The 72,089-nt window shown below is 35.8% G+C and overlaps 5 protein-coding genes across 5 annotated transcripts in view; 3 read left to right on the forward strand and 2 right to left on the reverse strand.

The window, feature by feature from the left end:
* The window catches only part of LOC144451843 (NADH dehydrogenase [ubiquinone] 1 beta subcomplex subunit 5, mitochondrial-like), a 7,328-nt gene extending 4,966 nt beyond the window's left edge, over positions 1-2,362 (forward strand). The window contains exon 6 of the mRNA XM_078142749.1: positions 754-2,362. Coding sequence (XP_077998875.1) covers positions 754-874 — 121 coding nt within the window. The 3' untranslated portion in view covers positions 875-2,362. The remainder of the gene's footprint in view (positions 1-753) is intronic.
* Positions 2,363-5,286: 2,924 nt separating this feature from the next.
* On the reverse strand, positions 5,287-23,015 carry LOC144451844 (retinal rod rhodopsin-sensitive cGMP 3',5'-cyclic phosphodiesterase subunit delta-like). Its single transcript, XM_078142750.1, has 5 exons — positions 22,824-23,015; positions 18,335-18,397; positions 15,832-15,983; positions 12,204-12,309; positions 5,287-8,405 (listed from the first exon to the last, which is right to left on the reverse strand). The coding sequence occupies exons 1-5, from the start codon at positions 22,865-22,867 to the stop codon at positions 8,324-8,326; spliced, it is 447 nt and encodes a 148-aa protein (XP_077998876.1). The 5' UTR covers positions 22,868-23,015; the 3' UTR covers positions 5,287-8,323.
* A 274-nt stretch (positions 23,016-23,289) lies between these two features.
* On the forward strand, positions 23,290-39,889 carry LOC144451830 (peroxisomal targeting signal 1 receptor-like). Its single transcript, XM_078142733.1, has 15 exons — positions 23,290-23,367; positions 24,677-24,849; positions 25,367-25,490; positions 25,796-25,918; positions 26,764-26,839; positions 27,734-27,778; positions 28,679-28,781; positions 29,438-29,566; positions 31,448-31,618; positions 32,235-32,378; positions 33,030-33,100; positions 33,883-34,071; positions 37,698-37,863; positions 38,392-38,549; positions 39,570-39,889. The coding sequence occupies exons 2-15, from the start codon at positions 24,685-24,687 to the stop codon at positions 39,775-39,777; spliced, it is 1,872 nt and encodes a 623-aa protein (XP_077998859.1). The 5' UTR covers positions 23,290-23,367; positions 24,677-24,684; the 3' UTR covers positions 39,778-39,889.
* A 4,086-nt stretch (positions 39,890-43,975) lies between these two features.
* Positions 43,976-47,505, reverse strand: LOC144451846 (large ribosomal subunit protein uL29m-like). The gene is made up of 5 exons (XM_078142753.1): positions 47,345-47,505; positions 46,920-47,108; positions 46,149-46,245; positions 45,495-45,671; positions 43,976-44,862 (listed from the first exon to the last, which is right to left on the reverse strand). Exons 1-5 carry the CDS (start codon positions 47,503-47,505, stop codon positions 44,707-44,709), a joined length of 780 nt encoding a protein of 259 aa, XP_077998879.1. The 3' UTR covers positions 43,976-44,706.
* Positions 47,506-52,569: 5,064 nt separating this feature from the next.
* LOC144451838 (phospholipid scramblase 1-like) lies at positions 52,570-71,237 on the forward strand. Its single transcript, XM_078142741.1, has 10 exons — positions 52,570-52,727; positions 59,702-59,750; positions 60,796-61,021; positions 62,089-62,166; positions 62,816-62,892; positions 64,408-64,538; positions 65,558-65,678; positions 66,252-66,354; positions 66,588-66,646; positions 68,286-71,237. The coding sequence occupies exons 2-10, from the start codon at positions 59,730-59,732 to the stop codon at positions 68,316-68,318; spliced, it is 849 nt and encodes a 282-aa protein (XP_077998867.1). The 5' UTR covers positions 52,570-52,727; positions 59,702-59,729; the 3' UTR covers positions 68,319-71,237.
* The last annotated feature ends 852 nt before the right edge of the window (positions 71,238-72,089 follow it).

The raw sequence follows: 72,089 nt of genomic DNA on the forward strand, positions 1-72,089 counted from the left end.
AAAGGTTTTATCATATACCCCAAGTAGTGGCATGGAAACATCATTTGAATCACATAATCACATAAATTGGCTCTGAAGTATTATTTTATTTGCAGAAATGTCAAAATAATGATGAACTTAACAAAGCCAAATCACTGAGCGAATGGATATCAATGAGTTTGCCACATGCCATATAATATTAGCTACATTTGAAAAGTCTCACGTGATTGGCTCACCCTTTGCTATTCCCGTTTTCAAGAGACACCCCTCCAGAATCAAGGGCCACGTAGTACAGCAATGGCGCGAGATCGCCTGTTGGACAACTTTCCCACCGGGCGTGCTTTCCGAAAACTACACAATATAAGCTTTTATGGCATGAAATCATATAAAATCTACCCCGTTTCCACACTAATCATAATGTTATCGCAAATAGACAACCGGAGTTGGTCAAAATAGCAAATTAAAAATCGAATGAATTTTACCGTGAATTCATATAGCTGGTATTTTGAATTCTGAGCTCCCTAATATACCTATCGAAAAGTCACTATCCCGTCGGACTACCTGCAATGGGCATTTTAGTAACTTTTACTGGTCCTTACAGAAAGTTACTAGACTCGGGATAGCGTGCCAGCGTGTATGTCAACCCTGATTGTGTATCAATATGTTGGCATACTTAATCATTCATACTTCGATTGGAAACTGCAATGACAGTTCTATTTTCTAATTTGTGGCAAACATAAATGATTAAGACTATAAATATATTTTCCCTCACAGAAGTCAAGAAGAAGAGGTAAAGAAATTAATCAAAGAGCGTGGTGATGATGGCCATTGGTATTACTACCCTACACCGTCTTTAGCTGATTACGGTGACAGTGTGAAGAACTTGCCACCATAAATAATGATACAGACTAACTTTGTGTTTGCTGAATGATTGTTTTACCGCTTTGTACAGAGTTTTCAATAATTATAGAGCTGATCTCAGTCATTGCTACACATATTGTGTTGCTCACTGTACACACATGAAAACCATAGGAATAACGTTAGCCAGAAGTATGATATCAATGTGTCGTTATTCTGAAGATATTTGAACAGTCTTTCCATTTACAACAGTATGAAATACAGCCTTGAATGAAAATTTTGAGCAAAGTGAAACGTGTTTTTTTTTTCTCAATCTACTGACAAAACTACCCGCACGCAGACTGCATACAAAGACTTTAATTGACGGCACCCAGCGGTATTTCTATTGATTTCATGTGCATACAGTGAGATTTGCATAGGTATGGCACAAGTGGCATAACTTGTTTGACATGCATGGGCATAGCAAATTAAACTGTGTTTATTTTCTGTCTTTGCACAATTCAAAGTAGTTCTGTTGTCTTGTTCATTACTACATTTCATTGTATAAAACTTTTCTAAGGGCGTACACTATCTTATCTACTATCTTGTACGGAAGTAGAAAAGCCATATGCTACCAGACTCAATACACAAATAATACAAGAATACACAATACATAAAAAAATCTTGTACTTTCCATTGGAGTATATACTGTATTGATCTATAGCATAACATTACACCTATGTAAAGCTAGGTTGAAAAACAGTTTTCAATAGGGCACTTGCAAACCCACCATGTTGAATGTTGCATCATGGGAAATGTGATGATAAACACTTATCAATTAGTATTGTAAACAATGTTGATACATTGTTTGTAACCACAAATAATCAATTCATAATCACCCTGACCATTATGGGAGGTTAATTTTAATCGGTAGTTCCAGATTATGTATTATGATAACCACAGATAATCCCATAGTCCTTTGCATCTGAGCATGCTCAGTCTGGATTGCAAGTTCCCTATTATTGTCAGTTATGCTCAAGAATTCAGTTCTTGATATCACTTATGTAGATCACTTTATCTGTAATAGTGAATGATGCAAACGTCATAATATTATATATGGACATTGTGACCAGATTACATGAAATTCTACAAGATTTTATGCAACAGACGTAAAGCCATGTGTTAACTTACTCATTACGTTGGACCATACATGCCAGGGAACAAGTACGTTACTAGTAGATGTGTATAGTAAGCAAATAGAAAGTAGTCAAATCTAAACTTATATACAGTTTACAACGTTGTGAATTAAAACACCAAGTAGTCTTCATAGTTTTGTACCAAGTACAAATAGAGTTGATGAAGATCTTGCTGGACTGTAGATTTATTTTCACATTTTTTCAGTTGCTAGTAAACAAAAAATTTATCTGCTTTGAGATTTCAGCAACACTGACTGAAATAAGGAATAATTTGCTATATACCAAGACATGATGCTGTGTATAGGGAGTGAAAAAGACCATGGTGATATCATTTGCATTGGTAAATAAAATTTACAGAAACATTTGTTTTGTCAGCATCTTTATTTAGATGTGTTGACTTCAGCAAGTAAAGTTAGTGTCAATTAAATTTCTATTGCTAACTGGTGACTTGATCAAATCCATCACACCGACCTGTTTCTATTGCTAACTAGTGACTTAATCAAATCCATCACACCGTCACCGACCTGTTTCTATAACGACTTGTAATTGAACATTCTCCCCACCATTCCTGTTGACAGAAATATTTAACCCTTTATTGTGAGAAGACAAGAATAAAATTATTTTTGTTTTCAACACCTTGAAAATCTCCACAGACCCTCCACGAAGGGTGGGGTCTATGATTCAACCAGGCTTGACCAAATCCATACCTGTTCAAAATACATCGAATCTGCGTTGCCCAGCTTTCTTACCACGTTCATCTTCCCTTACCAAAAGAAAGTAGTAATTCTACACTCTGGCATTGATACAACTTTCAGCCACCACTTGATATAAATGTATATGGGTTCTTCCAAGTTCTCCCAAAACAGATGCATTCGGGGTATTGCCTTTCACACCAAAGTAATGTTTACGTTTAGGGGTTGTCGGTGGCTTAGTGGGCTGTAAACCACTTGCCTCGTACCACTGCAGTCGGGGTGGTTTGAACACACTCAGGGTTTAATTAAAATTGACCACGCTACAAGTATTAAAGAAGAGTGTCGTTCAGTTTGACTCTACCGAACAACGCAGGTTTTCCCCGGGTACTCCGGTTTCCTCATGCACTAACGCTGAACCCATAAGGGATGGCCCTCACTGGACTTCATAGGAGATAAGTGTTACTTTCCATAGTATAAATGAAGATTATTTTTATTTATTTACTAACTAGAGAATATTCATACTTGGGTACATTTGATACCCCCACATACAGTTGTGACCAAAATTAACTATTGAGCTGGACAACCTAGGAGGCTATGAGATGCAGCATGGACAATTACCACGGTAATAGCCTGGGTGGGAATGAAAATCCATCAAATTCGTGGTGGTGTAAAGAATGCCGTGACGGTCGCACTTGTACAAAATCCGATTTTTCTTTGCCTGGCTTCGAAACGAATTTCTCCATTTAAAACCAAATTTTCGGGAAAATAAACCATCGGAAAATACCGTTCGTCAAATGCTTTGGGGACTGAAGTAGTAGTCCTGCTTGCAGACGTGTACGCGTTTCGCTCAACACCGATGGAGAAAGAAGGGACGACTTGGGAAGTACGCGGTCTGCTGTCTTCACACGAACAAATTTCAATTATAATTTTAAAAAAAATATTATTTAGGCATTTTGACATGGTTGTTTATAGGTTCACACAAATTTGGAATAAATCTTGAAAAAATATTGACAAATACGCTAAAATCGTTGAATAACAGAGGATACTCAGTACTCACCACCAGCAGTGTAGCGGGCCGGGTCATGCTCTATAAGTCTATTGTTCTTGGGTCATACTGTCACGTGACAGGTACCCCTCCGCTGTTAAAAAAATATTGCGAACGGCGAACGGGGAGATGTGAAGACAATGTCAGAAGACGGATGTTATGGTTAAAGGCTGGTCATAAATGGACTGGGGTCTTTGCTAGAAGATTTTGATAGGCCGGGATTAAAGCTTTCAGCTCGGGCAGGATGTACGTAAATAGAAAGGGAATATTGCATATTGGAGTAGTACCGCGCGGTGTCTTCCTACGGGAACAACCTGTACACCAACAGGTGTATCGGTGTGGAACTGATATCAATAAAAATAGTTTTTATACAGTTAAAAGTACAGTTACCAAGAATTGAGTCAACAGTATCTACATTCACTTTACTTCTGAATCTAGTCAGGTGACTTGTAATATCGTTGATCGAATTTAATGACACAACAGAAAAATAAAATGCCTGGATTATGACATCTTTCATTCAATTCCACAGAAAAAAAAAGTAAGTCCTGTCAAGCTAACAATGTGTTTCAGATTAATATCTATGTGAATGAATGATACAAGTTTATATTTACACTTGGAACTTCACTTCTAGTCGAGTGGGGCATAAACAGCGCCCTCTAGTGTGCAACATTGACATTAGTATATTTTGTGGCAAAGGTTACGTACTCGTCTGTAAGATATGATATATCAGGATATACACCCTGTCAGCTACCAATTACAGAGACAGGGCTGAACGACATCTATCCATCTCACACTCTAAGATGATATTTGTCTTTCTCATACACATTTTATTACATTTCTGTACAGATCACGTCAACGAGACAATTAGTAGGGCTTCATATTTAGGTATTGTATCACTAATAATATTACTAAACAAGGGAAGTTCTACATAACATTTTGAATTACTTCAAGAATTCAATTTGCATCGTTATCTACTAGAAATGTATATATTTGTCTTTGGAAGAGATATAGTAGCTGATAGACAAGTGATTTCATACCATGAAAATACCTGAATGTAGAACTATGGGTGACTCTGTGTACTTCAATGAAATTTCTAGTTTGAAAGAGACTCATTCATGTTCATTTGTCACAAAATTTATAAGAGAAACTTAATACAAAACTTACAACAAAATATGCAAACTTAGGTTCAGTACTCCTTTAGTGCTGCAAGTATGCATGCTTGCAATTTTGACTTTCGCAAGGACCTGGAACTTTTTTCACAATGTAACAATATACAAGAGTAAGTGGTATGACTGCAGGCTGTAAGTAGAATACATAGATAGCCACTTTACTGAAAATAATTACTAAATTACTACTCTGAGCTGTAATGCCATAGAACTTGATATGAATATTCAAATGAGATACGTAGTTTAAATACATGCAATGTGGCAACACTAGAGGGCGCTGTCCATACTGGTTTACACCTCTTACGTGCCACCTCAACTGGCAAGTGGTTCCTTCGTAATGCTTTAAGCATCTTCAAAAAAAGAGCTTCCAACGAATTTTTTTGTGTTGTCCACCTATCTTTCAATTTTATTAATCAAAAGAGAAATTAGGACAAAAGTACATCAACTTTGATTGACTAGGAAAATGATACAACAACTGACAAGGGCTTACAAAAATGTTCTTTGTAACAATTCTTTCTAGTGGGAAAACTTCAGTCTTATAGAAAACATGGCATACTAAGTAGTTACTAAAAACAAAGACAGACAAAAACTATCCACTACATCATATGAAATTTACATCTTTAAAGAAAAAAAAAAAACGGTACAATAATTTCAAGAAAATCAAGGAATGGGCATATATACTGAGAATTGAAAAATGGATTAGCATAGCTTCCACTGTAATATACAGAATATATATACAAATTCTCCCTAACTGCCAGCCTCATTGACTTAGTCTGTTTGGGTACAGGGATTAAGTTAAACAGTTTATATAATTTGTGTACTGTACTTCGGAATGACTGTCTCTTTGTCCGTTGTGTACAATGCAATGTTTTTTGCTATAAAGGTGTCATAACCTGGGTTAAAGAAGTAGTAAATCTGATAAAAGATATGTGGGTTTTTGAAATGCCTAATTTTGGTGGGGAATGACAGTAAAAATATCACTCTCACTGAAAAATCACAAAAAATGAGAATTTCAAACATTTTTTGTTATCATTTTCAGCAAGTAAATTCCATTTATAGCAAACATTTTTACTAACTTACTACGTGTAACGAAACACTTGAGGTATTGGTAAGATTAATAGGCAACTTAGGTTTTACTATTCTTACCAAAAATGCTGGTAGAGAACCCTTCATAACAAGACTAGATTGAAAGATTGAATAGTTCCAAATAAAAACTTGTACTCACAGAGTCCAAAACATTTTTGAAAGTGAACCCAAAATTTCACTGATGTCTTGTCAGTATCGTCAGGGGTATACTACAATGGGCTGTTGTCATGTCAATTATCTCCATAGCAACAATCAATAGATGACTGGATTATTATGTATTTCATATAACAACTATAGTGGTGTTTCTATATCATGTATGTCTACTGTTATTGGACAAACAAACTATCTGTGATTGAATCAACAAACTACAGTAGTGTTCCTAACCCCCCCCCCCCCATGTAAAATGGATTGTGCCAGAAAAATGTACACATGGAAACCTGAACGGCACTGTAAGAAATACTTTTCTGACCCTATCTGCTCCAGACGGATTAGCTGTTATGGGGGTATGGATTATCTAGGAAAATCATCCAGACAGCTTAGCTGTTACAGGGTATGGATTACCTAGGAATATGATCCAGACAGCTTAGCTGCTAGGAGCTATGGATTACCTATGCTAGCTTACCTACGGGCTATGGATTACCTGTGATGTATACAACATACTATATCTCTTAACAGTGGTCAGGGTAGACAAGGCTGGTATGTCTGGACAGACTAAGCTCAGACATTACCTGATGAAACAGATTCTGTCAACCTGAAAAACTCTTTAATATTTATCTCATAACGTAAATAAAGGGAATCCATACAATCAACAAAACATATGCATTGTACACATCAACACATTATAAGCATGTTTATAACTTCTTTCAATAAAAAAAATTTCCTTTCGAACTACCTTGCAGATTTCTGGCACTGGCAAAAAACCTTTACATCAAAAATCAGTTTACAACTGTGCCCTCTTTTCTTCCTACCTAATAAATTCATTTCTCTCAATCATAAATTAGTGTCATTGGGTGATTTGTGTCAATCATTCTCAATATATTTCTTTGTGTTTTCATATAAAATATTACACGTAATTCTAATAATTTAAGTCAGATTTCGGCTCTAGTCTCATTACAACTAGACTGGGAACAAATTCTACTGAAATGTTAAAAATTCACCCCACCTTGTTATTTTCAACATTTTGTAATCAGAAATTCATTTATGATAAACTCAAGTTATTACAAATTAAATCTAACTTTTAGAGGCAAAAGAGGAAATGTTACTCATATTACTAACTGATTTTCTGGGTCCAAGATGCATTGCGCAAGTGAACATCAATTATACAATTCTTTTTTGGTTTGGTTTGTTTTTACTTTATTTTACTTGAAATAATATTTTACTCACTAACTGATGGAAAGACATGCTGACCTCTCTCATTGTGAGTTACTGTACAAAATAAACTCTGTCAATGACAAACCATTCTGACTAGTAAGCAGTGTTCCTGCTAAGGCCAATTTGCATGCTATTTTTGCAAGGTTTCTGTCTGCTCTTGCAGTCAAATTTCATGTTTTTCGCAACCTTATATCCAAGCATCAAGAATGAAACAGAAAATATATACAAATAAAGTATAATTAATTATTAAATGAAAAGTTGTCATAGAGTTTTATTTCTCTCTACTCTGAATCCAAGAATAGGTAAAATGTGTTAGCTTCATATTGCAAATAAACATATGATTTTGCTTCTGCCTTTGGCCAAAAGAGGAGATACCCCCCTTCCGGACCATCCCCCTGCAAGCACGGCCGCCATGACACCCTTTCCATTTTTTTCCTTCTCCTTAAGCTGCTCAGTCTCAAAAAACATAGAAGGAACACTGCTAGTAAGTCCAGGTTAGGGCAGGTGAAAAACATCCCTAAGTTAGTAGTGAGTGCATGCCCTCCGCACATTCAAAATACATTTTACTGTATAGAGGTACGCAATGCATCTAGGAACCGCGATAGATCCGTTTGAAATCACTAACAATGGAGGTGAAATGGATTAACAGTTAGAAGACACATCCATAATTGGTTTTTAAAAGTAAATACAAACTGTACACTGGGTGAATATCCCATCTTCTGATTGTTCAATCTGGTTTACCAGTGTCCTCTACGCTCTACACTGCGATATGGATGTATGTACTGTCCACAGAGTAAATAAAAGAATCCTCAGCGCAGACAATGTCAAACTGTTGCTCCTTCTTGAGTTGAGATGACAGGTTGATGGTTACTACGACAACAGGTTGATGGTTACTACGGTGACACTACTGCTCTGAGCTGTTTGTCTATTGCACTGGAATGGTTGTCATGGCTACACATAGAAGAGTCTGACCTTTGACATACTCACCAGCAAATCATCATCAAAGAATTTTGTTTCTATGACAACATTACCACTGTGAAGAAAAAAATATGAGAAAAACAGTGAGTGAGGGATATTTTCGTGTGAATTGAGCTATATCAAATTTCCTATATAGTTTATTTGTCTCAAATTAGCTTAATAAGAGAACACTGGATGAAGTCATATGAAACCATCTTTCAATATATGTACATCCACAATGCACACACACCCACACACACACACACACACACACACACACACACACACACAACATACATACATACATACATACATACATACATACACATGTACACATACATGTACACATACATACATACATACATACATACACACACACACATACATACATACATACATACATACATACATACATACATACATACATACATGCATACATACATACATACATACATGATACATACATACATACATACATACATACATACATACATACATACACACGTACATACATACATACATACATACATACACATGTACATACATACATACACACACACACACGTACTGGTACATAGATACATACACATATACACAAATTCCAACCTAAAATATATGTATTTACATATAATACATTTGTTATAACCAATATTCGTCCAAGGACATTTGACAATTTACTAGTCTCAGAATATACAATGAAGTAAAAGGCTGACAAGCTTTCAGACTTTACTGAATACATTTACGCAGACAACAATACAGACTATAACACTGCAGTACAATTAATATAAAAGATTATTAAAATTTCATCTAACATTACAATAATATATACGATAACAAAGATGTGACAACAATGAATATAACATTGGCATATCTCTTCCCTACGTTCATTTAATTCTGTGTATGGATATTTTTTGTCTGAAATAATCATAGTTAATAATAATAATAATAATAATAATAATAATAATCATATTACAAGATAGTTGGTGAGGCAATACAAGAATACAGGATTGCTAGTCTATTTTCTAAATGGTGAAAACTGTCAACCTGTCATATATTTTTTAAATGACACTATAGAAAGCTACACAATGACATGGGGTGATGTGTGTATATATTACTTCTAGAGTTGTCATGACGATATAAAGGATATGAAAAATGGATGTCATTAACACTGTGAATAGAACTATTCATTTGTATAGTGGTGTATTTCGATGTATTGTTATGTATATAAGACCATCACTAGACATGGCATGTGTAACATGTCCGATGTCCTGTCTGTATGTTATGTTATGTGTATCACACCATCACTCCACATGGCATGTATAACATGTCCGATGTCCTGTCTGTATGTTATGTGTATCACACCATCACTAGACATGGCATGTATAACATGTCCGATGTCGTCTCTATGTTATATGTTATGTGTACAGTATGTATCAATTGACATACACTAATCAATTTTACTGTTACTATTAACATGACAGAACCAAATGATGTGTGAGTGCAAATGTGGTGTACTCGGGGTATTTGCATGAGTGTTAAGAAAACAATCCAGAGGTTAAGAAATAAGAGTTGACATTGAGAAAACAATCCCAAGGTTAAGAAATAAGAGTTGACATTGAGAAAACAATAAGTGTTGACATTTTGAAAACAATCCAGAGGTTACGAAAATAAGACTTGACATTGAGAAAACAATCCATTGGTTACGAAAATAAGAGTTGACATTAAGAAAATAATCCAGAGGTTAAGAAATAAGAGTTGACATTAAGAAAACAATCCAGAGGTTAAGAAAAAAGAGAGTTGACATTAAGAAAATAATCTTTGATACACATGTATATAAAATTTCATTTTATTAAATCAATGACACATTTTTATTATTCACGAATCAAACCATGACATTATTATTATATTAAAACTCAATCATAATATAAGAACATGTTCCTTCATTAATATTTATATATACTAAACAGTTAGCAAGGTCATACAGAGTATTACCTACAGACTGTTACCTTCTTAAGTAAACATGAATAGAGATACATTGAATGGTTAAAACTGAATTATTTAGAATGACATTTGTTTCTTTTGCATCTAGTTCTGCTCTCATATTTGCACTCACTTTATCAAATAATCTAACCCAATGCTTATATTCAGACAATTATAATGTATTCCATTTCATCTACTTTTGAGCAACTCTTTTGAGAGGGAGAGACATCATATCAAAGGCTCACGTATTATACATATCAGCACACAGAAAACTGCTCATAGCAATTACTGAAGTCTGTGAAATTGAATTACTGTACAGGTAATAATCTAGTAGTATACTGTCGGCTATATGTTGTATGTAGGTCATAAGTACTGTGAATAGGAGGATAGTCAGTACCGAGAATACAACCTTGAGAGAACAATGGTGTTCATTATACATGTGTGATAGTGTTCATTACATGAACTTGAATTTCAATAGTGTTCACGCACAGTATCTCTTATCATGAATTTACACGTATCTCTTAAGGTTGGTGTATTATTCTTGTCCACTTACTACACAAGATTTCAGTCAGGCTTTGTACCTAGCACCAGTGTTCTTGCTAAGCCTTATTTGTGCGCTATTTGCGTATACTTGCCATCTGCTCTCGCAGTCTAAATTTCATGTTTTTGCACAACCTTATATCCAAGCATCAAAAATGAGACATAAAAAATATACAAATAAAGTATAATTAATGATTAAATGAAATGTTGCCATGGAGTTTTATTTCTCTCTATTCAGCATCCAAGAGCAGGTAAAAAGTGTTAGCTTCATATTACAAATAAGCATATGATTGTGCTTCTGGTCTTCGGCTGAAACGGGGGATACCCCTTCCAGACCACTCCCCTGCCATGACCATTCCCATGTCACCCTTTCCATTTTTTTAAATCCGTCTCCTTAAATTGCTCAGTCTCAAAAATCTCAGAGGGAACACTGCCTAGTACCTACTTATATCTAGCCTTTATCCTTTTAAAGAATATTGTGCAATTCGAAATGTTGGTTTATATTTATTTCTCACGACTGTTTTATTCATTACTTTCGCACTCATTTGCATCATAGTCCTAGCATTTTCTCTTTTATTACTCTACTACAAGAGTTTTCATTAGCTGCAATATCTTCATGAAGTTTAACCGATATCATCATTGGGCTCATTTTTTAAAAATCTTTTATCAAGTCTTCTTGACAGACTTCAAATTCATTTATTTTTACAATTTTTTCCTTCTATTTTAACACTAGGGCACCAGGGTGCTCCTCAGAGGTGACCATTCAAAAAATTTCCAAATTTATTTGGACGACTAGTAAAGATTATTGTTACAATCATACAGTTAGTGGTTCATATGCGAAAGAAGTCAGACACATGTTATAACAGAGATGCTGAAACCGAAATGTATTATTTTGGGGGTTTCATTAGGGACGATCGCACAATGTCGCACAAGCTCAACAAATGAACATCATTTGTTTAATTCAAACCCCCCCCCCCCCACCCCTTAAATGAATGTTCACAAGTGCGACATCAAACATTCATATATGTAAACTATGATGAAACTATAGCAGTCACACCACTACGATCGATGTAATGTAGAAACATGATTGTAAACACATTAAAATACTACCAGAAACCCAGCACCATATCTCACATTAGAAGTAAATTTTTTATCAACTTATCAACATCTCAGTAGTAAATACAAAAGCTGTTATCATTGAAGGAATGAAAGTTTTCCGTTAAAATTTGGCTCGAAGTGCGAAAATGAAATTGCATTGACGCCAGACCCCCTCTCCCCCTAAAGGAATGAAGTTCACTTACTGGGCTTGTGCGACATTGTGCGATTGTCCCTTAGAGAGATAATGAAAACTTACTTTAAAACATTGGCAGGCATCATTTGTGATTCTGGAGCAGCTTCTATAATTGACTGCCATGTATTTGTAGAATTAGGAATCACAAAGCCAAAGTCAAAATACCATTCTGAAAAACACAATTAAATCAATTATGTCAGAACATTAATATTACCATAATTCTAAATTGACGATGTTAAAATAATGCTGTGAGCGAGACGATGTACATGATAATGGTACGGCTCTGGGGCCATGCACTGTGCATCTTCCTGTGTGCATATGTTTTACGATATTTACGATCTATACAGTTTGATATAAAATTCAAAACTTTGTGGGTTTTGTGAAGCATCATGTGTAATCCCAAGGTATAAGTTGGTTTGATCTGTTCTCTTACATGTAGGCCTAACAAAAAATTTGTGTGGTTCTGATTACGCTCAGTTTTAGAATAGGTGTGGTACGTAGATTTTTTATTTTATTTTATACTGATGGGTATGTAGATTTTTTATTTTATTTTAAAATTTTTTTTCATATGTGAGTGTCTAGTTCAGGTAGTTATGTTTTCCGTTGTTTTCCATATGGTCTCTGTGTTATTGGTTTCCTCCCATCAGATATACAGCCATTACAGATTGGAAGAACAGTTTTATATTGTCTTTGAAGTTAGTGTCAGTTTCCACATCCACTACATTGTATTTCTCGCGAGACTTCACAATTTTCGCAATTTTATTATTTTTTTCTCAAGATTCAATATATAAAAATAAGTTTATGGTCGGCAGTGAAAAACAAGGTGGGGTCAGGTAACCGGAACAATACAATTTTTCTTTCAGGACAATAATTACGTTGACTCATATTTCAAGCACCACAGAACCAACAATGTAGACATGTTGGATAGAACTACAAGGGTATACATCCAGTACTTTCAGTTTGAACATGTATATAATTTTTTGCTTGCTCATGATTTCATTAATTAAACCCTATATAATCCTGCCATGGCCATTGTCTTTTGCATTGACTTGACCCAAAGTGGCATAAATGTATTATTCTCCAATGTTTTTCGTCCTTCGGATCAGCCAAGGAAAATACGAGAGGCCTTGAGAGCTTGTCACTACTCGTCAAACGACTTGTAGTGATAAATGAAGAACATGCACTATTGAGGAATGATGAAATTATACCGGTTCAAGCAAAATTCATGAAAAATCAGGAAAAGTGATGGTGATTTGGACTGTTTTCACTCATAATTTGAGCATTGTAGAATAGAATCGGTGACATAGACACAAGTTGTCGTGATGTAGAACGACCTCGGTATATGATCCATATTTTCTGTTCAAAGACAGTAACTTTGTTTGTGCATGGTATATGTGTAATAGCCGTTAGTATTGCTTCGCAAAAGATGGTTTGGGAGTGATGTCGCAGTTTTGACGATAGATCAAGCCTTTATTTTGTCAAATCTAACATCTGCAGAGTCTGATAACAGACTGCTTTGAAATAGATGCACTTCTGACATTAACCAAAGTAGTTCATGAATTTGAATGTTATTGTTAATTCACAAAAACACTCAGAAATGATGAGAGATTTTGGCAACCCAGTAACTCTTATGTTATTAAATAAAATACTCAGATTACATACATGTGTGCCTCTAATGTCAATGATAGCCAAATTTTGTTGTTGTGGGTCAAAATGAAAAAAACTGGCATTTCTTGTGTGTCATCACACAGAGATAGGCGAGCACTAAATTTTTGTGCGTCACTAGAAATTGTGTGCGTCAGTGGCATGTCAAATTGGCTTAGAGGGCACACTCACCACACAGAAAGAGATAGGGAGCACCAAATGTTGGTGCGTCAATAAAAATTATGTGCATCAGTGGCACATCAAATTGGCTTAGACGGCACACTCACCACATAGTAAGATATAGAGGAATACCAAATTTTGGTGCATCACTAGAAATTGTGTGCGTCAGAGGGAACACTGTACATGATGCAGGTATTATTACATTGTTTGTGTATATAATATGTTTCTGTCTACGACAAAGGATGAGGCATCACTCACAAATGATGAGAAACCATGTAAGTTAACCACAGAGGTTAATCACAGGGAAAATGTGTGCATCATCATATTGCCCACCTGGACGTTTTTGCTATACACTAAAGACTTATTTTCGCTAATATTGCGGGGCATTAAAAATGCAAAAATAGGTAGTGACTAAAATGCCTTCTTGTACATCAGTACAATGTAAAGCGTGCTTGCATGCATGCATACGTGCGTGCATGCGTGCGTGCGTGTGTGTGTCTGTGTGTATGTAATTTACACATATAATAGCTCTATATAATTTTTCTAGAATATAATTATCTCACTTGAGTCTAGTAGAAATTTAATTAGGACTAGTGGATTTCATTTTCCACTAGTCCTGGTCTAGTAGGTTTTGACATATAATTTCAACCTCCAGCAAAGAATGCAGAAATGCCAAGCCTTCTTGTAATTCCGGAATAAATTCTTGATAAAATGACAATTACAAATATGGTATATATGTACTGACAAAACATCAACAACAATGTTAATATCACAAGTCAGCAAGCAATAATTTTGTTTCTAAATGTCAAAATACTGTCTTCAAGGGGAACAATAACTGATGAGCCTGAAACCAGTAACCGTGGAAAAGGTCATTGGTCATGTTGTGAAAAATAAAAGATCACTCTTTGTCGTCAGAGATTTTGTCTCATGTTGAGTTAGTTTTTTTTCTTCTTTTTGATGAATCCAATATGTGATGCAGCAATATTAACTGTTTATTTAATCAGTAAAATGATACCAAGTCAAAAAACTTTGCAATTGGCAATGTTTTGACAATTCTATCAAAATGAATATTATTCCATTCTGCATGACTTGATTCAATGTAAGCATGGTTACAAAGAGAGAGACAGACAGACGTCAGTGAAGGAAGACAAACTGCTTAGAGCCCTAATTTGTATTCAGCAGATCAACTAGATGAAATCTATACAAGTAAATAGAAATGTTCATGCAATAACGATTACTTAGAAAGTCAGTCGATTCCCAATATTGCTTGTAATCATGTCCCTATGAGCTAGGTATACGTGTAATATACATGTACATATTTAAACTCTGCCATTACAGACTTCAATGTAAAACTCTCTTCAACAATACAAAATAATGTTAGTTATTTTTTTAAGCACCCAACGGGCAACACCCAGAAGGGCTATCAAATTGGGTTCTGTCCATCCGTCAAGTCTGTCTGTCCGTCCGTGCACTCTCATTTCTTGCATCAGCCTATTTCAACCAAACTTGGCACAACGATAATACACTATCTGGGGCATATGAAAGTCACCTAATTTTACGGCCTTGACCTTTATGACAAAATGGTGACTGTTATACTGGGATGGTGTTATGTTTAAAATTTGTACAACATAGACCACTTTCACAAAAGTTACGTAAAAATGGTATTCGGCTGTGTCAATTATATCACATACATGTTTGTCCAGCACTTCTTAAACTATTCATGAAATCAACAATGATATGTGTTAGGAAAAACTTTATTAAATAGTAGTAAATAAATAAATAAATAAATAAATAAATAAATAAATAGAACGGTGGCTATTTTTGCACCTCAGTGGACGTTTTCAACAAATTAACTTTGTTTACTCACCTTCTAGACATCTGCCTTTAAACATAACTTTTTGTTCTAGTCTAAATTTGTCCATCTGTTCTATGGATGAAAAATTGATTTCTCTGGAAACACTTTTACACTTGAGAATTTTTTTGGGTACCCTGGCTTCATGTTCTGAGTCTGGAAGTGACCTGAAAGGTGACAAAATAACAATGACTTAATATTACTTATTTAATATAATTTCACTTTTTAATATTACTTATTAATATTACAAGATCCTTTGCCCAATCACATTGAACACTGATAAACATTGGTATTCTTTCACAGTGCAGTAAAAACATGGACTTGATGATTTTAATGGCTGCAATTGTTTATTTTCTAACTGATAACGAACATGTCAACTTGACTACTTCTACATCCCCACTGCATAGAACTTAGTATGTAATTGTTCCTTTTGCATTAGAAGTCGTCTGAGGGTATGTATAAAATGTCATGTTGCAGGATTGAAACACCAAGCCTACATCATTTTAGTTGTAAATGTCATGCTGCAGGAATGAAACACAGAACCAACATCATTTTAGCTGTAAATGTCATGTTGCAGGAGTGAAACACCGAGCCAACATCGTTTTAGCTGTAAATGTCATGGTGCAGGAGTGAAACACCGAGCCAACATCATTTTAGCTGTAAATGTCATGGTACAGGAGTGAAACACTGAGCCAACATCATTTTAGCTGTAAATGTCATGGTACAGGAGTGAAACACCAAGCCTACATCATTTTACTTTTTTAGCTAATTTTATAAAAGTGACAACTGACTAAATGAACTGGTGGGTATTACAATTCAATGTACATACATTTAGACCTTTAGCGACTGCATGTCCATACAAGACATTATTCAATAATATTGATGACATACAAAGTTGGCTTGGCATTCATAATGCATATTACTCAATCAATAGTTAATTCATTACTCATTGAGATTAGACCGTTCCAAAGGAGGCTACATGATACATGACTGAGGAAATACTTTGTTTGATATATTACATACATGTGTGTCGCATCAGTGCAGTAAGGCTGTACCTGTTATACAATTGCTTAGCAGATACGACCTTACTGCACTGACGCGACGATATATAATTCATTTTTGTCAGTGTTACATGTAGATGTTATTTTTCTTCGTTCAACCAAGGAAAATATGAGTGACCTGAGGGGCCTTTCAAATTGACAACCCTAAGATCATGAATATATTCTGGCTGAATGAAGAAAAGTACTGGAGGATTGCATAATTATACCAGCACCAGTAATAAAAAAACAAACTAATATGAAAGAAAATATGAGAAAGTAATGGCAGTTTTGAACTTTTTTAACTCATATTTTGAAGAGAGCAGAACCAGTAACATAGACATACGTTGCCGTGACGTAGAACGACTTGGGCATAAATTCTATATTTATGGCTTGTGCATGGTATCAATATATGTATGCAGCTTGTAAAATATTCCAAAATTAAAGTTGACTTCTGTGCACAACACCTGAAAATAGCTGGTCAAATTAACTGAGTGGCTGGAAAATTTGGCTGTGTGTCAGCTTGAAAAAAAACTACTTCTAACTGTTGTGAAGTTTATTTATGAGTCTCAGATCATGTTGGATTGACTTACAACAAGCCGATAAAAATGACAAAATGACATTTCCTGAAAACTACAAAATTAATGATCTGGACAGGGTGTTTTGATCACAACATCACAAGATAGTAGTGTTGTTTTACAGACAAGTTATACATGGCAGGGCTTGAATTTAATAACACTTGGCTCAGGATGTTGGAAAAGCAGAGAGACTTGTATTACACACCATGGTTTAATATAACAGTTTTATGGCCTTTTTATGTGTACATGAAATGCCAGGGGGACTAGAAATGTGTTTGTGGATGTGAACTATTATGTACAGAGACCATACAACTGTTGTTATCAAATGATAGAATGTAATTAGAAGTCTCTGTACTTCTAACAAGTGTTATTAATCCAATTCAGTTGTTTACTTTCCCTGTTTGTAACAGGTTCCATTTGTCCACGGTCTAATGTCAACAGTTGTATTATCTCTCCTTCATCCCACAACATCTGTGGCTTTGAATATCAAGATCTCTCTTCACTCTACTAGCTCAACAAGAAATCATGAACCAATGGTTTTTATGCAAATGAGTAAACCTCCACCTATTTGAATGATGTAAACAGTGTATAAATAGTGTCCTGACCTGACAAATATACGACATTATGTAACTACCCTTAACACACACTAACAAACTTATTATTGGGCAGAATTCTGTGATTGATTAACAGAGACACGCATGTTAATGACTGTGTGGGTGGCTTCATTTGAATCAGCACCTCACTGAGCTAGATGTAGATTAGAGATTTGAAGCCACAGATAGCCTCTAGACTATTAACATCTGACTTCCTCCTTCAAATTTACTGGTATTACTGCCATTAATTTGCATTAATTAATTAATTAATTAATGAAGAAATAAAAAAAATGAAATAATTTATACTTACAAGTCTTCATTACTTTGCCATAAAATTTTGCCATTTTCTGCATCTCTGAGGTTCATCCAGTTTCTATGGTAACATCAGTTAAGGAATTACATCACAACAAAAGTGGCAAAATTTTCAATCTAATGGTGCTTCGTTTTTTTTTCAATATCCATCATATGAAATCTGAGCAGGATTTGTAACAATTCAATCAATCAGTCTACCAACCAACCAACCAACCAACCAACCAACCAACCAACCAACCAACCAACCAATCAATCAATCAATCAATCAATCAATCAATCAATCAAAAACATTTACAAAGCAGTTGAATCCAGTAATGTTCAAAGGTGCTGAACAAGTACCCAAGTATAAAGTCATGTATACAAATGGAGACGATCATTAAAAAAAACCTGTCATGGCATTCTGTAGATATCACAAACCTGCAACTAATGTCTAATCACAACATTTTAATACATGTATATATGTTATGTTTCCTGCTTAGTAGCTAATAGTAATACAGACACTTGTTGACACTTGACCTTTCAATGCCTGTGTATCCCGGCAATGCCAGAGTCAACTACTGGGTTGCTATGGAATACTTGGAAGCCAGACATGACATTATGATACACACATGAAAACTATGTACCAAGTATACACAACATGACATTGATATGGTACAAACATGAAACTATACTCTAAAGTGTACAAAGACGAGATGACATCATTCCCCTGATACAGTACACACAGTCAGCAACACAGGTGGTTAATACAAGTTGACAATATTTCTTCAAATTTCAGTTTCATTTTCTCTCTTTTTATAGCGTTTTCTGTATTTATTTTTTAAAAGTGTTTTGTTCTCATGGCTTTTACTTTTCTATTTGTACATGACTGTACTTAAATCTCATACGTCACTGGCGTATTTTGTTAATGTTAATTTACATAATGTCTATATTTGTCATGAGTAATCTGACATAACAGATTTGGCAAACCTTAGCTCAATAATACCTATTTTCATTTCTATATTAAACCCTGTTACGCCAAAAAAAAAGAAAAAAAAGAATTGTTTCTGATCAGGACAATTTGTCTAAAATGGTGCGACGGTGTTTTTTAAGTCTCAACAAACCTGTCACTCGGTCTACTATTTATGGCAGTTACTGTTCTTTTTATTTAGTACTTTAGAACAAGTGTGTATGCGGGGGTAGATGTTATTTGCTTGTTTATGATTGGCTCTGCAGTTGTCTTTTTATTTAGTACTTTAGAACAAGTGTGTATGCGGGGGTAGATGTCATTTACTTGTTCATGATTGTCTGTTGTCTTCACTGAAGTAGGGAGGATTATTTTTGTGTTTCTCCACGGATCTGCAGACTGCATGCACTGGGCAAACACACACAAAACGATCGACGTGAGGGTATTTAAGTGATGTACACGCTGACCAGAAATAATTTTTTTTCTTCTTTTTTTGGCCTTACCTTGCTCAGGGAGGATATGAGGCTCAACGTCAATTACCTGCAATGCACATGTGTATACTATATGTAGTTCAGAGATTGTGACATCTCATCACATCCTGTGAACTTCGTTAACTTTTTTCAATTTAAATTTAACTATATGATAAGAAATCACCATCCCCGATCCTACTCTAGTATAATGTTGACGTGGAATTTAACATTAGCAAGATTGAGTACTTCATTGTAGTTATCAATCAACCTTTCAATACTTGGAATCAGAGATTATACTATCAAAAGACAGAAATCAAATTGCAATGTAAAAAATTATCCCCAACGGATTGAATCTCAGTTGATTCCATGCTGTGTTAATGGTCTCATGTCTAATTTTATATAACGATACACAACTATGGAGGAAGTGCATCTTCATTGCTTACTCCCTACAGCTGTACCATGTACCTTGTATCATCAATCAATCAATCAATCAATCAGCCAACGATATTGACAATAGAATTCTTTCAATGAATTCTCTATCTTCCAATGTATTCTCTAAAGAATTTTTTTTCATGGCAATTGATTAATGTTACATTTCCGCTTTTTCAGAAAAATTATCAGTGACACACGGCTCTTTCTTTTGATTTTAAATTAAAGGAAAATATCCTAAAATATTTCAAAACCTGAATACACAATATTCAACAGAAGAGAATTATCAGGCTGAATCTTTAAGCCATGGCTAATTTATTACCTTTGTACCTATGCCAAAAAAGTGGTTAATGTTTACACTATTATTTCTTATCATAGCTCATGCAGCAGCTGTGAAGTGGCCGCGTAGCAGCTCAATGACTAGTATGCATGCGTGTCCTATATACTATGCAATGTTTTTTTGGTGGTTTTACCCAAGGATGCATTGCGATGCAACTACTACGCATACGCATTCTATATACTATGTGTATTCTACATGCAGAGGGCGCTATTATATCATCGCGAGGCAGTCGGTCACTGTGCGAGCTTATGGGCTTTGCCTGGTTATGATAACATTGATATTAGTTGTTACTAGGATATCTAAAAACTTATTTTATTTATAGATTGAGATCAAATTTTTAGAATAACTGTTTCTGAGACAAGAACCATTCATTAGATTTTGATGGAGATTTCGAATCTGGATTCATTAAAAATTTAGTGACACAATGGCCAGTGAGTTTCAACCCTTGAGAGCACTCTTGTTTGGTCTTTTGTTAGTGAAGCAATGACATTGGGTGGACTTGATTGAGTGACCTGTTCAATTCCACCAGGGTCACGACCAGTTTATACCGTCACGTACTTGGACTAGTTCAGTTGACGAATCCAATCAAGTGCCGGCTGACAAGGTTCACTTATTCAAATATGACATCTCCCGATAGATGTCATAAAACTTGCACAGCTACTCTAAAATTATATTTCAACCCTTCGCTTCATATGCAAGGACGTTATTTTGCTCATTTAAGTACATATAATAGAAATATAAACTTTCAGATTATGTTTATTGCTCCCCGCCGCCATGTTTAACCGTCTATAACTGACAAAATTGGTCGGGCTATTCTGGTATCCCCGACAGAATGCGCGTGCACTACCCCCGTACTAAACAAGCGTAAAAAAACCTGAACCGATGTACACCGTGAAAAAACGGAGGAGTCAATCAAGTCCTGCCATTAATATAACGGTATCCGCCACTGAGTTTCAACCCTTGAGGGCATCTGTCTTTGGTTTTTTGTTAGGAGAGCTCCTCAGTATTTGTACAGGTACATGTATATACACTCATGGCTGTAATCAGTATGGCAGAAATACTACTAAGAGAACAGAAATGCAGTTTTGTTGACGGTTGGATGTACGGTATATGTAGTTACAATCTACCTGAGTTGAACCACACTTAATGCCTTGAGCATGGGGATTGACTAGACTGGGATTGTAGTACACAATATGGTTCCTCTCAGGAACTAGACTACATTCATGTTTTATATTATACCAGATTACAGTAGTACTACTACTAATACTACAAGCGTCAGCTAATTTGCAATTATTCAAACTTTCAATACAGGATTTATTTTTAGATAGGTCTACGCAACAAAAATGTACTTTAATATCATTGGTTTTGATCTGATCACAATATAAGTAAAAAATCCTTAATTTCCCCAATTTAAAAAAATATGCTTCATCCAATATAATTATATGATTTTTAATTTATAAAATATGAAAATTACAATTCATGATATTCAAATGATTAAATTTTTAAGTCTAAATATTTTTCTTTTATTTGGAAAACACTTGTTGCAGGAAGATTTTGTCACTATTGATCGATCACCTCCAGACTTACAGTGACAAGGGCCCCTTATGTCACTTTATTTTCCTTGGCTCAGTGAACGAAGCAAGATACTGCTAGGAATAATGAATAATTATATTTCAGTTTGATTCTATACACACAGTTACTGCACAAGAGGGAACAAAATAAGCAGTCATTATCAATATTTCGCAACTAGCCATTACACTGTAAGTTGAAATTTCATAGCTAGAACACATCTTCTATTTGTACATATAGTTATATTCTGCAAATTAATATCTATAATATTATCATCTATAATATCCTTTATATAGTATATGTGCAAGATTAGCATCCAAAACAGTTGTGTATATATATATATAAATGTTTTCCATCTAAGCACAGATTATCTTTTAACTGTATACAACAAAAGGGACAGAAAAACTCCATCTCATTGTTGTCATACGTACAAGACGTTTTTCAATGTCTAGTACTTCCTACAACTAGTACTAGTACTGTACTGTACAGTCGTGTGTATACACCAAAGCAATGAATAAACATGTACCTAATACTTCAGGCCCATTTGACATAAATTCGTGTACTTATTTCGTTGCAAACAAATGTGCAACAGTGAGAACCCATAAAACCAGACACAATTGTTATAAGTACGAATGAAATAAACCGTTTAGAGTAAATATGAAACCATTTACCAGTGTACACAGTTACCGGTTGCGGTTGTGCACTGCTATGTGATTACACCGTCTGACAAGGATACAACTTGAAGCCCTTCAAGATATCTTCGGCTTTGACATTTGGCATTTTTCTTGAAATCCAACCGACGACCTCACACAATAACAAAAATAAACTTGGAATCCAAAATGTGGGGATCCTTCGATGACACACACACTGTCACTAAACTAATAATTCCGTAGTGAAGATATACACGCAAGATTGCCTTCAACCTGAAATTCAAGATGGCGTTTGAATATCATCCGTCACTAGTTACCTAGAATATCCTTCCGCAGGGAGATATATAGGGCAAAAATATGAAAAAGAATCTTTTATTTTTCATTAACTCACTAAAAATATATGCAGTGTATTCTTCAGATTTTACATCACTAAGTTTACCTGTATTCACGGAGGAAATATTTTATTGCAAGACTATACTATTGAAGGCTCACGGATACATTGTTTAGAAACTGTGCAAGACTGTCTGCATCGTTGGTGCATTGTGGGAAACCTATTGGTAGCGGAAGTCACCTATGATCTGGTCGAGAAAAATACACTATGATCTTTGAGCTGGAATTGTAGTGTTTGCGGTAAGTGCACAAGCAACAGACCTATGTTGTTGAAAATTTCAGCATCTGTATATGTCGATAAATCTATCATATGCTCTTCCTGACCCTCGGTTTAGAATTTCAGCCGTGGATTGTGCGATTTGGCACAGGGGCAAAGGTTGTGTGAACACTGCACTGGGTGAGAGTTGTTGGGGTCGAAAGGTCAACTTCCAAATTGTGCGAATTCTTGATCTGCAGGGTAAAGGGAAACGTGCAGTCATGTTTATAACAAAACAGTGTAGTAATTCACAATGTGAAGTTTAACTGTTTTAGGTGTGTCCATCGCCAACCCAACAACCGATATTGTTAGCATAAAAACTAATATTATGATACTGGCCTTAGACTATCACCCCTTCAAGTTCACAAAATTTACACTTCGAATCACTTTCTTTGCATTCACAAAGATACATATTCTCTGTCCCCATATAATATGATTGTGATGATCATAGACACAACTTCTAGTTCCACAATTCAATTGTCTCACTCTTGAAAGGGGAGGGGGGGGGGGAGGTTGAAGGCTGGGAAGCATCCTATTAGATACATGTTGTAGAATACCCAGGGGTGGTACCAGTGGTCAGCTCTGGTAGGGGTGTGTTTCCAGTGCTGGAACTTGAAGGAGTGAAAGTCAAACTTGGAGACTAACTTTGAAACCTATCCTACTAATCTATCAACATCTATGTAAACATTATCATTCTTTAATTTGTTGAATTGTCTTTGAATATAGTGAAGACAAACAATAAATAAAACTAACAGGAAAAATTAGGATTACATTTATTTTATTACTTGAAAACTAACTAATTATTAGTTGGTTGTGGTATAGATGTTACATGAATAATTTATGAACAATTATACATGGACATGTATCAGTGTGCTGTAAATCTAGATATTTTCACTACTACAAAATTTTGCGATTTTACAGTCTTCAGCAAAGTTCTCAAAGACTAATTTTCTCTAATTACCAGACTGGTATATTGTGTTCATGTACAAGAAGGCATTTTAGTCACTACATATTTTTTGCATTTTTGTTTTCAAGCGAAATTAGCGATTTTTACAGTCTTCAGCAAGTTCTCAAAGACTAATTTTCTCTAATTACCAGACTGGTATATTGTGTTCATGTACAAGAAGGCATTCGAGTCACTACATATTTTTTGCCTTTTTGTTTTCCAATGAAATTAGCGAAAATAAGTCTTTTATAGCGAAAATTTCCAAGTTTGCAGTACTTCATTGTCCACACTGTCTAGTATTGAATCTAATCAACATCAACTTTGCTTCTCTGTTTGTCAAACTATAGGTGCAAAGATGGCAATGAGAGATTTGGTTGATGGTGAGTGTGGTGGTGCCAATGCGTTGATGAAACTAACCACCCACTTCACACAGGATAAATCACTACAACAGGAAGGACTTAGACGTGGTGTGTTTCATCCTAAGAACCTTGATGGCAGTTTCTCAGCATCTTCAGACCAGGTGAGACTTGACTGGGTAACTTAGAAATAGTCAATAAGACCAGGTAACCTTCCAGAAACAGAATGATTAAGGCCAGGGAACTTACTAGAAATAATCTGGTAAGGCCAGGCAACTTTAATACTAGAAATAATCTGATAAGGCCAGGCAACTTACTAGAAATAATCTGGTAAGGCCAGGCAACTTACAAGAAATAATCTTATAAGTCCAGGCAACTTACTAGAAATAATGTGATAAGGCCAGGCAGCTTGCTAGAAATAATTTGATAAGGCCAGGCAGCTTACTAGAAATAATCTGATAAGGCCAGGCAGCTTACTAGAAATAATCTGATAAGGCCAGGCAACTTACTAGAAATAATCTGATAAGGCCAGGCAACTTACAAGAAATAATCTGATAAGGCCAGGCAACTTACAAGAAATAATCTTAACAACTTAATTTGCTACAAGCAAGAGGATGCATGTTACATGTCATGAACTTTCATGATATTAATACAAGTATATTGTTTCTATCAATTTTTCAGCTAGTGAATGAATTTTTAGCTGAACAACACCGCCATGCACCTCCACAGACATTTCGTATGGATGCCTTGCTGCATGAAATGCAGGCAATCGAGGAGAATCAACTACGACATGCGTCAGTCAAAGGTTTGTACCAGCTTATAAAAAAATATAGACAAAATGAACCATCTACATCATGCATTTGCCAACACTTTATCATTGAAATCATTCGACCATCATGATGCCAGTAGTTTGAAACTGATATGATAGTATTCAAATTAGGTCAGGAATATGTATACAGTATCATCGTGAACTGGCCTGTAACATGCATATGGATTCCACTGTAACAGCCTCGCGGAATGACAGTGAAAGTTACATGAAATTTGGAAATGGTAATTTCTTGAATATCGTGTATTTTTGTCATAAAACTTGATAATTACATTTTCATACAGCTGGTCCAAGGGTAGCTGAGATAGCATCAGCCAATTGGGCAGCAGACTTCTTGGCTCAAGAACCACAGAGTGCTACATCTGCCGAGTGGACACAGGAATTCATGACAGAACAACATAGACCAGGTAAACTATACAATGATCCTAGTTATTGCAGTGTTTTTACAATGAGTAACACTGAAGTAAAGCACTTTCTCTATGTGCTACACTCTTTTATAGTATTCATATCATGTATTATATATATATATTTTCATGTGTGGTTTTTATTTTTCGACTGTTGCACAAAAATTGCCCACATTGAGATAATAAAGTTATATTGTATTGTATTGTAAATTGTATCAAGTGTAAAAGTATACTGTTTCAATTGGTTTATTTACAAGCCTAGCATGTGGCCTTTCTAATGTGGTCAATTAGCAAATGAAACAGTATACTTTTACACATGATATGGATGATATAAATGATTGTGGTGTATATAGAAAATGCTTTACTTTGGTGTTATGGGTTGTATTAGCAAATGAAACAGTATACTTTTACACTTGATATGGATGCTATAAACGATTGTGGTACATACAGAAAATGCTTTACTTTGGTGTTATGGGTTGTACTTGATATGGATGCTATAAACAATTGTGGTACATACAGAAAATGCTTTACTTTGGTGTTATGGGTTGTACTTGATATGGATGCTATAAACAATTGTGGTACATACAGAAAATGCTTTACTTTGGTGTTATGGGTTGTACTTGATATGGATGCTATAAACGATTGTGGTACATACAGAAAATGCTTTGCTTTGGTGTTATGGGTTGTACTTGATATGGATGCTATAAACAATTGTGGTACATACAGAAAACACTTTACTTGTCCCTATATTTCATACATTTGTTAACTTTACACTTTATATGCAGATTCTTGTGTTTACTTTTAGTAGTCCTGGTCTAAATCTGTACTATTTATTTCCTTAACTGTAGGAGTTGCTGCCATAATGCCTGATACAGATACGAAATGGGCTGAAGAGTACCTAGATCAAACTGAAGACCAAATATGGTATGTCTTGTGTGGTATTGTGATATTATGGAGTCATTTATGGACGAATGGTTAGCATGGTCGGCTTGGAATCTGCAGGTTGTAGGTTCGAGTCCCGTTGCTGCCATTTGTTTCTGAATGGCTCAAGTCTTTGGGCAAGATTTGAACCACAATTGAGCCTCTGTCAACCCAGTTGTATAAATGGGGACCTGGTAGGATACAGGTTGCAATGTGAATGCTTTAATCCTATGTGCTTAGAGAGGCTGTAATGGATTGTATGCTCCCTAGGGAGTTGAGGAAGTATAAAGGGTCGTTGTGCTGCCATTGAGCCATGCCAGGGGTAATAACTTTGATTGTGAGCGCCTTGAGCTCTCAGGAGGAAAGGCATGTTATAAATTCACATTATTATTATTAATATTATATTAGACTATAGAAGAAAATTTGCTGCAGAATGGGTTTATAGCAATAGTAATAAAGTTATGTAATATACCAAGTGGCAGCAGCCTCTGTTGAGAAACACCAAATCATATCATATATTCATATTGACAGCCTTGTACATGGATTTAAACTCCAATAATGCCTGTAGCTGTTATTGTACACATAATTATATTAGGCAATGTCAGATTTGGAGTAAAAGTTTAGGTGTGGTTTGTCTGACAGCTATTACAAAAATTGTTTAATGTTTTGCCGGAACAAAAAATGATCCTATGTAACTCTTTCTGGCTCCACTGGCTCCACTGATAAAGATACATGTAGCAGTAATTCCCAACTGTGGGATTCAACATTGAAGTTTACCTGTTGATTCTTATGTACATGTATCGGAATACTTTCATTTCTTACATAATTATGATAAAGACACAAACCCTCAAATTCTGCATTGATGTATATTGATGTATTTGTCCTGTCTCTGTTTAGGTCTAAAGAGTTTGAAAATACATATAAACCAGAAGATGAAAAATGGTAAGTTACACTGTTTTGTTTCTCAGTAAATTATAGGAAAGAATTCTGTGATGTAGTTTGCAAAAGCCCTGCTATCCACATAACACAGTATACAGCAGTAATATTGAAGGGTCACCAAAAGACTATGCATATCATACACATTTTATGTTCCCCAAGAACAATTTAGATAGATAAGAAACAGGCTTCCCACAGACCACTCTATACAAACACAAACAATACCACACTCCTGCCAACAAGCAGGCACTGTATGTGTACACACGTCACCAGTGGGAACCATGCAAGCAGACTCTGATTCTTAGTTTCAATTTGTATATGTCAAAATCTGAGCATGCAATGTGATGACATTAAATAGCTTCTTTGTTCCAAGGAAGTTGTGTCTGTGTCTGTGTATCAGTTGGGGTTGGGTGGTATTGTTTATATTTGTAATGACTGGTCTGTGGGAAGCCTGTTTCTTATCTATCTAAATTGTTCTTGGGGGAACAAATGCGTATGATATCACAGTCTTTAGGCAACCCTTTGATTTTCTGTTGTATATTGCTGTCAATACTGTACCTACTCAGAACCTTTAAGGCAAGACTTACTTTCCCAAATACCTTCAGAAGGAATATACAAACCTGTTCATTCCCCCAAAGTCTTGCAACTGTAGAGCACCCCTTCACATGTCTTACTGGAAACTAGTGCTATATGAATTGAAAGATTGATTTCCAACAATCGAGACGCTTTTTGAAGAGAAAACAGTGACTAAATTTGACAAGTTATGGATGTATGTGCAAGGCTATGTAGACAATTACCGTACAGCTTCCAACCATGTATGTATGTGATGTTTTCCATATGAAGCACTACAATAGTCCTACAATATTTTGAACTTTTGGGTTTTAATTAATAATTGTGTGTTGACAGGGTGGATGAATTTCACACAGCAAACACACAAGATGATGAACTTGCTAAAACAGCCAATCAACTTCTTTCATCTCTGGATGACCCCAAATTTTCTAATTCAGAGGTAAGTATAGACTGTCTGTTTCACCTTTAGGTTTTTTAAGTCAAAGGTAAGTATAGCTTATAATTTTCATCTTTTGGTTTTTTAGTCTCCCGAAGGGGAGACTATTACAATGGGCTCCGTCCGTCCATGCATCCGTCTGTCCTTCAGTAATAGGTCCTTTCTCAAGTTTGATGTGAATTACAACTAGTGAGGGTAGGTCTTAATAGCCAATCAAATGACAGGAACTATGCAATGTTTATCTTTGTCAGCCAATCAGGTGACAGATTAGCATAGCAGTGACTCATGAAATGCAAGATTTGCTGTGACTCATCAAATTGTCAGCCAATCAAATGCGAGATTTGCTCGGCTTCACCTCAGGTTTTTAGTAAATCGAATGTCAAATGACAGATTTACTGTGACTCATATGATTGTCAGCCAATCAAATGACAGATTTACTGTGACTCTTATCAGATTGTCAATCAAATGATAGGTTTACTTTGACTCATTATGAGTGTCAGCCAATCAAATGATAGGATTGCTATGACTCATGCCAGGTTGTCAGCCAATCAAATGACAGATTTACTGTGACTCATATGAGTGTCAGCCAATCAAATGATAGGATTATTATGACTCATACCAGGTTGTCCCTGATACTAGGTTCTCTGTGTCTTTGCTAGTTTATGAAATTTATCAAGAAAATAGGTGAAGGCGAGGTGACAGTAGAAAATAATCAAGTTATTTCAAAAGGTGAAAAAGAAGCACAAGGTGCGGCTGCTGTTTGGTCAGATGAATTTACACAAATGCAGGTGAGTTGGTCAGACTGCATGTTGTGAAATTTCTAACAAATCATTCTGTTGGTTAGACTGCATGTTGTGAAACTTCTAACAAATCATTCTATTGGTTAGACTGCATGTTGTGAAATTTCTAACAAATCATTCTATTGGTTAGACTGCATGTTGCGAAATTTCTAACAAATCATTCTATTGGTCAGACTACATGTTGTGATATTACTAACAGATCATTCTATTGGTCAGACTGCATGTTGTGAAATAACAAACAAACCATTCTATTGGTCAGACTGTGTTTTGTGAATTTCCTAACACTTGATTCTATTGGTCAGATTGTGTTCTGTGAATTTCCTAACAGTTAATTCTATTGGTCAGACTCTGTGTGTTCTGTGAATTTCCTAACAAATGATTTTAATGGTCAGACTGTGTGTGTTCTGTGAATTTCCTAACAGTTAATTCTATTGGTCAGACTCTGTGTGTTCTGTGAATTTCCTAACAAATGATTTTAATGGTCAGACTGTGTGTGTTCTGCGAATTTCCTAACAGTTAATTCTATTGGTCAGACTGTGTTCTGTGAATTTCCTAACACTTCATTCTATTGGTCAGACTGTTTTGTGAATTTCCTAACCCTTGACTCTATTGGTCAGACTGTGTTTTGAGAATTTTCTAACAGAATATTCTATTCATCAGTATTTTGCTGCAGTGTGATCTGTTGTGAAACTAACAATAATAGCTGTACTGAATACTGTGAAATTGAAATTAAGGAGAAATTTACCATAATTGTCAGAATGTATTTGATATCGGATTTGAATCAGATTGAGGTAGGGGTAGAAAGTGTTAGTACATAAATGAATCAACAACAGTATACTTCTACTCTAGAGAGAGATGTGGCACCTGCCTTCATTCTTGTATTCAGATTCAGATTCGGATGCAGATTCAGATTCAGATTCTTTATTGCCATATGTATAAAAACATTGAAATGTAACTATTCATGAACGCTAAAGACAGGGTAAAAAAAAGTAAGAGGATAAAAGGACGGATAAAAAAACAAAAAAAGATTAAAGTGAAAATCAAGATGCATTTAAATTTCATGTATGTTCACTCAACCTTTTGTTCTCCAAAATACCCATCTAGCCACAAAAATATACAAGTATTATAGATTTTAACAAAATACAAATGTATTACCATAAAATTTTGTCATCACATTCATGTACAGTCACATACTTGCCTACCTTTATTTCTATGTTATACTAAGCTACTGTATTGTCAGATGTCAGTCAGCTATATCAATTAGACTCTCTCACCAGTCCACAGGAGCATCGCTAGTAGCTGTTTTGTATGTACCAATATCTGCTGCATAATTGTACTAGAATATCCTTGTACTGTGGGCCCTCATCAACTACATAGGGGTAATTTGATGTTACTGTGACTTCATGTTATTACAATGCTCGGGCATCGCAGTAACACGTCAACAAATGATTAGCCCTATGTACAAGGGTCCACAGTACAAATTATGCAGTATATATCGGTACATACAAAACAACCCTTTTAGCAATATGATGCTCAGAGGACTGTGAGAGAATCTACTATGTAAATGTAAAGCCCCTTTCCTTCTAGCCACCAACCTAACTACATTTGTGTTTGAAGTTTTTTTATGATTTGTTAACAGAGGGAAAAGTCAAGTCAAGAATATAGAGCATGAGATAAGGTCTTACTTGTTTATTTCTCAGTGACTATGATCAGAATGGTTTTCTTCACGAAGCCAGAACATGATGTTCTGTTCGTCAGTTCCCGTGTAAACTATAATCAAAATGGTTTTGTTACAGGGAGCAACATGATCAAATTTGATGTGTTGATTTGCCATTAAACACAGACTACAATTTAGAATTGTTTTCCCAGGGTGCTACAGCGTCTGACTGGACTGACGAATTTACAGCGCAAGCCACAGGTGATATGAAATCAGACGCTGATTTCTGGGAAAAATTACAGAAAGAATGGGAGGAGATGGCAAAGACGGAAGACCATCCATGGTTAAATGACTTTGAACAAACGTTAGATGGTGGTCAAAAGGTGAGGATTTGTTCATGTGCTTTTATGTGTTTGTTTGTTTGTTTGTTTGTTTGTTTGTTTGTTTGTTTATTGTGGGATTTCTTTGTGAGTGTGATGGTCCAGTAGAGAGACTGGGTTTCCACACATAGTACAGGATGAATAATCAATTAGAAATCTGGAAAATTGAGAGAACAAAATTGTTTATTAGTCCTGTACCCTGTGGTTTCCATTGGAGTAACGCTTAGTGTTGGAAGTGTTTGTATAGTAGTACTACTACTAGATCATTGCTAGTAACTCCTCAAAGCCAAACAAATCTGTCATGAGAGGGCTACTCATTTTTTTTTGTGGACTGGGAGGTAAGGAAGCCAGGGTCCTTTTTCACATGGTGAATCAATGATTACCCTGACAGTCTTTGAATACTTGTATTCTTTTAGTGCTTATTAGTCTAGAAGTGTGAAAACGAGAGAGTTTTACAACATCCGATGTGATTGAATTAGTTTATGAAAGTTGAATGTAACCACAGTGTGAGAAATTTGGCTGGAATCGATGAGTAAGTGGTATTTGAAATTTAATGACTCTAATGCACCAGACAAGAAAATGCCATAAAGTCATTATCTTGTCCCCATCCTCTCCATAGAAATACCAGTTTGAAGATGATAATCCTCTCTTAGATCACCCTAATCCATTTGAAGAAGGATTAAAGAGATTAGAAGAGGGAGATTTAGTGAATGCAGTATTGTTATTTGAAGCTGCCGTACAAGCTGATCCACAACACACAAAGGTATAATATTTGATATATGGGAATTTAAACTTGATCTGTTCTGTTTTGAATCAGTGTCGAACTCACAGCATAAATAATTTACCTTGTATATTTCAGTAAAGTCACGAAGAAAAACATTGGATAATAACATCTAAGTACAGTTTAATAGGACCACTTAGCTAGCCTTTTTCAGGTGAAGAATGCTGGTGGTCTTATTGCAAATGTACTTAGGTGTTATTACCCTAATATTTTTCTTCATTCAGCCATGGAAAATACTCATGACCTAAGGGGCCTTTGTCACTATGAGTCGCTAGACGAGTAGTGAGAATCCTTGGGTCATGAGTATTTTCTGGCTGAATGAAGAAAAATATTTGGGAATAACATAATTATAACCAGCGCTAGTAATATCAAAGAAAAATCAGGGAAAGTAATGGTAATTTTGACTGTTATTTCGAACACAGCCGAACCAGTGACGTAGAGACACGTTGTGCCATAGAACAACCAGAGTATATATTCCATATTTTTTGTTCAACTTGGCTCATGCCTGGTATAAATGATATTGTGTCATGCAATATAGGATAACAAGCTATACTACTTTTATAGTTGTATTGAAAGGCACAAGTACTTTCTTATGAGGTGAAATGACTTCAGTTGTATGGTTGTATTATCCAGGCATGGCAATACCTTGGCACAAGTCAGGCTGAAAATGAACAAGAATTGGCAGCCATATCAGCACTCAAAAAGTAAGTCAGATGTTTATTGTAGATCATGAAAGTGTTAAAGAAATAGTCCAGTCAGACCTATTTCTGCCTTTTGCATTGGTTACTGCTGTGAATGATTTTGGGTGATAAAATAACACCTTGGTGATGAACTCAATTCTTATATCTTATAAAGAAGCTCTACTGCCCTTGACATGTGTTCAACCCTTTTGGAACTTCCTGCAAGGGTTTATGGGAAAACTTCTAGTGATGACATCACACATAGCCTAAATTCTTAGTCTTGACAAATGTAAAATACAAAGAGTATATATAGAACTTGAAGTTTTATCCAACTCAAAAAATCGTAAACATTTGAAATGAGAAGGTGCTAAAATAATCTGTACGGCCTGGATAACCCAGATATAGGTTTTGTGGACCGAGGGTGTACGGCTGAAGGGCCCGACTTTAGGAAGGTATTACTGAGGTCTGCAAAACCCATATCAGTGCCGTAAAGATTTTATCATATACCCCATGTAGTGGCACAGAAACATCATTTGAATCACATAATCACATAAATTGGCAGTGATATATTATTTTATTCACAAAAATGTAAAAAGTAGTAAAGAAATTAACAAAGCCAAATCACCTAGTGAACTGATATCAATGAGCACACCACTTGCCATATTTGGGCAAAGTGTATCGGGGCGTGATACAGAAAATTACTGCCGGGTTCGATGCGTGTGCTCTCCTTTGAATTACATTGGAATTGATACTGGGTGTATGATCAGTTAGTTTAATCAACAATTTCAATATTTTTTTATTTACAGAGCTTTAGAATTAGAACCAGACAATCTATCCAGTTTGATGTCGTTAGGAGTTAGTTATACCAACGAGTCATTGCATAACCAAGCCTGCGATGTCTTGAAAAAGTGGATCCTATCGAATCCAAAATATGAAAATATTAGAGGAAATTCCGATCTTCCGAAAGATGTCAACCCATCATCCTTTGTATCGAGGTAAAGATAGTTAGGTTTGATCCTAAAACTAACAAGATATGACACTGGCTTTGTAAAGCGTAGTTTTAGAGCTCTGCTGTATTAAATGCGCCATTATTTCGTCACGTCAGTGCAGTAAGGTCGTATCTGCTATGCAATTGTATAGCAGATACGGTCTTACTGCACTGATGCGATGATTTACACCCTCTGAAGTTTACCCTTGCTATCTTGTTTAATCTGTGTGCATATAACTTTTATTGCAGTTATTATTCTCGTCTACAAGTAGCTGAAAGGTAATAACGCAGTGTGTATCTTTTATTTAAGGACGGCCTGTTTTGTTTTTATGTTTCTCATGACCAGATTGCGCCAATATTTCTTTGATTCAAAAGATTACAGCTAAAATAATGTGGGCTTGGTGTTTCACTCTTGTGACATTACAGCTAAAATGATGTAGGCTTGGGGCTTCACTCATGTGACATTACAGCTAAAATGATGTCGGCTTGGTGTTTCACTCATGGGACATTACAGTTAAAGTGATGAAGGCTTGGTGTTCCACTCATGGGACATTACAGCTAAAATGAATTAGGCTTAGTGTCCACTCATGTGACATTACAGCTAAAATGATGTAGGCTTGGTGTTCCGCTCACATGACATTACAGCTAAAATGATGTAGGCTTGGTGTTTCACTCGTGGGACATTACAGCTAAAATGATGTAGGCTTGGTGTTTAACTTGTGACATTACAGCTAAAATGATGTAGGCTTGGTGTTTAACTTGTGACATTACAGCTAAAATGATGTAGGCTTGGTGTTTAACTTGTGACATGACATTTAATACACACACTCAGACAACTTTTAATTTAAAAGAAACAATTACATAGGTGCCTTGCACAGCAGGTATGTAGAAGTAGTCAAGTTGATATGTTGATTATCAGTTAGAAAATAAACAATTGCAGCCATTAAAATCATCAAGTCCATGTGTAATGTTTTCATTAGAAGTCTATTTTTACTGCACTGTGAAAGAATAGCAATGCTTATCAGTGTTCAATGTGATTGGGTAAAGGATCCTGCTGTGTTTATTGTGTCTCTGTTATTGTTAGTCTAGAGTTGAAATATGTCTTTCTTTGTGTCAAAAACGTAATGTCCCATGCATGAGCCTACATCATTTTAGATATAAAAGAAAAATTGTCTGGAAAAGATTAAAAAACATCACTGATGGTAAGATTGCAACACCATGTGTAGCTGGGTGAAAATTGGAACTTTTAGTAACTTAAAGGCAAATGATTCATGGCTTCCTTTTGACTTTAATTGTCAATTTTAATTATTAAAAGTGTGATTACGTATTGAAAGTATCACCAACATGACGGATGTGACATATACACATACTTTTTTAACCAACTAACCGATCTATCAGTTTTAGAATGAGAAACATAAAAATAATTAGGGTTGGCCACGAATGTAAAAGTTCATTCTTCTAGTAATATATTGCAAGCCATAGTAGTTGTAGTCCTTCATAAAGCCACACATGTGTTGGTTTAGTAGACTCCTTGTAGTGACTTCTGACATGGCTGTTCCACTAACTATCACATCGAATCACCCATAATTTTATTGTGCTGCATATGTACATCTCGCAACATACTAGTGCTATACTAAAATAAAAAGTCATTTTACGGTAATATTTGGTATTCAAAATTCTAGATCATAAAAATACTAGAAAATAAGCCAACACACAAATACATTTTTTTTGCACTTATTTGCTACTATTTAGCAGCTCATTATTAAACAGAAAGAGCATGTTAGAATTTTTCCATGAACATTTTCGTAATTCTTCACCAGACATGTCAGCTTACAGTCATAATTACTGTGGTCAATTCCTTTAGAGGAAGTTATCAAACTACGGGATATCAAAAGATGCAAATCAGAGAGAGTTGTGGGTAATTTTGTTGTCTTTGCACCATATGTATGTAAATTCATGACATTAGTAAAAAACATTATTATCAACATAAGGCCGAAAAAAAAAGAAAATGAATTGTTTCTGGTCAGCGCGCGCATCCCTTAAATACCCTGTGTCGGTCTTTTTTGTGTGTGTGTGTGTTTGTCCAGCCGATGCAGTTTGCAGATCTGTGGGGAAACACAAAAATAACCCTCCGTACTTTAGTGAAGACAACTGCAGAGCTAATTATGAACAAGCAAATGACATCTGCCCCACATACACACTCGCTCTAAAGTACTAAATAAAAAGAACAGTAACTGTCATAAATAGTAGACTGAGTTACTGGTTTGTTCAGAATTAAAAAAAAAAAATTGGGAAAAAAATTGCATCATCACACCATTTTAGACAAACTGTTCTGACCAGAACAATTCTTTTTTTCTTTTCTTTTTTTGGCCTAAATTATTAGAAAGTAGAAACACATGTAGTTGTAAATGAAGGTTGTCGTCAGCTGGTTGTCATTATTTTATTTTGGCAAATACCCTTCAAATTGTCATGCATGAGAACATGCAACGTAAACATATATCTAATTTACAATTCAATATTTCAACCCATGTATTTTAATCACTATTATATTAATATCTCAACGCTGTACAAACGCACTTTTTACCTTTGTGGTTTTCTTTCTGGATTTTATACAATCCTGTTTGCAGGAGTATGTTTATACAAATTCGCTAAGTCGATACAAATTCGCTAAGTCGATTTTTTTGTCTGGAGGACAAATTTGCTTCTCACTGTGTCTTAGTATTTGTTTCTGTGTTTGGCTGTACAAAAAATCTGACATCTCAAAAAGACTTTGGCCAAACCCAAATATTTGACAAATGGGTTTTACTGTTTGACGTTTGTAGCACAACCCAAAATATCTGAGGTTACAGTATGTTAGAAGCAGTTCTGAACTCAGAAATTTGATTATTTAACTGGTATATTTTGACGGAATCACTAAGTCTACATCAACTGTTATTACACATGGTTCAGTGACATAGACTTGTCCAGTGACTATAAGAGGGCATTCTATGGCATCCCTGAATAACAACTGCTTAATGACTGACAATTCTAAGATCTACTCCATCGACATTGTCAAATTTAGACATTCTGGTGGTAGTATGTGAGAATTTTTAAATTGAAATTTACTTTACACATGTTCAACAGAAGCGATGTAACACGCAAATGTTGTGTATTGAAATGAAGGGTAATACCATACATTTGTAAGTTTTACCAGTCAATAATTATAGTTCAGTCTTTCAAGGCCTACTGCAATAAGGGATTTTGTGTCTCATTGCAGATCTCACGAGATATGCAAATATGTCTAGCAACAATGGTTGTCAAAAATGTGATCGTGGTCAAGGGTTTGCCATGGCCGTGTGTGATGATGTTGAGAACAATAGTGTTGCTAAGCATTTGACACTGAGCTTGACCACCCTCATTTGGTTGCTATGGATGCAATGGCTCATGCGGAATCTCGTGAGATCTGCCGCGAGATGAAAAACGACTTATTACTAAGCTATTTTGTACCCATCACAGAAGGTGTGTAATAAAAACGCGTGGTAGAATTGTCAGTGTTGACTTCCATCTGATAAATCTAAACCTTCAGATAACCCAAATGTTGATTTGTAGTTGGACTGTGTCTTCCATGAAGACTTGTTTGTTTATCCATTCCAGTTCCATGTTCAATGAAGTTAGGGATATGTTTATAGCAGCTGCCCGACAGTCTCCTTCTGTTGTGGATCCTGATGTCCAGTGTGGTCTTGGAGTTCTCTTTAATCTGTCTGGGGAATTTGACAAAGCAGTAGACTGCTTCAATGCTGCCCTCAGTGTCAGACCAAAGGTAAGTTGTTTTGGAAGTATGGGATTCAATACTGCCCTCAGTGTCAGACCACTGCCCTCAGTGTCAGACCAAAGGTAGGTTGTTTTGGGAGTATGGGATTCAATACTGTCCTCATTGTCATCAAATAACCAAACAGACAGTCAGTAATGATTGGTCAGTTACATATGAATAGACAATGTATGTTAATTAGTGGTCAATATCATCTGTAGGTAGAGCAGTGACATGTTTGAATCTTGAGCAAAAGCTTGTTTTGAATCAGTCACCATGTTAAAACTGTACGAGTAACAGAAGTATCATTTTTCAATCAGACAACAATATGTTCAGGAAAAATAGTTAAAATACCAATAATTAGACATTGTACATGTTAATCATATCAGTGGTCAATATTATCCATAAGCAGTACAGAAACAGGTTGTAATTGTGATTGCCATTGAGGGCGGTGATTTTTGGGTGTGGATCCAAAAATCAATTTACTTACAATATATTGTTATTTTGATCATTTGATTTCAATAACTCTACTTATTTCAGGACTCACTGATGTGGAACAAACTTGGTGCTACCCTAGCTAATGGCAATCGAAGTGAAGAAGCAGTCAGTGCATACCATCAATCCCTAGAACTCAGACCAGGTTTTATTAGAGCCAGATACAACCTAGGTATTAGTTGTATCAACTTAGGAACTCATAGGTGAGTCTGATATAATAGATATATTCACCTTGAATATTCAGGTTAATTATACTCCAATGGGTTTCTCATTGGGTGAATTAGCGCCCTCAGGGACTACCCAGGGATTACTGCCCTCCCTTTGTTTTTCCCCATGATCCTTCACTGTCAGCCATTACCATTTTACAGCTACCCAGCAACTAAAATCTAGCAGTTGCTTCAATGTACAAATCATTACTTGTTGTTGAGTGGTCAGTTTGGAATCTGCAGGTTCCAGTCTCGTTGCTTTTGTTTGTTTCTGAATGGCTAAAGTCCCTAGGTAGAGCTCAAATTATGCTTTTGCCCCAGTCGACCCAACTGTAAAATTGGAGATTTGGTGGGATAGAGGTTGCAATATGAATGCTTTAATCTAATCCTATGCACTTATAAGGGCTTCAATAGTCTCGGTTACCCAGACTATCTCCACTGGGGGCTCTTCTACAAGACAACCCAGACAAGAGTCTGGTGAAACCACATTTCTACTACCCTGTGTCGAGAGTCACACAGTACATTTCTTCCAAGTCATAATGAATGGGCTTATGAGACCTGTTATAATTAAGATGTATCACTCGCTTGAGAAGTGATAACTTGTCACGAAAGTACCTAAATCGTTTAGCCTACAATGTTGAACATGAAGTATTCCCCAGCATGCACTGCTCTAGAAGCTACTTCCTGCATGGGTGAGTTGGAATCTCGTTTCCCCAGACTCTCACTTGGGGAGGTCTCATAGGCAGCGCCCCCAGTGGTGAGAGTCTTGGTAACCAAGACTAGGGCTTCAATGAATTATGTGCTTCCCATGAAGTTGAGGAAGTATAAAGGGCCATTGTGCCACTATAGATCTGTACCAGGGTAATAAATGTGAGCACCTTGAGCTCTTCGGAAGACAGGCACATTATAATTTATAAATGCCTTTTACTAATATTTTTATTCTTGTGTGCTAATAACTAAATCAGTCCATATTTTGTTTTGTAGTTGAAAATGAGTCTTTGTCCTCTCTCTTTTCAGGGAAGCCGTGGAACATTTCTTAACAGCTCTGAATATGCAGAACAGAGCTAAAGGTCCGTACGGAGAAAAGTCAGTGATGTCAGATAATATATGGTCTACAATGAGAATGGCCATTTCATTAATGGGAAGGAATGATCTATATGAAGTAGCAGATACGAGAGATTTAGATAGACTGAATAAAGAATTTAACCTTAATTCTCAACAATGACACTTTATTAAGATTATTCAACCTGGTGCTTGGAGGATACGTGGACGGACAACAACTCCTAGTTTGATTTGTGTCAAGAAAGATGATAACTTTACAATGTCATATGCCTGATGAATAAGGAGGCCATTCAATGAATAGTGACATCACTTAATGAAGTGACAATGGATCCATGCTGTTAACAGTTGTGTCATTCAATGAACAGTGAACCCATTCAATGAATAGTGACATCACTGAATGAAGTGACAATGGATCCATGCTGTTAACAGTGGTGTCATTCATTGTACAACACTATTTAATGGGGTGTCATTCAATGAACAATTGCTCCATACTACGAACAGTGATGTTATTAAATGAACAGTGATGCTATTCAGTGTACAGCGATACCATTTAATGAATTGTGTCATTCAATGAACGATTACTCTATGCTGTGGACAGTGACGTTATTAAATGAATAGTGATGCCATTCAGTGTACAACATCATTTAATGGACTGTCATTCAATGCACAGTTGCTCCAATGAACACTGATGTTATTCAATGAACAGTGATGACATTCAGCTTATAATTCCATAATTTATTGCGGTGTCATTCAATGAACAATTGCTCCATACTATCATGCTATTCATAGAAGAATGATGAACAGTGTCTCCACTCAGTGAACAAGTACTCCATTCATTGAGCTATGACTCTGTTAAACAAACAACCTTAAATATTCTCAATCTATGGATCAGATCATCAACTGTACCCCTCTGTGATTGAAAATTTATTGTTGAGTTTCTGTTTTCTATAATATTTTATTGATTTTATTGTGATTATTTTCTGGCCTAGACCCAACAAGGTTACCATTGTTGTAATAACTGAGCAATCCAATCATGTACAAACCACTCATTGACCGCATAGACCATATACACCTTTCATGTAGGGTCTCTGGTTATTGTTAACAGCACAAAGTCACAAGTTTCGCCATCAATTTACCATCTCTATTTCATTCTCTCATATTTCTTAATTTCTATTGCTTTGTTCATCATTGATTTGCATGTACAGGGCTTGAAATTAGCAGAAGTCCAGGACACACAGACTACTAAACATTGTATCTAGACTACCAAATTAGCAGTAGTCCAGGACACATAGATTACCAAATTAGCAGTAGTCCAGGGCGCATAGACTACCAAATTAGCAGTAGTCCAGGGCACATAGACTACCAAATTAGCAGTAGTCCAGGGCACATAGACTATCAAATTAGCAGTAGTCCAGGCCGCATAGACTACCAAAATAGCAGTAGCCCAGGGTGCATAGACCAAATTAGCAGTAGTCCAGGGTGCATAAACTACTAAGCATTGTATCTAACTACCAGATAAATGAGACAGTTGTCTGTTACTAGACCAATGGAAATCAATAGAAACTTGGAGCTGAAACAGTTCACCTTGCTAAAACTGACAACCAAGCATACTATGTTAATTTCAAGCCCTGTATAATAGTAATATAGTTTGTCTTATATATCAAACAAAATAGAGGTAATACAGTATATTGATATCACTTCATAAATGGATATGCAAAAACATTTCAGAAATTTCTGTATTTTTTTTTTCATTTTGATTCTGAAAATGTTTCTTTAAGTCTTCTAATATCATTCCTTATTCCATCATAAAGTTTATCAACTTAAAGTGCAAACATTTCAGAGTGTTATTTTACTAGTACAGGTTTGAACTGTAGAGGATCGGAGTATCTGTATGACATAGACCATTCTGGGTACCTGTAGTCTGACAAATATACTATGTACCGTGAGCATTAAAATGTTAACCTGTACACACAACATACTTTTGATATTAAAGCTGAGAGCTTTTGACTGCAAACAGTCAGTTTTGTTCACTTTTATGATCATGTCACAAGGTGATGTGATCATTAGCAAATGCTCCCTTACATCATAGGGAGACAGCATCATCTATGTACCTTGTTCTTAACTCTAATATAGTTTTATTGATTTTAATAAATATTCTGTTATTTTTAATCAAAGTAGGGATAATGTAAAAGTTTATACAGGTAATGTTTTTTGGAGGTTTTTTCAATTTGGTAGGTTTTGACACTGAATTTCTGTTCTTTTTTTTAGGATTTCAAATGAATTGTCTTGTCTTCTTACAATGAAATTCAAATGATCAGCGTGAAAAAAATGAACGCAAATGTGATTTTTAAGATAGTCAATTGATAAGAGCCCTGTATATAATTTAAAATTACACTCTTTGGAAAAATTCAATTCAAACAATCAATGCCAAGTGTGGTATCTAATAACAGAGGTCATAAAATAGGACACCAATATCTAGACATGAGTGAAGTTGACCTTACGAGAAACACTATTTTTATAGACAATCTCGCAATACAATGGATTGAACCTTAGACTGAGATTGAACACAAGACATCTATTTTACGACCTCCTGTCATCAGATACCACACTTGGTGTTGATTGTTTGAATTGGACTTTCCAAAGAGTGTAATTGTTTATATACAGGGGTCTTATCAATTGAGTTTATCTTAAAAATCACAGTTGTGTCTATTCCTTTCACACTGGTCATTTGAATTTTATTGTATCATTACCAGTCTAACCACTATTAACTTTGTTATTTTTTACTCAATCTTAACATATTATACTTTGTGATTTATTAGTTTTCTCTTGTGAATGCTGACAGCATGTAAAATGCACATGAGAAACAAACTCTTTCTGTTACTTTGTTCAAAAAAACTCAACCCCATTCGCAGTTCAAATCACAGAAAGTAATGAGGCGTCACTATGCAAATTTTTGAAATATAGGTCAAAATGGTATGAATATTAAGCCATTTCAGAATCCAATATGGCTGCCGGCAACAAATCCCGCCATATTGGATTTCAGATTCCAATATGGCCGCCGGCAACAAATCCCGCCATATTGGATTTCAGAATCCAATATGGCCACTTTGCTGCATTCTACCTTACATGTAAAAGACAGTCCAAACACAACATTTAGTTTCATTATTTCATTGTCAATTATGAAACATTTGATGTCATGCATTCAACTCATAACAGGGTGTTCATAAAGTGACCATATGGATGAGGATTTGGTATTTATAATTTATAGAATAATTTTATCATGGCCTTCTACTTGAAAAATCAATGTGGAACAACATATGCCAAGTCCTTGTTTGTAACTCAATAACATGCAACAGATTAATAAATGTGTGAATCGTTGTTATTGTACATACAATGACAAACTTTTGACACATTTTTTTTAGCATTTTGCAATGTATTGAGTTACAGACACAGACTTTTTCAAAGATATTTCATGTTAATTTTTCAAGTAGGAAAGTCATGACAAAATTGTTTTAAAATCCAAAATAAATACCCAATCCTCATCCATATGGCTACTTTAAATTAGTTTGCTTCTTAAACTAAATATCACACTTAATTGTGTCATGAAATATTTACAAATATCAACATTTTTATCCGTATTTGAGAATTTATTGGATATGGCAATTGCTTTTATGAAAACAGATATGTAAATAAATCACCTATGACAGATAGGTTAAAATCAAACAGGATTCTTGTGAACTGTTCAGTGGTCATGACTTTTGTAGGAGAGAAAGGATGTTTGTGTGTGGGGGGGGGGGAGTGGTACCTTTGTGTGTTGGTGGGTGTGAAGTGGAAATGGTATGTTTGTGTGTGTGGGGGGGGGGGGGGTGGTTGAAGCGCTATTTGTGTTTGGGAGAGTATGGTATGTTTGTGGGGATTGAAGTGCTGTTTGTGTGTGGGGAGAGTGGTATGTTTGTGTGTGTGGGGGGTGGGGGGGTGGGGGTGAAGTGCTATTTGTGTTTGAGGGGAGCGTGGTATGTTTGCGTGTTGGTGGGTGTGAAGTGGAAATAGTACATTGCATGTGGAGAGAGTGGTATGTTTGCGTGTGGGCGTTGAAGTGCTGTTTGTGTTTGAGGGGAGAATGGTATGTTTGCATGTGGGGAGAGAGTGATGTGTGTGGTGGGGGGGGGGGGGGGTACCCCCAGTTATACTCTCCATACATTTCCACAGTCAAAGTATTCAGACAACATTTTTACAATTCTGTACAAAACCAAAATTTTATAATCAGAAAAAGAAAATTACATGGTACGATGCAAACACTGCTATAAAAGATACTTTTGACAACGACTATAGGTATACACTTTATTTGGTCTTGGCAGCTACAATTTCTTCTGCTGCTTAGGTTGGGAGACCACTCAACCAATAAGCATTGTTTCTGATATGATTCTCTACTAGCTGTAATAACTCAGTACACCTTTCATGTCTTGTGTCCATTATTTGTCTGCGTTAACACCAACGATAACAATCTATCTCAAGTGTTGCTAAGAGTAATAATCTGTGACAGTGTTGCTATGGGTAACCATCTGTGTCAAGAGTGTTGCCATGATGAGAGACATGGAGTGTTCTGTGTGTTGCCATGGGTAATTGTCTGTGTCCCAGACGTTGCCATGGGTGGCAGTCAGTGTTCAATGTGCCGCTATGGGTCACAACAACCTTTGTCAAGAATGTTGCACTGGGTGAAATTCACTGTCCAGTATGTAGGAATGACAAATCACCATCATTTTCAGCACTTGGAACACTAATAGGCCATTCCAGACTGCAAACAGGAAATTGAGAATACAGCGCCCTCGCTCAAATTGGGGGTATCATCACCTCGTACTGTTTCTTGAGAGCTTTGTACCTTGGTATTCTGTAGAAGTGTAAATCAGGGATGTTTTTCACATTGTGCAGACATCGAGGAAAGCAGCAGTGCTCTATGATTAACTGAGTAACCTATACCATGTATACCCCCAAGGTATACACAGACAGGAAGTAGAGCGCCACCATGGCAAATTTTGGAAAGGTCCATTCACCTACACACTTCTAAAATTAATGACTAATTTATTGTTTATATTTAATCAATTTCAGCATCGGGAAATTTTCGTCTCAAAGCTTCCTTCGCCCGTTTCATCCTCCATTCTTTTCGTTTCTCTTTCTTCATTTCAAGTTCTATACGCATTCGGATAAATTTCCTGACAAATGGGTAGTAAAAGTGTTTCTCTTGCTGAACCTAAAGAGTAAAAATCAACAAAGCATGACATTAAAGGGAGTTCATACACTCTTGTAGGCAATTCTCATAACATATTACAACTAGTAACACTCAAGTTAGACATTTGCATGCTTTGCTGCAATTGTTTATAGCATCCATATCATGTGTAAAAGAATAATGTTTCACTTCCTTTGGGTTCATGTAATAGGGTATTGGCCATTCTCAAAGTCTTACCTTTGGGTTTATATGATGGGGTATTGGCCATTCTCTAAGTCTTCATGTAATAGGGTAATGCCATTCTCTAAGTCTTACCTTTGGGTTCATGTAATAGGGTAATGCCATTCTCTAAGTCTTACCTTTGGGTTCATGAAATAGGGTAATGCCATTCTCTAAGTCTTACCTTTGGGTTCATGTAATAGGGTAATGCCATTCTCTAAGTCTTACCTTTGGGTTCATGTAATAGGGTAATGCCATTCTCTAAGTCTTACCTTTGGGTTCATGTAATAGGGTAATGCCATTCTCTAAGTCTTACCTTTGGGTTCATGTAATAGGGTAATGCCATTCTCTAAGTCTTACCTTTGGGTTCATGTAATAGGGTAATGCCATTCTCTAAGTCTTCATGTAATAGGGTAATGCCATTCTCTAAGTCTTACCTTTGGGTTCATGAAATAGGGTAATGGCCATTCTCTAAGTTTCCTGCGAACTTTCTCTCCAAACATATTATATGACATCCTGGTAGGTATTTCTTCTTTCTCTCCAGTTCTTAGTTCTCTGACAGCATCATTTCTTTCCTTGACCACCTGCATTAAATTGTCCATCGATGTCTTAACCTAAAAAAAAAAACACCACCATGTTTGGTCAATTTAATATTGACTTTGAGATATTCTTCCCTTTGAAAAATAAACTACACAGATTTACAAAATTTGTCCGACTCTTTCAACATAACATAATTATAAAATACAGGTAAGATTCACTTTCAGCTCAAACCAATGACATATTTTCTGCGACCTTGAATCTTAACTTATACAGGTTAATATCATAACGAGGCAAAGCCCATAAGCTCGCGCAGGGTGGATTCATTTGTGACCGGCTGCCTCATGATGATATTGTAGATAGCGCCCTCAACGTGGAGAATGCGCATAGTATATATAGAACGTGCATGCAGTCATTGCAATTTCCCTATTATGACAGCAGACATTCTTTGCTTATGTTTCTTGGAATTGTGGGTAATATACAACATTCAAACAACATACTTGTTACATCTAATGGTCACCTGATATATCACATGACATGTTTCAACACCATACCTTATCTAGTCTTTCAGGACTTGGCATAAAAACTTTCTTTGTCTTCGCTTCTTCTTTCATGGTTAGTAACATGTTTCTTTCCTTCAATAGTACATACCTATCAAAAAATGGAATACAACAATGTCAATATTTTTTTAGGAAGGCTAATTCTGGATCAATTTTACAGAAATCAGTTCATGAACCATCTACCACTTAACATTTACAGAATTGAAATGAACTATTCTCATAATTTCAAATTGAAGTTCAACATGATGTTATGTTTAGCACAGTTTGTGTATTAATAATAATAATAAATAATAATAATGTTGATTTTCATATAACGCTTTCCCACTTTGTGCTCAAAGCACTTTATAATTATTACACCTGGCACAGATCTATAGCGGTACAACAGCCCTTTACTTCATCAATTCCCTGTGGAGCATACAATCCATTGCAGCCTTTACAAGTGCATCAAATTAAAGCATTCACATTGCAACCTCTATCCTACCAGGTCCCCAATTATACAGCTGGGTTGACTGAGGCACAGTCATGGTTCAAATCTTGCCCAAGGACTTTAGCCACTCAGAAACAAATGGCAGCGACAGGGCTCGAGCCTGCAACCTGCAGATTCCAAGCCAGCCACTCTAACCATTCACCCATCATGACAAACCATCACAAACTTAAAGTAAATCAAGTTCAAATGTACAGTATACATGTATAAAATACCACAATTTGTGTGATATCAAATTTTCAGTGTTGTGATGTCCAAGAAGAGTCAATGTAAATTCTTACCATAATTTGTGTAAAGTTACACTATCTTTGGTTCGAAGTTCATCCAATTCCCAAGGACGACCTGACTTGACCTCCATTTCACCCACATTTTTAGGATCTTCAAAGAATTCTTCTAGGCCCCTACATTGTGTTGACGTGTGTATACTCCGATGGCATAATGACTGACTTTGAACTTGAGTGATATTAACACTGATAAAAAGGAGAACAGAATCAACTAAATGAACATTAGATTACACAGTTACAGTAATCAACATTATGCTACTTTTGCCGGTTTTGACTAGACTGGGGTTAATTACTGAGTTAAAAAATGTCCGATTTTTTGGCAGGTAAGGCATAATCAGGCCCTAATGAGTCGCAGATCCAAATCTTCGAGAAAGCACATGTTTGTAGACACTCGTACTACACACGTGTGATGTATTACTTACCTGGGATTGTGGAAAGAGTTTCTGTAACTCCGGCTAAATGATGTTATATTTTCCTTCTGTGCACAGTTGTGTGAACATAAAAATGACGAAATTGCCCGATAAATTCCACCTAACTGGATCCTGTGTGTACGAGCGATACCGACTGCTATGGACGTCGCCATTTTGTTGCACGGCATTATGGGATAGGTTCAATTTCGGCCAGTGGTACAGGTAGGATACGGTCCACCGTTGGGGGCGACATCAACAGATAGTATTCAAAGTAGGATAAAAAATTAATTTCTTATACTTTAGGCCTAGCCCCCCCCCCCCCCCCCCCCCCGACCCGACCCCTCCCCCCCTCCCCCCTTCCAACTGAATTGTCCAAAATTGATGTAGTAGTACATGTATATGTAGTGTGTAGTTCTATGAATATAGAGCCAGTATGTAGTTAGTAAAAAATAGTTCTTTTGTTGACACTTTATTTTTATGCATTTACTATACCAAAAACTCTTCCATGTCTCAAGAATATTTGTAGGTATAAAACATCCATTAAAAGTAAAATCAATTTTGTAGGATGATAACGTTAGAATGACGTGCGCTTGTCTGGCATTGAAGTCAGTATGTGAATCTCTGACAGGGGCAAATATTTAAGATACAGCACTTTTACACGTATATTTAGTCTTGCTGCTAGACGTTCGGACTTTCTTTCGATACTATAAGCGAACGAAGTTCGCAGTGAGGGCTTGCCCGAACACGGATGTTCCATCCTCGATGTTCGGGCGTGTGTCGTATTCTATCGGAAGAACATCCGCGGTCTAGCAGATAGACTAACGTATGGAGCGTAATCCACGTCAAAAGTCGAACTCGTCAAGTGATAAGTCAGGTACATCAAGTGACAAGTCAGGTACATCAAATGACAAGTCAGGAACGTCAAGTGACGTGGATTACGCTCCATACTAACGTATATCATGCTAACTCCGGAAATATACGCTACGAGGTTCCGACATGTCTTGATCGTATAAGGGGCGAGATCAATAGTTCAATGTTGAAAAAAAAAACTATTTCTTTTTAGTAAGGCCTCAAACTCCCCCCCCCCCCCGACCTTCTAACAACATTGGCCAAAACTGAAAATGTTTCAGACAGCAAATTTCAAATCAGTATGTAGTAGCACATATAGTGCGATGAATATAAAGCCAGTCTGTAGTGAGGAAAAATAGCTCTTTTATTGACGCTGTGCTTTAATTTAGTACCATGCATTTATTTATTTTATTTATTTTTTTAAAAATTATTCATATTCAGGGGTACAAGCAGATCCATTAAAAGTAAAATCGTTTTTTTAGGATGAGAAGTAAATTGGCTCAAACCCCCTACCCCCAAAGTAAAAAAGCTATTTTTTCACTGAACTCACGATCTCGCCTCTAAAAACTCAATCTGATTAAAATGTGATGTAAACTTTGCGCGATTTCTTTCTTTATTTACGCCACAATTTGTCACAGTCTGTTTTTGTTCTTTGCGCACCTGATACCTACATCTGACACCCTCTCCTGGATCGTGGAGGGTTCCCTGCGTAATACTGTCGCCGCCAAGACGACGTGATATCCGTGGTGATGTCCGGCGACGTGATGGAGGTAGGACGTAGCTTAGATCTACCTCCATCACGTGCGCGTGCATGTCAGACATGACGTCATCACGATGTTATCGTTTGGTGGTTCTTTCTGTTTAATTTCGAACTAACGTCGATTGTTATATTGTCAGACGGATTCTGATTGGCTACACGTAATAAGTACGCGATTCTGTACGAGAACTCCTATGTTATTGTGTCAGTTGTAGGTACAAGGCGCTCACCGAACAAAACAAAAGAACAAACGAGAAGAAAAGTAGGAGGTAAATAAAGAAATCGCCCCAAGTTCACTGCATCAGATTTTAATCAGATTATAACAAGAAATATCCCAGTCACAGGTGAGTGCCGTAGACAGGCTAAATTTAAACAATTCATCCGTATCCCAAGATTTATACGAAATTTAAGCCATCCAGTTCTGATGAAATCAATGGGGCTCAAACATGTCGTCATCTATACATAGCCGATTAAATTTACCACTGTGTAATGGACGATCGCACAATGGCACACAAGCTCAATAAGCGAACTTCGTTCGTGAGGATGGGGGTGGGGTGAAGGAGGTCTGGCGTCAATGCGATTGCTGAACTTCAAACCAAATTTCGAAGGAAACTTTCACTCCTTCAATGATAACAACTTTTGTATTTACTACTGAGATATTGATAACTTGACTTCTAATGTGAGATATGGTGCTGGGTTTCTGGTAGTACGTATTTAATGTGTTTACAACCATGTTTTACATTACATCGATCGTAGTGGTGTGACCGCTAGTTTTCATCACAGTTTACATAAAATTATGTGAACGTTTGATTTCGCACTTGTGAATTGAGCGTTCTCCTGCATTAACACTGAACGCATGAGGGATGGCCCTCACTGGACTTCTTGGGAGACAAGGAGTTAATACTAAACGAACTATCCAGTATAAATAAAGATCATTTATTACAATGTCATGATAAATGAACATTTCAAGTGCGCATATTTCAATGTCACACATATTTCATCGTTGTTTAAACACAGAGCACATATAATAGTGACCTTTCGATGCGCGAGAAAAAACACCTGTCGCATCTCCGGTCGCATCTCCGTTTACCAACTAATGCGGGTTATGACAAATAACAGGAGCACAAGCAAAGAGTTGATACGTTTTAGGGACGTAATATCTCCGTTTTATTTTAGTCATTAATATTTCAACCATATCTTGCTATTTGGCAGAACTCAGAAATAAATAAACGACTCGATGATATATCATTACGAGTGGACGTATGCAAATGTTGACGAAACGGCGTTTATATTATGCTGCGTAGTGGAGCAACAACGCCAGAATCCGTGACAAATCGCGTCCACCAGAATATACGATTGTATTGCTATCGAAAGCGTGCATTGACATCAACAGTATACTGGTATATGACTCTAGTATGGTGCTATGTAAAGCATTTTCAGTTGAGTAATAGCTTAATAAACCAGCCTTTGATGCAGTATGTACATAAGCTTACTTGCATGTAATAAATCTTGTGTCCGCCATGTTGTTTGCAAGACTTCGTGTTATTTATGAGAATTGCTTGGATACGTGTAGTTGTTTATGTTTCATTTCTGCCTAACAACAACAACTTGTTTAAACAACAGTAGCGAGTACGTCTAGAGTAGGTCAAACAAAATTGCATGAACGATAAAGTGGTTATAAATCAATATCATTAATGTATCTATGCAACAAAAATTAAGCTTACAGTACACTCTAACTAGTTACAGTGTATTGCAGTTTTCGTTGCATAGACACTTTGCTATGATGATCACATCGTTCTGTCATGATTGCGAATGTTGGTATATTTTTGTTTATTTATTTATTTGTTTGTTTATTTATTTGTTTGTTTGTTTGTTTGTTTGTTAAACAAAAATGCCTAAAACCTCTGTGCTAGGACGAAATAATCTTATTGTAAATCCTGGCAGAGGTGCTGTAGCGTTGCCGTATCCAAATCAAAGTCATTGTGACAGTGCATGCTATCAATCAATATTTAGAGAAGATTTTACAATCAATGGCAAATCTATAAACACGAGGAAAAACTTTACAATATTTGTCACATTATAAAGTTACAATGGAAACCACTGAAGTCATTGCAACTCCAGGAAATAAACACATTTTCATTTTTTGTTCTGGTGAGTCATGTAATGGTAATTACATTATTAAGTACATCGCCTACATTACACATAATTTCAGAGAAACATCTCGCCACATTGCTTTATTATTTTATATTATTTTCGTTGCGTCAGCGGAAAAGTGTTACTCTGGCTTGGGATAATGATATTAGCTGGTCATACGGGTATGACTTTGTTTCTGTTCTGATTTTGTCAACATGCACACGTGACAATTCAAATGATAAAAGTGTAAGATAGTTCTTTGTCAGGCGAACCGTGACTAGTTCAGTATAATAAGTATGTAATAGGGAACTTTCAAACCCGCCATGTTGAATATTGCATCATGGGAAATGTGATAATAAATACCAATCAATTAGTATTGTAAACAATAATGTTACATTGTTTATAACCACAAATAATAAATTCATAATTACCCTGACAATTGTGGGAGATTAATTTTATCAGTAGTTCCAGATTAGGTACATGTATTACGATAATCACAGATAATCCCATAGTCCTTTGCGTCTGAGCATGCTCAGTCTGGATTGCAAGTTCCTTATTGATAGAATTCACATGTGTCAAATGATAAAGAATTGCAGGAATATATTTCAATCACTTGATACAGGGGAGTAATTAAGCAACCTAACACAATTTTTTTAAAATTTAGATAAACGTTTCACGCTTGATAACATCGTCGTAAACCATACAATTTTTCTGCTGACGAATCGTCGTAAACCACAGCCTTTTTTACGGCACCATCCAAGAAATGTTCCGTTGCGTCACCAGCAGCTATTTCTACCGCTTCTCTTATCTTGGACGGTGCCGTAAAAGAGGCTGTGGTTTACGACGATTCGTCAGCAGGAAAATTGTATTCTGGCTTGTAAGAATGCATGGCGTGATAGGTTCATTATTAGGCAGTCTGTGGAGTTTTATAATCGTCAATTTGAAAGTGGCACAAGCTAAATTTGCAAGCCGTTTCCCCAAGTCAACATGAAAATACAATCATAAAATCTCATTTCAAATATATATTCTAATATTATGTTGATATTCTTCTAACATCTTCTAACGGTGCTTTCCCCCTCCCTACCACTGGGAAATGTTAAAGTAAAAACCCCACTACTCACAGTGGATTCTAAGCTACTAATCGGAGTTTCCTAGACAATGTTATACGTAGGATAAATTACTTCATCGGGTTTGATATGAAAGTGATGGTGAAGTATGTAAGTAGAATACTGGGAGTATTATTTGTCAATGACTGTGCAGAAAAATTACTCATATTTTGCATATTATTTTTTCACTTTTTTGGCGTTATTTTTACATGTTACGTTATTTACTACGTTAATAGGCCTGTGTGTTCATCTGCTTTTCATGTGTTTACTCCGTATAATGCGTAAGCAGAGTACAATTAGTTCAGTATTCATTGTACAGGGTCTGTTACGACGAGCGTTCATTATGTAAATACTTCCTCACGTGACCTACCGAAGACAAACAATGAAATCGACAGCACATCCGGGTTCATTTTATTGGGTGTGTAGAGTGCCACTGCAGTTGTTTTGCGATCGGTAGGGATTCGGACATTACGCGTAACATCTGCAACATTTAGTTGGAACGACCTTCTGTTTAAAAGATCGACTTCGAGTATATTTTAATCCCAAAACTGTAAGTACATAGCATATTTGTCTCGAATTAATGTGCGAAGGACAGCTTACACATTTCACTCTGTTGACAAGCGTTTGGTGTATACAAAGTAATCATGGTTGCGCGTACGTACGCAGTGGTTTCTTTGGTCTTAAGGCTGGCATGGACGTGTACTTCCCTTTACTTGTTTTGTGTTTAATTTTGATGTTTACGAAATAGTGATATGGCATTGTGATACCGCATAGCAACGCGAGAATAAACTGAGATATATATTATATGTACCAAACTACCACATATGCATATTTTAAGTGTGGGTACATGGTGCCCTACATATGACCCATTTTCACGTGATTTCCAAGCTCGTCACAGACTAGCTGTGGATGTATTTGCGGGGTGTCGAAACCCCGCAGCGTCATAATTTACATGCAGAGCTAGTCACAGACAAGACTTAAGTAGCAACTATGAACACCTGTTTCTCTAAAATGGAAACTGTTCATGTTATAGGCAATTGTCAATATATTTTTTTAGATAAGTCTGGTAAACGTTAGACATGAGGTAGTCCTGCTTGCAAACGGTGTGTATACATGCAAGGTATTAGAATACTGACATGACCCTCAACACTCAGAAGGAGGGAAGAATATGTCAGAATCAGACCCAAATGAGAATTAAATAAATATATGCACATGTGCGTGAATGTGATGCATACAATCAGCTCCGCTGGAATCTCACTACTAGTAATACCATGAAAGTATAACCTACAGGATCATGTCGGTGATACTGTCATGCTATACTAATCCCGGATACTAATACATCCATGATGAAGGGAAGCTATATACTGTGAGTGAACAGTGTGTGTGATTTTTTTTGTTAAATTGTCTAGAAATTAGTAGAATATCTTTTTGAATAAATAACTATGGGGGGGGGGGGGGTCACACGAATTAATTACTTGTATCACAAAGTGGTCAGCAATGGGTATTGCATTTTCCTGTCTTGCACCATTATTGCCACTGTCGTAAAATCACACAGGCCATTTTGCGGCAAGAGTTCGACAAACGCCGCTAGGTAGTAGTAACGCTAGCACAGTATTTTTTCACTGAATGTTATCTCAAAGACAACAAAACATATGCCCGGGCTTATGAGAATGCTATTATCGTCAGAATCTCATTATAAACGCAAATGAACATTTTAAAATAAATATGGATCATGCTGTGACCTTGGAAATAAAATTGAATATAATTTATGATATATGTTGGTCCATAACAATATTATTCAGACAGACTGTCAACAGTTAATTATGTGTATGATGTGTGCAATATGTAGGTAAGTAAACAGAGAGGTCCAATGACCCGCCATTTGGAGTGTGAAGGGTCAAGACTGAGAATAACAGATTTCATGATTTTTTTTTCATTCAGCCGAAACTAGTACAAGATGGCCGAATTTGTGGATTAGTTTCGCACGTCATCTTTGATTTCAAGTCAACTAATTTTTTGAATTTATAGTTGCCAAGTTTCTGGACTTTTTTTTCAATCAGTAATCACACCATATTACTTTGAAATCGTCTGTTTGCTCGTTTTTATTTGAAAATAGTGTAGTGTTTGTTTGTCCTTCCTTCCTGTCACCTAATATCGTTTGTGGCGAAGTCCAATTGTTGTTGTTTGGACAATGCACACAGTGTTTAAAATACACAACTGTTGCATACTATATACTAGCACCATGAAACTTTCCATGCACGGAATCGTAATGTTGTTCAAAAGACGCTGTGTCATCGCTGAGGGCGGGGCGTAGATCAATGCATAATATACGTATAAATCATATTCACTCGATACATCGTATTTGACATGTGTTTTAGTGTTTGATGGGTAACTTTTATGAATATGGGCTTCTTTTAATAATAGCTTGGTGGCCAACATTTCTTTATAATAAATGAGTGACTTTTGTGTCTTGAAATAAAGTATCGGTCATCAAGGCTAGAACTTTCTATACTTGCTCTGAGTATGAACTTATTCAAGTAGGAACGTGACAGACTGATGTGATGTCTATCAACAAGATGTATTTCAATAGCGCATGCGCTTGTTTTGCCAGGTGAGGAATTCCGTGAGATTTCACCTGTCACAGAATAGAGTATTTATGATACAGCACTTTTATTTCAGTATACTGTGTAGGTGCATCATTAAGGGAGGGGGTGACGATGTTTGTAGCTATACAAACAGACGTCTTGTTTGTATAGATAGTTATATATAGAAATATATAGTACATGTATATTATTTCAATAGTATACAGGCCCGTATAATCCACGTATATTATGCAAATGTTTACAGACAATTATCCATGAGTTTGAAATGATATACAATTTACCTATGCAGATGTGTTTGTTTGTTTGTAACACAGTTCGTAGACTCCTGTGGTGTATGCATAGCTGTTATTGTGTAGATGTACGCTCCACATGCAATGGAGTGTTAAAAATACCCTTTCCTCTCCTCCCATCTCTCGTACAAGGTCACATGTGCATGTTTCAGAGCAGAGCGAGATGCCATACCACTTGATTTCCAGATACGCTACGTAACTAACAACCGCGTGATCATTAATTACACTGTACGTACATGCCATGCAAACCAGCACTAATCCGAGTATTTCCGTAATAAACAGTAATAGCCGTGCTTTATAGTGTAGAAACGGTACTAATATGCAAAATCAAACCATAAACAGAATTCGACGTCGTGAAGATGTCAACCACACCCACATATTTTGGACGTCTCTGTACCTTCAAGTCATCGTCGCAAAAACACGTATATACCTTTTTACGGCACCGTCAACGACCATGAAGAAAATATGCTATTGCTTGCGAGATACCCTGAAGTGTGAGAAATCAGACTCCGGAATGTTATGCACATGATTTATATGACAGTTGTCAACGATTCTGGGTTACTGTGTTGTGTCGTTTTTTACTCAAACTAATTAACCATAACGACCCAGAGTGCACTGAAACCGGAGAAATGGAGGATGCCTGTGTTTTCATTGAGTAGGTACGCTCTAACATAAATCAAAATTTTATCATACCTCTATTACCAGAGAAAATTAAAGCGGAACTTTGAATATTTGTCGTAATGAGAAAGAGAAGTCGCAATCAATGATGTACACTAAATGGGATTTAATATATTTATTAATAAGTGTTTTGTAGAAGTTGTTTTAGATAAGAACCCGTATATCATGAAGTTATAAGATTTGTATGTCAGTGGCACTACGCCCTCTGTCAGTAAATTACAGTTTCTGACAGCTACGAGGCAAACCTCAGGGCAAACCTGTGGTAGTCTGTAAATGGCTTTGTTTACTTTTAATATTTGTAAAAGATGACAAATGGGACCTCATACCTGACCTAATCTCATGTGACTCGGATTTCACGAATGTAATAAATACTAAATTCTTCATTGTGACCACTGATGTCATATCAAGCTAACGCATATATTTAAATATCAAGCATGGCGTAATGACCTGTACCGTGTTGCAATGTAATGACCCCTAGCAATAGGCCAAACTTCGAATCATAATTTATTCATGAGCAAATTTGAATTTTAATAAAATGTGGATAGTTCTGATATTTACATTCGCCGACGGATAGTACAATATTTGTTTTGCTGCCTGTCAAGTGTCGTGATGTCTGGATATTATGGTTGACTTTTTTGTTTGCAGAGAATATGTGTATTCGAAGGTTTTAGTCAATGCTTGAAGAACTATAGGTCACTAAGTAACTTCGGAATGTCACGAGTGGGCTTTGTCTCAGATGTGTCGGTGTAGTGAAGCACAGGGGCGTGTAATATTTCATAGATTGTTGTTTTTCCAGGTCTACAGACTAAATATAACAACCTTTTGAATATATATTCCTAGCTGTACAGGGTATACGTAGTAGTATATAGAAGTTGTAGCAGCAAGATTCGTATGATATTTTCCTAAGAAAACGGAAATCTCAGAGAAATCTCTGGGAAATCTAAGCAATAATACACGCCCCTGTGTCGTGAAGTGCTTCAGACGTTAATATCTAGCTCTGGATTTATACGCTACGCGGTTCGACACGTCTTCGAACCTCGGATCGTAACGTATGCATCCAGAGCTAGGGTGATATCTAGCTTGCAAATATAGTATAGCACTCGAGTGCGCCATTATTCAGAAACTGTACCGTTTACTCCGTCTGCGCAGAAGGAAACGTGTGCTATCCACATAGAAAATTTAGCAATTACACGTATCTGGAAAGTACGTTACAACTGTAACATTTTTCAAAAAAATGCGTAATTGCTTCAATTAGTTTTCTTCAGACCAAGCATTTTAATCCATCCCGTTGTATTTACATTAAAAACGCAATGGGGAGATTTCGGCGATTTTAGCATTGAACTCTACACCAAAATTGGCACTATCTTTCTTTGTACATCCACGACGGGTGTTTCGAGGCGAATGTTGAACTCATTAATAACGGGAATATATAGCGCGGACGGGACAGTTTTCATTTTTTCGTAAAAGTATATAAGCTTATGTTAAAATTATTATTAGTCAATTTTCACGTAAACGCGAAATAGGTTAGACCAATTGCGGCCACCATACTTGAGCGTCCATCTTGTATAACATAAATATATTTCCAGTTTAAATATCCTTTCTTCCCGAAAGACGCGTACGCAATATTGATTTCCACGTTATAATTACGTAATTTCCATCGCTATTTTAAATATGAACGAAATTCGTAATATGTAATGAGGAAATGAGAATCTGAATTAAAATGCACAAGAGCGTGCATTTTAGACAATGCGTTTTGTGTGAGTTCCGGGATGGGTGGGGGTGGGGGGGGGGGGTTCTCACATTGGGTCCCGGGAAGTACAGAAGATTCGTACTGTATAATGGCGTGTTGAATCGTAGGGGTGTCCACTATTCATGTGCTATAACTAACGTATAGGGATTTCCTCTTGGTGGCCACACACTCCACACTCGTAGACTATAAAGATATGTCGTGTGGTTCCGCCCTCACCGGCCTCCTCTCATGGCGCCCCGCACCGTCCTCATATAGACCCCCAGACCACCAACCAACAAAAGACGTCGATGTCTATGATGGAACACTTGAAGGGGAAGGGAGGCGGGAAGGGGGCACTGTAGAAGTTTGTTTGTTGGGAGGTACCCAGTATAATGTTATTCTACGGCATATATAAAGCACTTTGTTGTTGGTGAAATATTTACATATATTTATTGTTTGTGGAATATACGCAGAGAACCATCTAACTATTGGATAGTCGCACTCTCAAGACGTGTCGATGCCAGGTGACTGGTTTGTTTTTCCCAGTGTTGACAAATCCAGATATCATGTAGATCTGTTTGTGTATGTCGAATACCTGATGTAATTGCAGTTTTTACTCCATCAACAATGTTTCAGTTAGTCTGTAAGATAGTTATTGGCACCACGCTATCAGCCAGCACTCAAGGACAATCAGTTTCAGCTGTCTCGGTGTAAATACCGCAGCAGTGATGAAGTAATCGATAATACTAGTATTTCGTAATACCATTAGTATAGTTAGACCCTGGTTGATTAATACTTAGTTCACGTCATATGGGGTGTTCTGTTATGTCTCTAATCCAATTTGTTTTGGGGAGGGGTACTATCATATTACCTTTGCCACGAGACTGGTCAACAAGATGGCCATAATTGCCTTGCGTTTATATGCAAATAAGGTATGTAAATTACTGATGACGTCATTCGGACTGAGGTAATCCGATGATGATGATACTACACTGTTACAATGCTCGTTCAATCGATCAATGGAGAGTATTTAATATGTTGCCATTTGTACATTGTCAAATGATTGTTCTCTGAGTTAATTTTAGCAAGAGATACATGCGTGATACTAATCAGGTCAAAAACATTGTAAAGACATCAAGGGGGACACAGTAGATGTGTACAACAATGCAATGGTGCAATGAAGATCCTCATGACGTAGGCACTTCTTGCATACCCGTGATGTATGTCACACATTTGTGATAGCAGCTAGTCAGGGAATGTGGCTAATACTATTATTACTTTGGTGAATGAAGTGTGAATACAAATGCAAACAAAGACACAATGGTCCCATCTCAGCCTGGAACCACATGCATTTGAAAACACTTGAGGTTATCGAACTTTCCAAGGGGGCATCGAGACATATACCAAGTATAAATCTTTAATTAAAACTTCAGTCAGACTTATTTCACTTGTATAGATTACTGATATCAACCTGTAGTATGGTGTGTGTTGGGTAATAAAGTAATTTATTCATTTATGCAATCTTGTAAAGAAGCCCTACTGCACTTGGCATGTGTTTGCCGATTTTCAAGATTTCTAATAAATGACAAAACGTTTTGCTTCGTTAATTGCATGTCAAATTAGCTCTGAGGGCAATCTGGAATTCGTACAACTTGGTGCGTGCATATACATATAGAAAAGACAATGCTAAAATGTATTTATAAGGCACCCGGTCTGGTCTCCTGAGATCTCCAAGTATTAACATTTATCACCCCTGACATGGACCTATAGTGGCACAACAGCCCTTAATACTTCCTCAACTCCCCGATGAGCATAAGCCTTTATAAGTACATAGGATTAAAGCATTCACATTGCAACCTCTATCCTACCAGGTACCCAATTTATACAACTGGGTTGACTGAGGCACAATCATAGTTCAAATCGTGCCCAAGGATTTTAGCCATGCAGAATCAAATGATAGCAACATGTCTCAAACCTACAACCTGTAGATTCTAAGTTGGCCACTCTAATCATTCAACCATCATGACTCCACGTCACATCGAAAGCTCATGCTCTTTGAATGAATAGTGACACTAGAATGGTACACATTTCATGTGTGCATGACAATGATATGAGAATGATACGCTACATCCATTTTATGTCAGCTGTTACTTTTAAGCTGTGTTCAGGTCTTGTCTTTGATAACAAATAAATAACAATGACAACTTTTGTTTACTTTTTTCAGGTTTTATCATCTTATATAAATAATCACCATGTCAGCAGAACCACCACCAGTAAGTTGTATTTATGTATTTATTTATTTAGAACACATAATCAATCCCACAAGATTATTAAATGTACAATAAACAAAACGAACAAATATAACTAAAATTACAAATATACCCAAAATACCCCACTAAATTCCTAAAGTCTAATTTACTTTTAACAAAATACAAACCAAGTTAGAGATAAGAACAAAAAAACATTTCTGGAGAATTATGTGTAGATTTTTTTTTGTATTTATTGAATATTTTTTAATTTGTATCTGTAATTCTATGATTTTAGAAAGCTTATTTTTGTTTGATATTAAACAGCTGGTCACGTTTTTTTCCATTTATTTTACTGATTCCTGTCTGTGTATCCTAAACCTGTTCATGTTGCCTTACAATGGTATGATATGACTAGTGCCAACTGTTACATTATCACTTCCAGTAACTATAGTAACTAACAAAGCTAGCCTCTTACATGTAATTCAGACATACCGTCAAAGTGATTTGTCAACAATACAAGTGATTTGGAACTTGCCAGTCAAACTGAGTACATTGAAAGACCAGTTTGGATCATGATTAAAATGATATGATAATAAAAAATAATATTTATAGCAATAGAGTTATAAAAAGGGTTAGTCCTGTACAAAAGAATAATCCTATGTAATCCTAAGGGCTTACAGCCACAAGGATAAGATGATGCTAATGCCTTAAAAAAATAATTGTTTGGTTCTAGTACTCGACCCCATCTAGTTTTCAAAAATTGTGAAGTCTCATGAAAAATAGTGGATGTGGAACTGGCATCAACTTAAAAAGACAATATAAAACTATTCTTCAAATCTGTAATGGCTGTACATCTGATAGAAAGAACACCTAACTAAACAAAGGAAAACCTGAACTAGACACTCACACTCACAAAATATGTAATAAAATGATAAAATAAAAAATCTACTTACCCCACCTATTCTAAAATTAAGTGTAATCGGAACCACACAATTTTTTTATTAGGCGTAATGTGAGAACCTGGGATTGAATCACAGGCCTTTAAGAATGTTTTTACTTTAATGTACAGGTGTACACTCAGCCAGGTGGCGGGCAGCAGTATGGAATGCAAGGCCAACCTCAACAAGAATATGGGATGAAAGGAGGAGCCCCTCCACCACCACCTGGTCCCCAACCACAACAACAAACACAATGGATGCCAGCCCCACAAGCTGGAATTGGTATGTCACCAGGTTTGGCTTACCTATCACAGATTGACCAGCTGCTTGTTCATCAAGTTGTTGAACTGATGGAAGGTATGTGTTAATTAACAATTAAAAACTATGCCAAATCTATGACCAAATGATAGTTCTACACAGTCCAGAATGTATACTCTACTTTAGCTATATACTGTAATAGGCCATTTCAGACTGCAAACAGGAAATTGAGAATACAGCGCCCTCACTCAGATTGGGGGTATCATCACCTCAGTATCATTTCTTAAGAGCTTTGTCCCTTGATATTCTGTAGAAGTATAAATCAGGGATGTTCTTCGTATCGTCAGACATAGAGGAAAGCAGCAGTGCTATATGATTAACTGAATAACCTATACCATGTATACCCTTAAGGTACACACAGACAGGAAGTAGAGCGCCACCATGGCAAATTTTGGAAAGGCCTATTGTCAAGTTTTCTTGATCCCTTAGTAATATTCTAGTCATCTCCCAAAGGTCAAATGCTGAAGGGGGATATTTCATATGGTTCTGTCCATAGAGTAGGGTTTATCTGTCTGTCATTATCCATCTCTTGGCATCCTATAGTCAAATTAATTCAAACTTGGTACAAAGGTGACATATCATACACTAGACATATGCATGCCATTTTAGTTTCACTATGTTTTCACATTTGGATGAATGGCAGCCATATTTGTTGTAAAGATCAACTATTTGTGCAATAGCTGATAAACTACATTTGTATAACACATAGAGATTTGGTTAAGTGTCTACCCCCATGTCATCAGATATGATTCATCTGCAGGTATCATTTGACCTTGACCTTGACGTTCAAGGTCAAATGTCAAAACCAAGCTATTTGTTTGCATACATGTATATAGTAATATTATCCATTGGTGGTCAGCTCCAGCCTTGCAGTCATCTGCACACCTTAAGTTCTAGTCCACGAATACCAGGTCAGTAGGTGCATGACTAGCCTGACAGAAAATTATGGGGTGCTGTGACAGCAGCATGGAGCAACCCAACAACAAATTTTTCAATCTAGTCCATAACTTACTAACTTCATACATCAACCCAAGTGGCTTTCAGTACTATAAGAGTTCTCAGATGACATATACAATAATTACTGTTATTTGTATATCATTGTATAGTTTTCACTGGATGGGAATGCAGAAATCGCTATGAAGTCAAGAACAGTATGGGCCAACAGGTCTACTTCGCTGGAGAAGGTTAGTACATGTATTTGATTAGTAGTAACTGTTTTCTTTCACTAATGATTCAAAGTCTGTCAAGTGACTATGTTTCTAATATGTCTCCTTTATCATTGAATAACAGCAGATTAGAAGTAAACTTTAATTTTGAAAAACAGTTGTTACAAAGAGCTACAGAGTGTATCTAAAACAAAATAGTGTGTATCATCCTTATAGCTCCACTATAAATTGGCGAGACTGTATGGCCTAATAATCAGATTGTAATGAGATTGCATTTTAAACTTTCTTTACCATAGAATGCAGAAATAAACTGTGTATACATTTGCTGTTACTGTGTTCAAGAAATTCCAATATCAAGCAAAAAATCTAAGGTCACTGTATATTGTTATAAAATAGATGTCAAATGATGTAAACCTAGTCCTTTTAGAATCCAAAGTGACTGCCAAATACGTTGGGAAAATAAAAGGTTGACAATTTCCTTGTAAATAAGACAGTGAATGCCAAAATTCTTTTTTCTTTCTTTTTCAAAGTCAAAAAGACAAGGAAGAAATTAAGGTTTCAATATGAATTGGAGAGAATTGCAAAACTTTCATTTTCAGGGAAATGTGTACTACCTGAGGTGCATTCTATTTTAAATTAGTGTTTGTTTGTTTGTTTGTTGTTTTAGAATCTGATCTGTGCATGAGGCAATGCTGTGGACCAGCTAGAGGGTTCCAGATGCATATTGTGGATAACACTCAACAGGCAAGTTATTTAGTTATTGAGGACCAATCTGATTTAAAATTCAATGCATTGGTCTTCTAGTTGTTCATTTTGATTTATTGACTTCGTACTTATTTGTTTTGTTCATGTTTACGTTTTGGTTGCTGTCCCTGCCATCTGATTAATTGTCATTTCGGATAACGTTTAAATAAAGGCCACTTTAAGTGCTCCATTTTACCAATGAGAATTTGCCTTCTGTGGTTCAATGTGTCAACCCTCCAGTGTTGACTGTAAAAGGAGGATTTTGAGTGGCTATGCATACATTTGAACATTACCATGATTGGGAATTGGTCGGATGTAGGAGCAGTGACAAAGTCTAAAATGTGAACATATGATATAAATGAAAATTCAAGCAAATGGGCGGTAGGGAACTGCTATATTCGATTTTAATCAAATTGCATCCTTGATATGAATTGTAATAATTAAAGGAAGTGAAAATACTCGGAAAAATCTAATGTTTGATATTTATGGCTCTTACTCTATCTGGATGATTTCTTCCAAGAAAAGGGTGTCATTTGAAACAAACACTTCTTAGCAGACAATTTAGGGACTGTGTGAGTTAGTGTTAAAGCTGATGTAATGGAAAATGGAGGAAGACAGATATAATAACAAGTATGAGTATCTGAGGCATTAAATCTGGATGATATATTATACTGTGCCATGTACTCCAAACCTTTAAGACCATATGGATGTGGATTGTGTATAATTTTTTATTTTTTATTTATAAAATATTTTTATCATGGCATCCTACTTGAAAAATCAATGTGAAACAACTTATGCCAAATCCTTGTTAGTAACTCAATAAATTGCAAGATTAAAAAATATGTAAAATATTTATTATTAACAAATTTTTTTACACTTTTTTTTAGTTTTATGCAAAGTATTGAGTTGCAAACACAAACTTGATCAATGTTGTTTCACATTGATTTTTCAAGTATTAAGCCACGGTAAATTGTACCATGGCTTAATTATCAATTAATTATCAATTAATTATCAATTAATTATCAATTATCAATTAATTATCAATTATCAATTATCAATTAATTATCAATTATCAATTAATTATCAATTATCAATTAATTATCAATTCCAAAATAAATATCCAATCCCCATCTATACTGAATGCTATATATCAAATGAAAACATTAAACTAGGGTATATTCCTTAAAAATATGTTGGATTCCTTATATTGTTTGGTTCAACAAATATCCCAGAATTGATTTTAAAAAAGCAGGTGCTATACCTATAGCCTCAGTAGCCCAGAGACACTTGTGGTTGTCTCTAGCTTTTGATAGCTAGCAGTAGTAAGACGCTGGACCAATTAAGCCTCCATGACCTGATTATATGTGAATGAATCATAAGGCTAGACCACAATGACTAATTTAGGAAATGGTTCGTTGACGACATCCTTGAATATTGTGTATCTATATCCCCATTTAACAAGTGATTTGTGTAAACCCTAGTTTGAATATTATATTATGTTATTTCATCATGTAGGAAGTCATTCGTGTCAACCGTGAGTTTAAATGCTGTGCTGGCTGCTGCTGGTGTGCCAATGTTGACCACTGTGCATTTGAATTAGCTGTAGAGGCTCCTGTTGGACAAGTTGTTGGCTATGTCCGCCAAAGGTAGACAATTTTTTCAATTTTTATTTTCTGTTGGTCTTTTTTTTTTAAAATTTAAAAATTTAAAAAAAAAAATGCTAAAGTGGACAATATCTCATAAGAAATGACTAGGTCATGCACAGATATAGGCAGCAAAGCACTAAATAAGTAACCTCATGAGCCAAAGCAGTGGTTCACATCAGCTTAGGAGTATGTCCGAGTATCCTCTGTTGCTTCAGGGTGCTGAAAGGTTTTTGTGCATACAGTTCTTGAAGGACTGAGCACCATTGTTGCTGATCATGCTAACCACATAGTCTGGGAATCTTACAACATGTCTTACAACATATTATAAGGAATCATATCAAGGAGGACCTTTGTCTGTAAGATATGACATTCATGATATCACTCATGTGGTTTAGAAGCCTTATAGGGCTAAACAACACGATATATCTCATACTCTAGGAGGACTCTAAACATACAGATTTGTCGTTGTTGGCAGTCATGTAAACCATTATATAGCTCAACCAGAGACACAGAAAAGATGTCCATACTTTCCTTGTCTGTAACTACACATCGTCATTAAAGCAGTGTACACAATGATGAACCTTTCAGTCTATAGGAAGGACCCTTTTCCAAAATATATTTGTGTTTCCAGTACCGTAAGTTGTGTTGGTTGGGATGTTTTCAGTATGTGTCCTGACTCCATACATTAGATATTTTACATGTATTTGTGAACATTAAAACATTGCATCTTAAAAATTATTTATTTTCCACAAGTTTGAATGGATTTCAAAATATAGATTGTGTAGATGAAGGGGAAATATTACTTAGTTTATAATAGGACCCATTATCTAGGTATATGAAACAGTACAATTCATCATATGCTGGGTATTAGAATAAACAAAAGAAGTTATAGTTTGGCCACTAGGAGTGCTGTTTAGAAGTATCTAGCTACTTTTAAAACACTCGAGCCTTTGACATTATGTGTTTGTTGTAAATTAAAGCTATACACTTACACATCATGTATTGTCTACTTTCTGTAGACAATATTGTTGGGTTGCTGAATACGATATCTTGGATGCCAACCGTGAGCAAGTGCTCAGAGTCAAGGGTCCCTGCTGTGTCTGCCAAGGAGTGTGCTGTACTTGGGATCAAGAATTTGTGGTGAGAATTAAGACATTGATTGCTTATATTCGGAATATGATAAGCCATAGGGATGAGGATTGAGTATTTATTTTGTGATTTTTAATTTATGAAACAATTTTATCATGGCTTCCTACTTGAAAAATCAATGCAAAACAACATATGCCAAGTCCTTGTTATAACTCAATACATTGCACAAAACTAAAAAAAAAATTGTAAAAGGTTTGGTATTGTACATACAGTAGCAAATGTTCTGCACATTTATTATGCTTTTTGAGTTACAAACAAGGACTTGACATATGTTGTTTCACATTGACTCGGGGATGTTTTCCATATTGTTCAGATATCGAGGAAAGCAGCAGTGTTCTATGATTAACCAAGTAACCTATACCATGTATACCCCCAAGGTACACACAAACAGGAAGTAGAGTGCCACCATGGCAAATTGGTGTAAATTTTCAAACACTGCCAAATAAGTGACATACATTGGCGTTGTTGTGACATAAGGTACAAGTATGATTTGCGTTATGCAGCAAAATAAAGGAAGTTAACATAGGTAAATTGACCTTTGACCCATTACTGTTTTTTTTACAGGTCTATGATAAAAAGATGACCACTGAACTTGGAAAGATCAGTAAGCAGTGGGGTGGTCTTGGAAGAGAGATGTTCACCAACGCAAACAACTTCAGTCTCACCTGTAAGTATAATTTTATCTGACTCTAGTGTAAGGAATTCAGAAGGCCCAATACTAATGGGTTCAATCTCTGCTATTAAGTTGTGTTTCATTGATCTGCAAACTCTTTATTCTAAGATGTTAATTTGTTCATTTATCCAAACATTATTTAAGTAGCATAAGTGTATTTGATTTCTAAAGACCATTGTTCAAACTGAGGAAATAATTCAACGTAATATCTCTATTTCTTCCGATAGTCCCACTTGACCTGGATGTCAAAATGAAGGCTACTCTGCTTGGAGCTTGCTTCCTGATTGTAAGTATTTATGCAGATAAGGCTATATTTATGAATATCAGTGTATATTTATGCAGATTAGTATATATGTATGCAGATTAGAGTATATTATGCAGATTAGGATATGTTTATGCATATTTTGTATATTTATGTAGATTAGTATATATAGTATGCATATCTGTACATTTATGCAAAATAGTATACATTTATGCAAATTAGAGTATGCAGATTAGTATAGTTATGCAGATTAGAGTAGATTATGCAGAAAACTATATATTTATGCAGATTTCTGTATATATTTTTGCCTCTATATTTATGCTAATTAGTATATATTTATGCAGATTAATATACATTGTATATATTAGATTATGCAGATTACTATATATTTACGCAGATTTCTGTATATATGTATGTCGCTGTATATTTATGCGAATTAGTATATATTTATGCAGATTAATATATATTATACAGATTAGATTAGATTATGCAGATTAGTATATATTTATGTTGATTATTGTATATATTTATGCCTCATTATAATAATGCTAATTAGTATATATTTATGCCAATTAGAGTTGATTATGCAGATTACAATTAACAAACTATTATGTTGATGTATATCATCTTCTGATTGAACTTGAACCCTGACCTTTAGTAACAGTCTAACACTTAACACTTGGTAAAAGTAACACTAATGTGAGATTCTGTGACTGAAACCCTGGCTTTTAGTAACACTCTAATGCTCCTGGTGTCATTAGTCCCCGCCGGACGAAGTCCGGGACGGGAACTTATGGATTGGGTTCCGTCTGTCCGTCCGTTCGCAGCCGTTTCTTGGAGATGCCGGGACCAATTTTTTTCAAACTTGGTACAGGGGCAACATACAATAGCATACATATGCATGCCAATTTGTTTCATGATACGATCCAATATGGCCGCCTAGCAGCCATTTTGTTTGTGAACTTTCCATGTCCAAAGCCACAACTCAGACATGCTTGAACAGATCTCATTCAAAGTTGGTATTAGGACAGTGTTCTATGACATACATGTGCATATCCATTTTCGTCGTGATACAATCCCCCATACCCGACCCATCCTTTATTGTTGTAGGCATGTTCCATGTCCAACAAGCAGACACAACATATCTAAGTCTGTTTGATTTAGGTTCACAAGTGTTGTTGCGTGATCAGAGTAGTGATAATTCCTGAAAACCCAATCATAGCGGGGACTATGTCATTCTCAATGGCTTATTGATAGGATAATATCAATGCAACAACCTGGGATTGAAACCCTTTGCCTATAATTAAAAATGCTAAGAAAATTAACAAACGCTGATTATATTCCTACACTTTCTGTCTTTACTAACAGGATTTTATGTTCTTCGAGCACAAGAAGAACAACTAGTGGGCTGGTATATCACCCATTCTTTCCATCTACATGTGCATATTCATGCAATTTCTGCCTAAGACCTTTGTGAGCAATCTCTTTGATCATAATAAACAGCGCCATCAATCATAGCGAGAACAAGACTGATAGTTTGCAGTCAATAGCTCTCAGCTTATTAAATTATATTGCATGCATGTTAAATTGCTAATTCACTCAATGAATATATCCATTCATTTATTCATTTAGTCATTCATGCATTCATTTCATTCATCAACAGGACTTCATGTTCTTTGAACAGAAGAACAACTAAGCCACTGAATGTGTGGTGAAGATTATCCAAGATGATTATGTTAGAAGAGGCTGTTATAATGTGAAGCATGTTTGTAAACCTGTCTCCAACTTAATAGAATTCACATATCAATCCATAGTACCCCAGTAACTGTAACTTTTCTTTATTTTTCCATAATTTCCCAATTTTATTTTTCCATTAATTTTGCAAAGTGTACCAATTCTTCACTGGAAATAGTTTGATTCTATTGATAATTAGTAATGATGTTCTAATGATACTCACTGATGGTAGTGTGCACCCTTGCTTGATGTCAGTATGTAAACAGTTGTGTACTGACATACAAAAATGAATACTTGTTTGTCAACAATTTTGTCAACAGTATGAATATTAAAACCATACTATTTTGCCATTAGTCAACAACGTGTACTTGTTTGCCATTCTTATAGTGTTTGATCACAAGATATACACTTCCTGAAGTACAACATTATGATGTTGCAAAGAAGAACAAAAAATATGAAAAATAGCTCAGTTACAGTTGCCGAGGCTGTAAATCTATGAAGTAAACACTTTGTGCATATCAGTTACTTAAAAGTGACAATCATATATAAAGCTAACATTCCATGTATGGGTATAATTTTCAATGTATGTAGTGTCATCCAGATGTACTTACATACCAGTTGCTGGAATGTGAAATTTTTAATCTAAACAATGGACCATATAAATTTTACTCCCATTATGAAGAGTTTTGTATGTGAAAAAATCATTTGTAAATGCATGTATACATAACCATAGCTCAGATGATAATGAGAAAGAAATCTACAATTTTAATAGATGTATTAGTGAACAGCAAAATATCCATGAATCACTAATTTGGCCAAATCCTTATCTTACATTACATTCAGTAAATTTTCAGGTCACAATAAATTTCTCAAGATTTTACACCTACAACACACACCCAGAAAAGGAATTCATGACTCGAATTTCAGTACAGGTATAGAAAGCAAATTATGAAGACCTTGCTGTCTTTATAAATACCATTTTCACTGTCACAAAAAATCTTGATGTGTATACATGTACATTACATCTAGCAAGAAATATTGCTGTATATTTCATTGAATTTAAGACCTCACAAAATGCATCACAATTTCACAAATAGGAGGCTTTATGTAACTATGTAACCAATGAAATACTTGGTATGTAACAAATGTATATCAGCTGTACCAAGTCAAGTGTATATATTGTGGTGATGGGCTCAAGTAGTAAATATATTATATAGATGTATTTTCACATTTTTTCCAATATATAGTCAGAGACTTACCAAATGTATGCAGTATGTGTTACATGTTATGTGGTACCGTCCACAGTAAACATGTAAAGAAATAAAACGAAAACCTTAAGAAATCTAACAAACGTGAGATATATAAACATAGGATGTTTTTCTGATTATGTTAGATTTTATGTGTAATCTCCTATTTCTTATTGTTATTTAGTCAGAGGCTAACTGCTGAATATTACAAAGTGAGACATGTTGATACTTGGTAGAGTAAACACACAAATGAAATAATCTAAAAAAGTTTAAAGTTGAAATGTGTTATTTGCATGATTAATTAATAATTTATCCAGATTTCAAACAAGCTGTATTACAGGTAATAAGTGAAATGTATGTATTGTAATCAGGAATGGGAGGTGTATTCATGAAGGAAGTCAATGAAAACATAAAGTTGCTGTTTTACTGTCGGAATCATTGTCGTAAACCATAGCCTCTTTTACAACTGTGTCCAGTGTCGCGGAAGAAACATCAGCTCTTGTTTGCGAGAATGTGTCAGATTATACTCGCCCAGACCTAGGCATACAAACCATTAAACATTGAATGTTCTTTGCAATACTTTCCTCTGCATTGAGATATTGCTTCATACTGTTGTCAGTCATAAAATTGCGAAAAAAAGGAGAGGGCTATTGATAAATACTCTAGAAAGCAATTCTGCTGGACCACACTTCCTATAGTCTATTACATCTAGAAACATATTGCATGGAAATTGGAAATTTCATTATATATATTTGATACTAGTATTTTCAAATTGTATGAAAAAAAGTGTTACAGATATGATTGGTGATGGAAATATTTATACTTCTAGTGATTAAGTACATTGATTATTACTGAGTGTTGATCCTGCTAAGGTTTTTTGAGGTTGCACAAATTTAGAAGAATGTGTGACAGTCAGTAGCTGACATGGCCGTAGAGTTGTTATAGAAAATGGAAGATAAGTTACTATTTTGAAGCAATTTTCAACACTATCAGTTGATTTTAATAGAAGATTTCCTTGTATAATCGAGTTCAAATCAGTTATTTTTTTTGATCATGTATCTTCTTTTCTCATTAAACTATCAATTTTGACACGAATATTTAACACTGATAAATAGGAAATGTTTCGCAAAATGTCTAATTGTATTGCAGTAATAATACATGATCTGACAAACTGCAAAGTTAGTACACAAATAAACCTGTACAGGGAATGCTGAGGGCAGTAGCGATTATTACAATAGGAGTTGTGCCTTATTTATATATTATACAATATTTGATATGCTAGACCACTTGTTATTTGAGTATATGTATTTCTTCTCATAACAAATTTCTTTAAAAAAATGTTATCCTGAAGCATTCTGTATGGAGTTACTCCATTCACAGACTTGCCGGTACTGTAAATCAGACCAAAGTTCAACACAGTCATGTACAGACCTGACATAAAATTGTTGTATGGGTCACAAATAGATGAAATATAACTACGTTGGCGTAACTATGTTCACCAAAGTTGTGCACAGACTACGAGATGCAGATGCTGAATTTAATACTAGGTTATCACATGAATGTGTAGAGAATGCTTTGATTTATTTTGTTAGTATCTCAAAAAAAATAAACAATCATTTCTTTTGAAAAAGAAACAGTATTTTATGGTACACTTGATTCTCTTACAATACAGTATGGTGTTTCCCCACTACCGGTTATAAACACGGACCACAACCATAAGGTCCTTTTTAATGATTTGAAAGGATTCTGTACGATTTTAAAACTCTAATAGCTCTATTAAATTACAACAAACTGTGTGTCTCGATATGAAGTATGGTAACCTTCACTTCAATGGAAGTAAATATTTTGTACCTTTGTTAGGATATCCTACATGAAATAAAGTGTGTCTGCTGTATCAATTCTTTCCCTGCTCGTGTTTTTTCAAAACATTCAAGTGTGTATGTATGTATGTATGTATGTATGTATGTATGTATGTATGTATGTATGTATGTATGTGTGTGTGTGTGTGTGTGTATGTATGTATGTATGTATGTATGTATGTATGTGTGCATGTATGTATGTATGTATGTATGTATGTATGTATATGTGTGTGTATGTATGTATGTATGTATGTATGTATGTATATGTATGTATATGTGTGTGTATGTATGTATGTATGTATGTATGTATGTATGTATGTATATATGTATGTATGCGTGTGTAGTTTGCGTGTGTGTGTGTGTGTGTGTGTGTGCGCGCATGCGTAAAGAACATCCTATATGCATATATAACATTGCCAGCTACTCTTTCATTATTCCTCTATAGACAAATTTAAATGGCAGCAAATTTTTGCGATTCTTGAAAGATTTACAGGGAAGATTCTGTGTACTCATGTATTTCAAATCATTCCAAGTCCCAATACATGCAATATAGCACAAATTGATGGTAGTAACATTGGGTATTCATTCATCAAAATCAAAATTATATACTGACAAGTTAATAACCCC

This window comes from Glandiceps talaboti, chromosome 21 (assembly GCF_964340395.1).
Source record: "Glandiceps talaboti chromosome 21, keGlaTala1.1, whole genome shotgun sequence".
Lineage (NCBI taxonomy): Eukaryota > Metazoa > Hemichordata > Enteropneusta > Spengelidae > Glandiceps > Glandiceps talaboti.

Excerpts from the sequence above, each read along its gene's own strand:
- LOC144451830 (XM_078142733.1), top strand. The coding sequence starts at position 24,685 with ATGGCAATGAGAGATTTGGTTGATGGTGAGTGTGGTGGTGCCAATGCG. Across the intron at positions 27,779-28,678 it reads AAACCAGAAGATGAAAAATG|GGTGGATGAATTTCACACAG; the intron begins GTAAGTTACACT and ends GTGTGTTGACAG. Across the intron at positions 29,567-31,447 it reads ATGAATTTACACAAATGCAG|GGTGCTACAGCGTCTGACTG; the intron begins GTGAGTTGGTCA and ends TTGTTTTCCCAG.
- LOC144451844 (XM_078142750.1), bottom strand. The coding sequence starts at position 22,867 with ATGCCAAATGTCAAAGCCGAAGATATCTTGAAGGGCTTCAAGTT. Across the intron at positions 15,984-18,334 it reads TGGCAAAGTAATGAAGACTT|GTCACTTCCAGACTCAGAAC; the intron begins GTAAGTATAAAT and ends GTCACCTTTCAG. Across the intron at positions 8,406-12,203 it reads ATGCCTGCCAATGTTTTAAA|TGGTAATGTTGTCATAGAAA; the intron begins GTAAGTTTTCAT and ends TTTTCTTCACAG.
- LOC144451846 (XM_078142753.1), bottom strand. The coding sequence starts at position 47,505 with ATGGCGACGTCCATAGCAGTCGGTATCGCTCGTACACACAGGATCCAG. Across the intron at positions 47,109-47,344 it reads AACTCTTTCCACAATCCCAG|TGTTAATATCACTCAAGTTC; the intron begins GTAAGTAATACA and ends CCTTTTTATCAG. Across the intron at positions 45,672-46,148 it reads GTCCTGAAAGACTAGATAAG|GTTAAGACATCGATGGACAA; the intron begins GTATGGTGTTGA and ends TTTTTTTTTTAG.
- LOC144451838 (XM_078142741.1), top strand. The coding sequence starts at position 59,730 with ATGTCAGCAGAACCACCACCA. Across the intron at positions 61,022-62,088 it reads AGTTGTTGAACTGATGGAAG|TTTTCACTGGATGGGAATGC; the intron begins GTATGTGTTAAT and ends ATCATTGTATAG. Across the intron at positions 64,539-65,557 it reads GTTGGCTATGTCCGCCAAAG|ACAATATTGTTGGGTTGCTG; the intron begins GTAGACAATTTT and ends TACTTTCTGTAG.